General features: G+C 35.4%; 4 protein-coding genes across 6 annotated transcripts; all 4 read right to left on the minus strand.

Moving 5' to 3' along the window:
- Positions 1 to 446: 446 nt before the first annotated feature.
- Positions 447 to 8,677, minus strand: LOC110374716 (gustatory and odorant receptor 22). Its single transcript, XM_021332549.3, has 9 exons — positions 8,548 to 8,677; positions 7,982 to 8,120; positions 7,211 to 7,461; positions 6,667 to 6,927; positions 4,306 to 4,433; positions 3,781 to 3,940; positions 3,298 to 3,369; positions 1,552 to 1,641; positions 447 to 687 (listed from the first exon to the last, which is right to left on the minus strand). Exons 1-9 carry the CDS (start codon positions 8,659 to 8,661, stop codon positions 601 to 603), a joined length of 1,302 nt encoding a protein of 433 aa, XP_021188224.3. The 5' UTR covers positions 8,662 to 8,677; the 3' UTR covers positions 447 to 600.
- A 932-nt stretch (positions 8,678 to 9,609) lies between these two features.
- Positions 9,610 to 12,901, minus strand: LOC110374685 (charged multivesicular body protein 2b). The gene is made up of 6 exons (XM_021332508.3): positions 12,741 to 12,901; positions 12,018 to 12,109; positions 11,672 to 11,788; positions 11,180 to 11,360; positions 10,723 to 10,829; positions 9,610 to 9,798 (listed from the first exon to the last, which is right to left on the minus strand). Exons 1-6 carry the CDS (start codon positions 12,778 to 12,780, stop codon positions 9,700 to 9,702), a joined length of 636 nt encoding a protein of 211 aa, XP_021188183.3. The 5' UTR covers positions 12,781 to 12,901; the 3' UTR covers positions 9,610 to 9,699.
- Positions 12,902 to 13,892: 991 nt separating this feature from the next.
- LOC110374684 (putative phospholipase B-like lamina ancestor) lies at positions 13,893 to 33,543 on the minus strand. Of its 3 annotated transcripts, XM_021332506.3 has the most exons (11): positions 33,356 to 33,543; positions 29,321 to 29,433; positions 20,030 to 20,431; positions 19,596 to 19,745; positions 19,094 to 19,349; positions 18,384 to 18,664; positions 18,000 to 18,234; positions 17,556 to 17,764; positions 15,458 to 15,617; positions 15,038 to 15,356; positions 13,893 to 14,944 (listed from the first exon to the last, which is right to left on the minus strand). In XM_021332506.3, the coding sequence occupies exons 3-11, from the start codon at positions 20,146 to 20,148 to the stop codon at positions 14,610 to 14,612; spliced, it is 2,064 nt and encodes a 687-aa protein (XP_021188181.3). In that variant the 5' UTR covers positions 20,149 to 20,431; positions 29,321 to 29,433; positions 33,356 to 33,543; the 3' UTR covers positions 13,893 to 14,609. The 3 variants fall into 3 exon arrangements, with proteins under 3 accessions (XP_021188181.3, XP_049694422.2, XP_021188182.3); XM_049838465.2 differs by lacking the exons at positions 29,321 to 29,433; positions 33,356 to 33,543 and adding an exon at positions 24,087 to 24,208; XM_021332507.3 differs by lacking the exons at positions 29,321 to 29,433; positions 33,356 to 33,543 and adding an exon at positions 21,854 to 21,999.
- An 8,293-nt stretch (positions 33,544 to 41,836) lies between these two features.
- Positions 41,837 to 45,639, minus strand: LOC110374719 (uncharacterized). Its single transcript, XM_049838466.2, has 6 exons — positions 45,449 to 45,639; positions 45,152 to 45,200; positions 44,822 to 44,950; positions 43,363 to 43,544; positions 42,768 to 42,942; positions 41,837 to 41,895 (listed from the first exon to the last, which is right to left on the minus strand). The coding sequence occupies exons 1-6, from the start codon at positions 45,515 to 45,517 to the stop codon at positions 41,861 to 41,863; spliced, it is 639 nt and encodes a 212-aa protein (XP_049694423.2). The 5' UTR covers positions 45,518 to 45,639; the 3' UTR covers positions 41,837 to 41,860.
- Positions 45,640 to 55,053: the final 9,414 nt, after the last annotated feature.

Genomic DNA, 55,053 nt, shown 5'->3' on the forward strand with positions numbered 1-55,053 from the left:
TCAACAAATTAAAAGTTAAGTACGTTTGGGCTACATTGTACGTAATTTTGGTTCTGTCTGAGTCTATAATAAAAATAATTAAAATTTCGCGCTCGCTTCGCTCGCGTATTCAGAAACTATGTGCCTTCGTTTTTGCATTTGTCAACAAACAAAAAATTAAGTACGTTTGGGATAAATTTTACCTCCGCACGAGTCCGTAAAAAATTTCGCGCTCGCTTCGCTCGCGCATTTGAAACTACATGTGCATCACGCTCGCTTCGCTCGGTTAATTTCTTCAACCTTCTATTTCCATTTAAGTAATAGGGGGTCTACACAGGCTCTGTGCTTAGGGCCTCGGATACTCTTAATCCGCCACTGTTTCTAATAAATAACCAATTTGAGTTAATGAAAAACTTTATTAAATGTAGATAATTATAACACTGTGTGTAAATGAAATCTCAGTAAATAAATATTTATATTGGTCAGTGCTTTACAAACGAATAAAACAATAATTATGTTCAGTTATTCAGTTTCGTGTACGGGAATAATTTAAGCTTATGTTGGTTATGGTTTCAAGGGTTTTTGGTGATCTACTGCAAAGGTGGGTAGTGACGTCATCGATTATGTTGCAACGATTTGTGGGTCCCTCGGCAGCGAGATCTTGAACTGTAGTAGCACGATCAAGTAGATTGCTATCATGCTGATCGCCTGAAATGACATTAAAACATTATTTTATTATATTTTTCTTTTGTTTTATAGCTACAACACAGGTAAAGTAGAGGTCGCGCTGTAAAATTATTCTCTAGGTGTGTCTCTGTTCATCAATCCCGTTTGAGGTGGATTTTACCGCAAACAACAATCAACAACGCTTTTGGTTTTAAAATGTTACAACGTTTTACTACGATGATAGAAACTGTTTCTAAATACTTTTAGAAAAGCTAAAAGACTGTTGTGTATATAAATGATTTTTATAAAATGCTCATTTTTCTAGTAGACTGATTAAAGCGCAAAACAATCGCGAAACATGTGTTTCGAGTACTTATACAAAAACAAATTTAATTTGGATTATGTTAATCGAATCTTTGCCACGTGGTCTGTTAGTAAGACCGATGTAGTGTTTAATTTCCTTCATTAGTTATAACCATAGGCCTATACACGTGTCACTTATTTCCTAGTTAACCATATTCGGAAATGTGGTAAAGCCCATCGCATATGTAGGCACATCTTCACTGTATATATTCATTGCTATTCCGTCAGTTGGTCGGGTCCGAAACCACACGGCATGACACTAATAGGACGGTTGATCGCTCAATAAGTTCACAAGTTACCTTAGCTTTAAATTTCTTGGCCAAAAGTTCTTTGAAACACGATATCAGTCGAACCCAATAGATTTTGAAAAGATCAATCCCTTAGGCCTTAGTGGTTCCTTTGCTGAGAAAATTTTGGGAAAATGAAAACCAAACCATGCACTAAAGCGGATACCGCCATATTTTATTGAGTAGCAACTCGATTTCTGTAATTAAATTAATCGTTTTACGGATTAAGTGCAACTTAATGAATGAAAATACCCACCGATGTTAGCAGCTCTCTGTTGACGTGCGCGTAACCTTTCAAACTCACAACAGCAGGATTCATTTCAATTGCTTGTATGAAGTGGTCAATCTGTGAAAATTATCATACACGTAAACACACATTTTCCGAGCAGACCGCACTGAAGAATTCGTTATTCGCGAATCTTTCAGAATCGGACGATTCGCGGTCGAGTGTGTGACGTTCCACAATAAAAACAACAAATATATTTAGTAAAGAAATCTAAACCGTATTCTGTTCGCTTAAAGTTCGTTTGTTTTATATTAATTCAAAGGTCATATCTGAGATAGTTATTCCTCTACTTTATTATACTGTCGTAGACCCAGGCTTAGATATACATACAGGTACGACAGTCTTTTCTATGTAAAGTGTACCTTCAGATAGGTATATTTTCGAACTCTCAGTTACTTGGAAAGATATCTAAGTGTGGAGATGGACAAGCGTAAATTAAATTATTATTTTCAATTAACCAATTTCATCGTTTTACCTATATTTAGTAAAGAAATCTAAACCGTATTCTGTTCGCTTAAAGTTCGTTTGTTTTATATTAATTCAAAGGTCATATCTGAGATAGTTATTCCTCTACTTTATTATACTGTCGTAGACCCAGGCTTAGATATACATACAGGTACGACAGTCTTTTCTATGTAAAGTGTACCTTCAGATAGGTATATTTTCGAACTCTCAGTTACTTGGAAAGATATCTAAGTGTGGAGATGGACAAGCGTAAATTAAATTATTATTTTCAATTAACCAATTTCATCGTTTTACCCTTTAACAAGCGAAATTTTCTTTAGCAAAGAGCTTCGAAAGTGTTTTAACTCCATGGGGACAAGTCAATTATTATCGTTTCAGTTTTTATAGATTATTATATTTTGCAGGTTTTTTTATCTTTATTAAGTCATTTTAGGTGTTAATTAATTTAAATTAATTAAAATATTCGTTGCATATGCATATATATGCATATATGTATGGTAAAGAAAAAGCAAAAGATAAAATGGAAAGAAAATTTTACATCAAGTTAAGTAACCTATGCAAAACCTCTGTTGGAAAACCGACCTCCATATTGCCTAATAAGTAGTGCTCGTATCATAATTTTAGCAAGTGTTTGACTAAAACTCTAACTCGAAAACTCGAGTAAACATAATTAACTATTCATGAATATTAATCGGTAAGCATGCGGTAGACAGTTTCTTTAAATCGAATCGAGGTTGAAGGCTTATGAGGTTAAGTACGATGCAGACGAGATGGCAGACTAATTGCGTCTATGGAAGTCTTTACTTAGCATAATGCACACAGCGGGTTTGCAAGTTAGTTCATTGTATGATACTTATGTATCACATAGTTTCTGTTTTAGTGTCGAAAACTAAATCTACGCAGCGTAACACACGTGCTACAAATAGCAATTCGATAACGATGTATGCAGTGAATTAAATTCATCGATGGTATTTTTTAATCATCCACTTCACTGACCAAGTTGCGGACACAATAGTTAAACAATCGGTGTGTATCACATATGACTTAAGGGACAGGGCAATATAGATTCAAGTAGGTAAGTACGAAAGACAAGACGACCGTAGTACAATGCTACGCCGTAGCGCGTAGCGTAGCCGGCTGCGTAGCTTTAATATTGTACATATTCTGATGTTTATTTACTTTTGATAAATAAGCATGACAATAGTTAAAGCCAATACAAATGTATGTGTGGGTATGTGTGTGTACACATACCTCTTTTTGTGTCGGTCTATCAACAGACAGGACGTCAATGGACAAAAGTGTGTCTTGAACACCCGCGGCTACCTATAACAAGGCATATCTTTATAAAAAAGTTTATTTAGCTAAAGGCTACTTATATTGTAAAGTTACGACAACATAAGATTCTTGGGTCATTCCTCTGAAAAGGTTAAATTATGAAACAAATTATTGTTCGTTTTTATGATGGCCTTGACAATAATTCTCCGAATGTTATTTATTTTATTTTTTTACCTGGAAATAAACAATATTTTTCAAACTGAATTAATCAATCTATACTAACATAATGAAGAAGAAACACTTACTTTTGTCCTATAAAGGCTTTGAAAAATTCTTCCACTGTTAGAAAGCTAAACTCTCTCCTAACCTAACCTAACATAGGCTATATTTCAAAGAGTTATCTCGGGACGCGGGTACAGCTGGAAATATATACAAGAACACTTCGTTATGTTAACTCACCGTCAAAGTGGAATTATGCGAGCAATCAACGAAGATGAAGAGCAGGGTTGAGCAATATGCTGCATCCACGAACAGCCCCATCTCCTTGAAGCTGAACCCGAAGCCGTGGTCCACTATCTCTGATAAAGCTCCGTACACCGCTATCGTTATGTTTGCGAACCTAGGAAGGAGATAATCACGTAAATAAGGGTTGAACATACCGTATTAACCGGCTATGGAATCAAAAGGCAATTTTCATTTCAAAGTCAAATATTTTATTTACAGTGAAACTTGGTTAAGTGTTACGTCAAGGGACCTGTAATGTTGTTGTATTAGGATATTGAAAGTAGGCTTGTATCCATATGTATAAGTCGCGTGAGTTACTCAACATTTACAACTCAAAAATGGCTGAACCTTGGTTGAAAATTGGTGGGGAGGTAGCTTAGAACCAGGAGACGGATACGGGCATACAATACATTTTTTGCCTATCTTGGTATGGGTAGTAGGTAGTTCCCATAGGAAGTGCCTGAAACAACTAATACTTACATAAAAAGACAATAAGTAGAATAAGTTCTTGCGTAGGCATTTCCGAGTGACTGCAGAAGCTCAGACAAGTTGAGCCACAAGTACCGGTATCGAGATATCAGTTTCGCTGAGCATTCTGCTTCCACGTCCTGGAAAGTATCACTACATCAACGGGTGCATGTCTTTATCTGCCTAGGCCTTCTCAACTACAAATATAGAATATTCTATTCGATAAAAATGTACAGATCAGTGCTTTGCGTAAGGAGACAGGCTGTCTAACCTCCAGAATCAAGTAAGAAGAAACCCTTCACTTTAAACCAGTGGACCTGCTGGCTTCTCAGAGCCCTTAACAACTGTTAAATTGGAGGGTTTATGTGCTTTCCGATCAAAAGGATCTTCGATTGACGTGCTAACTGACGAGATGAATGTCTGCGCTGCATTAACCTTGAATTCAGTGACCCATGCGGCTACAACCGCATCGTTAAGGTTAACACTGACATATCAAATGTCTAAATTCTAAAAGATTTCAATTCAATATTGGGATATCGGGACACCTTTTACACATAGTATGTAAGTCCCAAAATAAAATAAATATCAAATGTCCAACAGGTATGTTTCTAACCTTGAATATCCGTTGAAATGTCAAAATTAGATTGTCTACTGCTTCTCTAGACTCCCAATTCACGGAATATACACTCTTTTGCAAAAAAAACGGGCACCTATGCGAAATCTTAGTTTTAAGGACTTTACGTGTATTTCAAATGGTTTTAATGATTGTAGTATGTTTCTAGCATCAAAAGAGTTAGCCGAGCATGCGTGAGAGTGTATTCTAAATTTGAATTTTGTACAATTGCTAAGAAATTGGTTAAACCTTGTTTTGGACTAATTGCTGGCAGAAAGTTCGTCGGTGTTTTGAAAAGTTTTTGAAGTGATTTTCAGGAAAATGATAATGCAGTTAAAATAAATGATTAATGTACTTTTTTACTAGATCAAAACATTTTTGAAAAACTATGCGTATCTGATAAAATTTTCACCTGCTCTAAATGGGCTATACTGATGATTGATGGCAATGTTAAGAGTTTCGGTATTTTAGTGTTAAGCGTTCTATTGTTTAGATATTGTACCCACGTATTTTAAAATATCGCTTTTTCATAAATAAACACTATTTAGAAGAGTATCAGTACCTTTGGCTGCGACAAAACAAAATTAAAGTAAGCAGTGCCGATCACAACCCGTCTCCTATCGGACTTTGACATTTAAAAAATACCAAATTTTGTGATAAATGTTAAAATTAAGCACATGAAAAATGATGAGTAGGCTTAAAGCTATCTAAAAAGTTAAATTATTGCCTCGTTGAAGCTCTCGATAACTCCATAGGTATCGGGTTACTAAACAACGATTTAGCTGGAAGGGAGTCAAGTATTCAAAATTATTGGTCAAACGTATGTTTCTTAAGAAATGAGCAGCTAGCCAATTATTGTTATGATTTAAGCAGGAAAGTGCTGCAGATGCCAGAAAATCTCGGTGTAGGCATGTTTATTTAATAAAATATCCGTGGGATTGAAACACGCTATTTGAACACTCAGACTCATAGATCTTCAGAGGTCTACGGAGTTTCCCAAGAGACGAGGTTGTTTAAAAATCAGTAATAACGAGACCTTAAGACCTCGTGCTCACAGTCTATGCGCTATTTTCTGTATTTTGTAGAATTTCAAGACTTTTAAAAATGTCAAAGTCCGATAGGAGACGGGTTGTGATCGGCACTGCTTACTTTAATTTTGTTTTGTCGCAGCCAAAGGTACTGATACTCTTCTAAATAGTGTTTATTTATGAAAAAGCGATATTTTAAAATACGTGGGTACAATATCTAAACAATAGAACGCTTAACACTAAAATACCGAAACTCTTAACATTGCCATCAATCATCAGTATAGCCCATTTAGAGCAGGTGAAAATTTTATCAGATACGCATAGTTTTTCAAAAATGTTTTGATCTAGTAAAAAAGTACATTAATCATTTATTTTAACTGCATTATCATTTTCCTGAAAATCACTTCAAAAACTTTTCAAAACACCGACGAACTTTCTGCCAGCAATTAGTCCAAAACAAGGTTTAACCAATTTCTTAGCAATTGTACAAAATTCAAATTTAGAATACACTCTCACGCATGCTCGGCTAACTCTTTTGATGCTAGAAACATACTACAATCATTAAAACCATTTGAAATACACGTAAAGTCCTTAAAACTAAGATTTCGCATAGGTGCCCGTTTTTTTTGCAAAAGAGTTTATTTAGGCATCAAATAATACCAAATATATTTTAGGCACTTCATGTACTAAACAAGGTAAAATTACAGAGTAAACATTATGCTAATACGTTACCCTGCGAAAACATTCAGACAGGCTTTGCGAAGCGATCTTAATTCCTTTGCAGTTTATGTACCAAAGAGCACAGTTCATGTTGATCATTGTAATAATGTGGTAATATGCGGTGGTGTGTCTCAGCAGGAATCCATCCATGAGTATACAGAGACTGAGCAGAAAGCACACAGCCAGCAACAAGCAGCCCACGCTTATCATAACGATTGTCGTCTTCAAGTTAGGGAACTTTAGATTTTCGCCAGTCACTCGGTAGTATCTGACCTGTAAGTACGGGAGTTAACTTAGGCTGAACTTTGCTGATAAAACTAAATCCTAGGTAGTAATTAGATGACAGGGAATCTGAGTCTGATCTTCACACCACTCCTTGTTTGGTAGGTATTTAAGTAATTAGGTACGTGGCTAAGCTCTCCAAGTTGCCTTATATTGTCTTGTTACGTACACTTACCTTTCATAACCATGTTTCATTTATAAAAAGAACTTCAATAGGTAGGATATACGATATGTAATCGTGGTATATCATTATGTAATCGCATACACCACTTACCTGGAATTTTCCCCAGTTAGTTTTATAAATAGCCACTTGATGAGCCACGCCCCAACCTACGAAGGGTATCCAGAAATGCGGAACAAGGAAAATGACGAAAAGAATAGCGTAAATGTACTCGTCGAAGCGTCGAATGGAGCGCAATATCATGATGCGTTCGTAACCCACGATCAGGACTACTGCTGTAGCTGCGATGTAGAAGCAAACCGCATACATGGTGGCGGTTGATCTCCAGCTGAAGGTAATAGTGCCTGAAATGTTTAAAAGAGCCAGTTTTTGTCTCTGCAACTTAAGATAGATACTTGGCTACTTTTGCATAGGCACATGGTGGCCAGATTTCCGTCGAGACTTAGTAGAGTGACTAGACACGATCGAAGAACGGAAATTAAGCCAAAGAGTTACGGTATTTTCTAAGGGTACTGAATAAACAAACACTGACGTCACATAGCCACGTCACCATTCATTCAGCATAAGACTACCTAACAGATTTAAAGTTAGATATACTAGCTTAGAGAGCTGTTTGCTTATCTGCTGAAACCCGAGAATCGAAAGTTGGTAGCACCTTTCTGTTACGGTAAGTAAATATCTTAGCTAAATCTCTTTAAGGAACTCCGTCATCTACCTCATAAGTTGGCTTTCCATTTAGATGGACATACTAGTCTAGGTACGGTAACAAAAATTCTTAGTTTAATAATTAAATGAACTGTTCCACCAAAATTTCACCAGTTCATCCAGGCAACTATGCTACTTGGGAAGAATTTTATAAGAAACCTGGTCGTGATCTTGTGATGGGCATGACAGCGAGCGCTCGGAACAGCACCAGCAGCAGTTTGTGGTCTCTGTAGAACTGGTCGTGGATCTCGCACGTGTCGCCATCTTGGGATGACAGCATGTCGCGTTGTTCTTGCTCCTAAATATCAATAGATATTCATTTAGCGGCAAATCAGGGGGCTTAACGGGATGTATTTCATACATGAACTTAGTATGAAACCAGAATTTTCGTAGGTGGCTACTCAATACTCGCTGTGCTGGGCATAGACTTCCTATTCTCATACAAGGAGTACAGCTGAATAGAGAACATGCCCATGTTAAGTCAGCTCAGATATTAGCACGTAAGACTTGATACAAAGAATTCTCTATTGAGCAACCGGTTTATTTTCCTTATATCATCCAGAAGGAATAAAGGTTTGAGTCAGTAAGTCTGATACTCACCAGACTTACTGGTCCAGCACCAGGGTGCAGCGGGAGCCAGCCCAATGGGAGGAGAAATCTGATGATTTTCCATCTCCAGAAATAAAAAACCCGTGAATAAATATTTGTAATCATTATGTACTTACATATTCTCGTTGTGTTTTCTCGTAAACTATTCTGTTTTGTTGCACGTGCCTCATATCATGTTGAAGCAACGTGTTATTTATGCCTTCATCAAACAAATGATCCGGAATCGTCATTTTTACTTCTGTTTCAAGCAAGAGTTTGTTCTACAATGCACTCTTTACCTACCATTTGGAACAAATGAATGGTTCCCCATAGGTAGCAATATCGATTGGTGCTTAGTCAATAAAATTAAAATTTTAAAGTAAACGATTATGTCGCTCTATCCATACCGATGGTGAGGTAAGACCTCCAGGTTGGTAAATACTTCATGGTTACCACTTAGCCAACACCCTTCAAGGTCTTTATAAATGATGCAGTAAATACTTTTTAATTGTTTCTGACGTCATGGTGGCTACATGAGACGTGACCGCTTCGAAGAAAGTAAGTCCCATTCATTTTGCTAGAAGTGGACAAATAACAATTTTTAATGAAACCCCAAGTTCTGTCGTACCGTATAATATAAAAATATCACAGACATATATTTTCACATTATACTTACGTTAGTTTAACGAATAATTCAATATCAACAGCCGTGTTACATGCAATTGGACGTATTTGTATGTATATTTAAGTATCTAATATTTCAATTATGTACCCAAATCACAACTTGTGTTATATTTATCGGTATTTCGGTTGGAAATAAAGTGTGTTTATAATTGTTGATCAAAACATAAAGAGGAAGACGGGATGTAATCTACATACTACACATTCTAGCTACAGCTTCGTGCAAAATTAACATTTTAATCTAGGTGTGTTGTGCGCAATACATTTAAACCAAGAAATAATAGGACTATTCATTAAAATGTTGCTTTATCTTACATCTTTAATACTCTGTTGTTTATCAAAATACCACAACTTTACATTGTTTACAATAAGATCATTGTTAATCTAATTTAATATACGACCATTAAAATGTTTCTTTAATCTTAAACACACTTATCATTTCGGTAAGTACTGTTGATCTTTCAATACAATATTTGCAACAAATTAAACAACATGATTAATAACACAAAACAAGAAAATAAATTCATAAAAAGAGATTATATTTCAAGTGCTTTACATTCAATATTTTTAACATTATTTAACAATATTCATATTTATTAAATATAAAACTAGGACTTTAGTTTCGCTAGCTGATCCAAAAGTTCTTTGTCAGCATCCTTTGAAGATTCTCCGAGTTTGTTTCGAGCCACGGAAGGAGCGCCGGCCATCTGAAAATATACATCATAACATAATAAATAATAACATCCGTGAAAGCTGACGCATAGGTCGATGACTCATGTTTCTAGAAAGTGCTTATCAGCCTTAATTACTAGAGCAAAACGCTAATTACTCTTAAGAAAAAATGCGTAGATAAGCCACCGAATAATAAATTAATTCGAGATAGAAACGCTTTTGAAGCAAGTTTGTACATTTTGACAACTGAAAGAACACAATTTTATGGCAAGACTGAAAAATAATTTTATGACGTCACTTATTTGAGGTCAATTGACTATTTTTTAATTTCGAAATTAAACACGTGTTTGTTGCTAATTATTTCAAAAGCATTATCCAATTAAATAATAGCCATGTATTGAACTTTGCTATTTTTTTTTAATAATCATGTTTATTAATAAAATTAAATCACGGTGTAGCTTTCAGATATATTGGATCGAATTAATTGGAGTTCATACCGCAGCGTAACAAATATTTGAGTGTTTGCAAATGAAAGTGCGCAGAGTGGACGAACTGAACCTATTTATTCACTTTGTTGATCCAACAACGAGGGTTTTACGATATGTTCGCAAAACCACATGTAGGCAAAGCCAATCAATTACTTGTGTAGTGTTAAAACTACGGGTGAATGAAAATGAGCAGAGATGCCACACGACAGGTAGGTCGAGCGCCTTCTTCTAAGTCAAAAACTTACGGTAGGCGAGACCAGAACGATCAGTTACGAGTAAACAAAAGAGGCGTTTATGTTCCACATCTGTCGAAAATTTTTGGTTTTTGGGTTTCAAAGAGGGTATACGAAGGCGTAGCCAGTAACATTCCTCGTCCCCCAAACACCCGCTACATATTGACGACGATACTTTCTTAAATGTCCCGTTATGACATCTCCGCTCGTAATTTTGTACTCCATAGTAAATACTGACCTTTCCACTGATTTCAATGCCAATTTCATCGAGAACCTTGTTGACAATTCCTTCAGTTTCCTCTTCGTCGCCAGACTCGTCCATAATGTCGTCGAGAGTTTCTGAAACTGTAATAAACGTTTTGTTTAATTAAAGCATGTACAAAAATATTATACAATAGTATATCCGTGCCTAGCTGCTTTCCCGCGGTTTCACCCGCATCCCAAGCAAACTTTTTCATAAAAATATAGTTTATGTTATTCTGGAATAGTGCAGATTCTACTAACAGTGAAAGAATTTTCAAATCGGTCTGTGGTTTCGGAGACTTTAACAAAACAAAATCTTCCTCTTCATTATATTAGTTCGGATAGACAAAAGCCACTTTAATTTTTTTTAAGGCTTTGTTTGGTTTTAATTGTAGCCAGTCACAGATAAGTGTTAGTTTTAAAAATGGAACCACTGCCTAGCTAATACTTACTCATTTCATCGGTCATATCCATCTTGGCATTGGCATGTCTAAACGCCTCCATATCCTTGGCAATTTGTTGTGGGTTCATGACCTTGTTCATGCTGTCCATAGTTTTAGCTGTGGTACCCATCGCCCCGGCAATAGCTATGTTTGCACCCATCGTCTTGTTTTGTATTTGAACACTGGAAATCTGCAATAAGGTAGAAAATTATATGAAATATTTTCAAGCTCAATAGTTTTGATTTCATGGAACTTTGCATGCTTCTATAGAAAGCCAAATACAATTTGTAGGGTAAAAAACGTAAGTCCAACGAAAAAAGTCAGTAAGAAACTAGATGGACACTCTTATCAAAAATAACCAACTTAGTTGAATTGTAAATCAGTTGAGAAGAATATGTTTAGCATAACCAACAGATCCTCATTCAATATCATGGGAGATAATAAAATGTTTGGTGCACTTATGGGTGTAAACAGTAAAGATATAAGTGTTATGTACATTACCTTACTATTAGCATTATAAATCCTAGCTTTCTGTTTTCTCATCTGCACCAGTTGTTTTGCCAATATTTTACAACCTTCATTGTTTCCTTCTTTTGCTAGCTTTTTTATTTCATTTTCCTGAAAATATGAACAAATCATAAGATTACAAATAGTATAGAAGTACATTGGATCGTTCGAAGTTTATGGAACGAGTTCTGTTTCAAAACTTTAAAGAAGAATAAGATGCTATAATACAAAGCAAAAAACATTAAGTGTGCCTTTCTTATTACAAGTAACAAACTTCATTCCTCAGAAGGTTTTTTGCTATAGGATACATTATTTCAAGTTATGTTTTAGAAGAACTTACAAGTTTCTTTTCTTCTCTTTCCAAATTTGCCTTGTCTCTTTCCAGATCTCGAGTGGCTTTACGCAGTTCCCGATCATTTTGCCTTTGTTGTTCTAAATATAAAAATTAATTGTTTTAAAGACCATGAGCAATTATGTATGAAGATCAAAAGTTTGGGTATAAAGATTTTTGCACAACTTCTTGATATGTAGACCTATATATTTGAATTTAATAGATAGATAGATACTTCCATGCATTATTGTAAGAGTTGTGACAGACGGACAACAAAGTAATTTTATAAGGATTACGTTTTTTTCTTTTAAGGTAGAGAAGTATTTACAGTAATCTTCTCTGTACATAATGGTACATAAAAACTAATTGAAGCATTTCTAACACTGGGTTGTCAACTGTCTACCCACAAGATCATTGAACAATTGACCCGTAATGGAGGCCTTTACGACAGTTATTATACCATGACATCACTATAGGTACTATATTTCTTGAGCTAATGCAACTAATATTATAACGAAATGTAGCCAGCAACGATCATATCACACAAGAACTTGCCAAATAACATGGTTTATCTTTTTTATTACAAGGTTAATAGGTTTTCTGAGTATTTGAATAACAAATTACTTTGTTTGTGATTTAGGTACAGATGTTAGATTAGACAATTAACACCTTTTCTAGGAATAATATAAGTTTTTATGTTTTTAAACCTGTTTGTCTATTTCTAAGCCTTACCTTTGACTGTTGGTTGTTTACCAAAGAAAAAGTCCATCATGGTGAATATTAAAACTTATGTTCTATTAAATATAGCAGCCACCCTTTTAATTAAACTTAAGATTGTGAAATTAAGATTACCAAAACAAACTGATGACAAATACTTTGACAATCAGATGACTCATACTCTCATACTCAATGACATTTTGTTGACGGCTGACAGTAGCTACTTAATGTTACTTCACCTAAAAACTAACTAAACTATATAAAAAATAAACTCGAACGTGGGATTTTTTCAAATATAAAATATATATTGCCGACACACTATCTATGATGAATAGGAGCCCCTAAGATGACCCACTGACTCAAACTATCACATAAACTGTTTAAATTTTTTGTAGGCTTCAAGATTTTCAAAGGGTTTTGGATCAATAATGCATTTTAATATAATAATCAAAAGCTCTACCTCTGTCGTTCATCATTGTTAATGTTGCGAAGCAAAGTCACGAGGCAAGTTTTTTCTTTCACTTATTTTCATGGTATTTTAGAATACCTACATTGCGAAATTGTAATTTACTCTCAGAATTTGCTATTAATATTTCACAATCAACTGACAATTTATTTACCACAGGTTAGAAAATATTATGGTGATTCAAAAAGTCGGTATGCCTATGCCATCGGAACTTTATTCAGCAATATAGCACACTGCACACCTTTCGTTCTTACTTCAATACTTCCTCTCGTATCTATACAAATACTAGGATACTTATTAAATAAATTGAAATTCAAAATATAGACTAATAGTTTCACTGGTAGGTAAACATAGGTAACATAGGTCCTCACAGGGATCATTTTGAGTTTTATAATAGTAGAATAGAATTATAGATACGTAGGTAATGATACAATGCTCAGTGCTCTTCCCTCAGTAACGTAATGCTCGAGTCTGTACCTAATATTACAGTTTCAGCAACGTAATGCTCGGTTCTCCTCAGTCGCTCATGGATTCTGTCAAGTCATTACAGAAGAATGCTACCGGTGAGCACCTTCAGAGCAATTACATTACCACGTAGGCTCCTAACTTTCGGCAGGAAAGGAAATGGATAGGGAGTTCGCTAAGGGAAAATTATTTACTTATAAATTATTTGAATAATGAATAAGAAAATAATCGTAGTATATAATAAACTACGCTGAAAACATTTATTTTCGAGAGCAAAATCGAATGTTAAGTCACTTCATTTTATTAACGCTCACAATACATACAGATGATGCCAATTTATATAAAAGATACAATGATTTTTGATGAAACGGATACAAAAATAATGTTTAAATAAATAAAAATAGTACACAATTAAAGTACTAAAGCCGTTTAAATACAAACACGACATAAGACAAATGGTCGAGATGGTATACCTACTTTTAAAAATTAATTAAGTAAGTACACTTTATATGCAAGATTTCATTAAAATCTGTTTTATAATAAGAATGAATACTTAAAAATAATAAGTTATTCCTCTGAAAGATTCCCGGCAGTCCTGCGTGATTACCATAGTTCTGACAAAGTCGTAGATACACAGTAACTACTACAAATCTAAGACAAATATACAAACGAACATGTAGGTACGGTACGGAACAAACATAGATCCAATAAATAATCTTAACGTAAACATTGAAATATTATTACGACCAGAACTTGCTAAAAACATCCGTCATTAATTAAAAATATTACAGTAAACGAAGTACGAAAATATCACTTTGTCAAAGTTTAAACTGGGATAAGTACGAATGCTATTCAATCCCGGTAGTCAGTATAATTAGCTAGTTGGAAGTGATGAACCAGGGCTTAAAATTAAATTAAAACAAATTATTATGAAAGATATGATGACTGGAGATTCACCACGTCCATTTAGGGGAGTATAGACTAAAAGCCCACCGGTCGGGCAGACCCTGGTGAGAAGCATTCTTGAATTCACTTTCTGACCAATCAAAGGGTTTTATCAGGTCTTTATTGAGGAGTTCCAGTTTATCTTCCTCAGCCTTCTCCTGTTCATGTAACACGAGGTCTCTGATTTCAATGCCGTTGATGTCGGGCTTGTCATTAAGCAGTTCAGTATAGATGGGTGCAACGTTTCCTTTGTTCAATAATATTTTCGTCGCGTTCGGTTGAATTTCTGTGTATGGTGGGCCGGATACCGCGACAATATCCAAATTGGTTTCGTTAAGAGCCCCTGGTAACCAAAGAAAAAAAATATAAGCATCAATTTATTGAACATTGTAATTTTGAGTTTTAAGACATGCAAAAAGTAAGGAAGTTGACTTACCGCTTACGACTTTAGTGTCAATAACTCCGAAGGCTTCTCTATGAAGACTAGTGATGTCTCCCCTCACTCCTACAACAGACCAATAGCCTCGCTCACTGAGTATACAGTTGCCATCACCGGAACATACTTCAATGTCTTCTTTATTAGTACTGTTTGCTTCCGTCATGTTGTTCTGTCTCATTAACGATATGATGCTGTCCAGTGTCGTGGCGTTCGTGTGACCTAGCTTGAACAACAGAGCTCGAGGTGATTCCGACTCGGAGAATATGTTCCCGTACTTCTCTTCCATTTTGTTGACGTGCGTGATTTCTGCGATATCCTGAAACAGATATTCTTTCTTTAGTACCATGGCTTTTTAAAACTTGCGGGTAATATTGACCAATTTATATTTTGTTCTTTGTGGATTGTATTTAAACTTACTTTGAAGAACGGCAATCCATATGTGGCCCAATATCCTTGCTCCAAGAAAGCGTCGGACAGATCAGCTGAATGCGTCCGTCCGGGCACTTGCTCAACCAGCGACAGCAGACCCTTCGAATGAACGTTGTTGTTGCGATACACTACTATGTGTCTCACGTCCCTGTAAATAATATAAAGACAATGTGATAAACTGGCTACCCATGCTGTATTTACAAATCTTTACCTACTAATATACGCGCTAATCTCAGGAACGATTAAAAATTATTTCAGTGTAAGATGGCCCATTTCGGAGTAACTCCTACGCACGAGACCTTTGAGAGTATGCGCAGATCATTAAATACTATGGCTAAAATAGAGTCTCTGAATCACGATGAAAGACTTGCTCTGAAAGAGCAATTCATTTATTCTGCATATCCTCAGAAAGACGAGTTGAGTCAGACCGCACTTTGTAATCTTTGTATTGTGCAACTTTGTGAAACAAACTTAGCAAAATATATATGTAGTAAAACTTAAACCCTCTTATTATAAAACGCGGTATCAAATAAGTATCGGCTTTTGTACTACCTTTAATCCAGCTGTAAGTACGACCTTGAAAAAACGTTATTACAAAACGCAGTTTATCGCAAGTCCTATTACTATCTGTAGTACAAAAGATAAACCATCGAGCCCCCTAGTTTAACTGCAGTACTTAGTCGACAAACGTCAAATTCCGTCATTATTAACTTTTGAGGTTATTTGTTTTGTGATGAAAAAAACGAAAGTGGATATAAATATGTGTGATTTGGAATACTTGGATGTGTTAGAATACTATTGAGAGTGTCCGGGGACCCAACAGTGTGCGTCATCGACAAAATCTCTTCAAATTATCTGATGACAATTTTCGATATAAATATCGATTTATGTTTTTCGAAATAATAGTCAATTGAATGCATGATGATAATCCATGATGATCCTATGATGCTCAACTGGGCTCGCCATAAGGTACGTAGCCTTTACAGGGCAAGTAAGTTGCCAAAACATCCTATTAATTATATAAGAGTCGAAGTTTTCATTATGGATGTTTGTTTATGTTCCACGCATAAACTACCACATGGATTTTGATGAAACTTCGAAAATATATCAGATTATCATACAGTTTACTGTTTATTTACAGATTTAAGACTATTTTGGCGTTTTGCACGCCGTATCTTTGCCAGTAATATGCAATGTTTGTAAAAGACTGGAAGCTTGCTAAAATGTAGGTACAAAAATGCCAAGATGAGCAAGGGAATAAGGGAACAAGATTGTGTGATGAAGAACAGTGTTCAACATGTATCAGTGCGTTTGACTGTATAAATAGACATCGGAATAAAATATAATTTTGTACTTTTATGTTGTTTCATTTTCTTTTCGTAATTTAATGCACACGATATTCTGTGTGTAAGTTATTGTGCACTTAATTTTGAAGAGGTTCTAATTAGATGCACAACGTCTTATTTAATCATTTAAATCGGGATGAAAATAATTCAAGTTATTTCTAACCTAAAAAAAAACAAAACATAACTCGGATACGCGCGCTGACGTTCCGTTATACGCGCAAACTCGATAGTTGTTTAAAAGAGAATAATTGGATCATGTATACCGTTAAAAGATACTAGAAATATAAAATTACCTTTAAATAATAAAAAGTAATATTTTCAACTGCAGAGATATTTTTTTTTATTATCATAGTTATTAATTTTTCATCAAAATAGACTTAACAAAATAATGTAAAAAGGAACGGCGCACAGAATTCGGAACGATTGAACGAATGATTTAAATATTTGTTGCTTATAATCTGTGGATATTATTTGAACCACACACACACATAGACAAATCGAAGTACCAAACAGTCTTCTCTTAGTCTACGTTTTGTAATAAGGATGTAAAGACTATCGTAAGTACCGTAACAAACCAAGACGTCTTCAGTCTGGTTTAAACCACTACTTGCGGCAGTTTTTATAATAAGAGGGAAAGGGGCTATTGTTGCACCACACACAAAGATTTGCGCAATATTTTTTCATAATTTTGTCAGCCAATTTCGATAATTTATAATTAAATACCTAATGTAGAAACTCACTTTTCAAGAGTGCTTTCAGTAACCACTTCATTTGGCTCATCGACCTCGGTTCGTGGTGCTAATGTGTGCAGATTATCGAATCTGTTAAAGTCTACGATGAGCCACTGTTTGCACGCTGTTCCCGAGTTGCTAGTCGCCATGATATGACCCCAGGAACTCACGTTGGTTGCCAGATGATTAGCTGCTGACACTCGAGGACCCACAGGCACCTGGAGAATTTTGAAAATCGATTTTTTTGATAGTGTTTTTTTTTTTCTTATATCTACATCATAATTACAGGCTTGAGTGTCTGATGCAAATAACAATGAGTAATCTACCTAACAGCTATAAAGTATGACGAACTTTTGACTACATTAAGTGTATCAGTTTATCGTCTTGCTGGATGTGTAATCTACTATTTTTACTCTTTTATAGCATTGTTATCATTCATAAACTTTTACTCACTTGTTCCGTAATGTTGACTTCCTTCCATAGTTTATGATTGTAGTTCCGTAGCGTGGTGCCTGTGACTGCCATTCTATGTTTGTCGCCCTTCACGACGTAGAATTCGTCCTGGCTGGTGATGGAACCAGGGTAACCGGAGAAATGGACCGATGTACCGGGAACGAGTTTGGAATCTTTGGCAGTCTCGTGGTAGTTCAGTTTGTATTTCTTCAGAATACGGGTCATTGAAGCATAGCTGAAATGGAATGAAAGGGTGTAAAATTCAAAGGTTTTGTAAATTAGCTCTAATTTCAAAGATCTTAATTTTATTTTGCCCCAGTAGTGAATAGTCTCGACGAGTTATTAAAATATCAAATATAAAATGGCAGAAATAGTGAAACTCACCTCCCAGCAGCGTTTTGCGAGACGTACAACTTTTTAGTGGGAATCCCATCTTTAGTTGTATCGTCAGCAACTCTCAAAAAGGCACTGGATAGATGAGGAACTGTTTCAAGAGCTTCGTCTTCTAAAGAGATGTTCATTTTGCGTTGGATTTCAATGGCTTCTGATACGGAATTCAGCCAGTACAAGTCTGAAATGTCGGTTTCATACTCTTTCATGCTGCGGTCAATTCCGTGCTTCCAACCGGTAAGTATGCCGCTAATTTGTATGTAGTGTAGGGATACCTGAAACGGGAAAAACATATTGACAAATTATTTTATTTGGGTGGCGTAGAGTTTAAATTTTTCATTTGGGGAAACTTGGTAAAAAACGATCGCCGCTTATTTTCGAGTATCTACGTTACTATGGTGTCTTTCAGACGTTTGAGCGACGGTTATGGTTAACACTATAATTCTCGTATGCTCAAAAGACGCTTGACAATAAATCAGTCTATTGTCGTTTGTTCTCGTTATCTACGCCTTAATTGAATTGCACTATTATTTCCGCAGATGCGGCCAACAGATAAATATGTAACATTTAATTTTCAAGGAGATACTGAAGTAACTATCCTCAACGGTTTTCACCATCCATGGACCGTTGTCTTCATTGCTAAGAGCTCGACCACGAACTGTGTGATTTTAGACAATTGTTCGGAAATATATAAATTCTCTTACATGATGCCAGAATGGGTCTTCTCCTCCTTTTTCTGCGGCGTGTGCTTTCCAGATATCGACTGACTTGTCAAGGGTATCCCTAAACTTGTTACACTGCTTCATGACTGAGGGGCTTTCATCGCACTTCGCTCTGATAGTATTCTCTAAGTGCGAGTGGATCAGGGACCAGGTGAGAGCGCCTTCTACGATACCCGCCGCGTAAGCTTGGTGGTCGTCAGAGTATGATGGGTCCGTCTCGATTTCCAAAAGAGACCACCTGCAAAGGATTAGGTCTAATATTAGTGTTTGATAATGAGGTTTTAAGGATTGATAGGGACGGAAAAAGAGTAAAGTTACAGCCGAGAAAACGATAGGTAATAATAGATATATACCAAATGGAATTAGCATAGGGGCTTGATTGCGATAAGGTAACTCGCTGATAAAAAGATTTTTGTCTATCGAAATTCTTAAGCTTTGTGTATTGTAATAAATAATAATATGTATAGGTAAGATGCTTGCTTACCCGGTGGTATCAATGTCCATTCTAAAGTACGCTCGTGCTACCCCTCTGGGTATGTCTGCTAGCTCATTGCTCTGCCCCCAATACTCGATGCGATACCCGGTTTTATTCGAGAAAAATACAGTCGCTGCATAATTTCCATCTTCCTGAATTCTGAAATGAAACGAACAATTTATAAAGCATACATATAAGAAGACGCACGTTTAATTGTAAACAAACCCATAGATTATGAGAAAATGCCAGCAATTTCATAATTGTAATGATATTCAGCTGTGATAAGAAAAGTAATTGTAGCGCAATAAGTAAGATGTTTTGTTTGATTCGTAGCGCTATTTGTCTACTGTTATTTTCCTGTAGTTAATGGCTCCACGATTTGTGTTTTCCTGTTTTTAAATAAACGATCAGTGGTCATTATAACTATGTATTATTATACCAACCTTTCAATTTGTCCAACGAACAGGGCCAAGATTGACAGGATGCCGAGAATCCCAAGGATATAGGAGCTGATTTTCGTCTGGAGCCACGAAGCTCCGACGACTTTTAGAATCTTGCTCATTTTCAAACTAATTACAAGTTGAAATATATAGAAATAGATAGATAGACTACAAAATGAAGAATATGTTGAGAAACTTAATAATAATGAAGTGACAGTGCGTGTAGATAATTTTCTCCAGCGGGAGAGTGACCATCAAAATAGTGATGGTACGGCCAGGTGTTCACGGTTCTACTGACGATGCTCCGAATGCTGCGCTCGGAGTCTTCATTGGTTATAGCTCGTCGGCCAAGTATTTTTAAGGTGTACTCTTGCACCACTTTATCAATTTAATTCCCTTTTAAGTCTGAAACAAAGAAACAATATTGTTAGTTTAAGCTTATAAGCATTTTGTTTAGTTTACTTATTTTCCATGGTTTCAAGATGCATTATGCATATTGGGAAAGTGGGGTAATAAATTCATCATCCATTTAAATTCTTATTACGGAAACATTTCTAGTATTCTCAATACCATCTTTCTTCGGAGAACACTTCAAGGTTTGTATAAATATAGCATCGCAATGTCATCTTGAGACTACATCTACATAGATTTTCTCCGCGGGGATTGACACGTACGCCATGTTACTTAGAATGATAGAGTATAATTTATCATCGCAAAAATGTAATCGGCCATCGTAATGTTCGTAGGTAAACTTAACGCGTAATCTGTTATGTAAATGAACGTCATTCTCTCACTCCTTTTAGATTAATGTATAAGAAACAATAGCACATTGCTCGTTATAGGAGGTTCCTTACATGTTAGAATAGATAGCCCTGTGCATTTGAAACAAAGAAAGTAGGTATCTAGAAAGATCATTTCACATTTTGCACAAGACAGTGATGCCCTGCACGAAGAGATAAGTGGCCCAGGTCACAGACCAATGCACTATAACTTATCACTCTACAACCGCTTGCTATTAACATGTTTGATTAATGCTACGATTTGGAATGCTGCGTGATATGTTCTCTAATTAAGCTTCCACACACTGCAAACTTTTAGTCGGCCGATTGTTTTACCGAACTCATAAATATGATTGGACATGAATGGTAGTGTGAATGATAAAAATGATCAGGTAGGTATCCAGCCAGTCTGATCAAACTGAAAAGTTTGATTGGATTCCCAATTATAACAGGTTACTTAGTCCACAGTGTATATAAACGAGGACTTCAAAATACGATCCTCATTTGTTTTGTCTGAAAGGACTTTCAATAGAAAATCTTAATTTTTCGATGCATTTTGCACCTAACTACAGATTTATTTATTGTTGCACTAATGGGTTCAATTGATCATATTTGGGAGCTCTTTTAATTATTATGAAAAGTCGTATATGAATGAGTATTGAATGTAGTTTTAAGTTCTTATTTATTAAGATAGTGTATTTAATTTAAATACAAAACATGTTGCGTACTGAGTAAGTTAGCATTTGATTTTACATAGATAAGAAAAAACAAAATCATATTTTTGTGCTTAAATAAATTCTCTTATAGAACATTCTAGCTTTCATTCAGATATCATAACGTCGAGTTTATTAACACAGGAAATGCGGCATTTTATGTGGGACAACATAATATTATTCTGGTGTTCGTAACACAAACAATAACACACCACATTTGTCGGTACATATAATGTACAAACAGGTGCTGATAATATCGAAGAAATTTCCGTGGAAACGGGACTGATAAATGCCACCGGCGCAAACGCATCGACAGATCCTTCAACCGTACTTACTATAGACAATTTCAATAGTATTTTTAATTTCCCTCCAGTTTTCGGCTGTCATATGAGTTTCACAAAGCACTTTACATGCACGTCCATAGGTCCTCACTATAACGACTGGTAAGTGAACATCAGTAGTCAGGTAGATATACCTCGTTATCATTGTACCAATAAAAGATACTCTAATGTCTATGGATTGCGCTCTCGCGTTATCTATAACAGTGTTTAATTACTTAAACTGGAATAGCTGACAAATAAATTGATTGAACTTTTGTGCTTATGGAGCTAAGTACATTTGCGAAAGATCAGACATGCAATAAATCTATAATCAATGTAGTCTTAATATCTGGTCACAGAATTACGATTTAGAGTGTATTATCAGGGGTATTTTAGAACTAGAGAAAAAGTTGTATATTTGATACGATAATTCCCTCGGGTCGGGTCGTATTTAAAAGCGAGAGATAGTTCTGAATTGAACAAAAAAGCTGGGTATTTCCCAAGAAAAAAATTGGAAGGAAATATTTATCCAGCATAATAATGTTCTTAATTAAAATACAATTTAAATGTGACGATATATTTGCTCAAAAGATACGAAAAAATCTTCACAATAACAAAATGTACTTACGGTTTAATTTAAATTCCCATATCACATTTTATCGCATTTCGATTTAGGAACACAATTATTTAATGAACACCATGACTGCTGTTTAATTACATTTAAATATTAATCAGAATAATTGCATTGAGTAACTAAAATAAAATATGTTTAGGCCTTATTTGAATTCACATAATTTTTTTACACAGTTCGTATAAGGTGTCACTCAATGACTGTTGCCTAGGACACGATAAGTTCTAGGTGTGCAAGTTGGCTACATCAGCAAGAGCACTGATGACAATAGGCCGAACTTGAAATCATACGCCTTACCTACCTACCGGTTTACACGTGGACTAACTTAGACAAACATTAATAATACCCCAGCTTTACCTATCTCAGCATATTTACAACGAATCAATTTTTGCACGGAAAACTTTGTTTGTACGGTATTACATAATCAGATTGGGTAGAGCAGGTAAAAATGTCTTTCCCTTCTCAGTAACATATTTCAACTTTGTACAGGAAAGGGAAGTTTCTAAGATTCGTGGAAAAATACCTGCACTGACAAACTGATTTGTTTTCGAAGTTTATGTATAAAAGACACATAAGGATAAGGACACATTCATGCAGTAGGTAGATTCTACTTCAAAAGTCTACACTGTAACCTGATTGGTGGTTGGCTTCTAGTAATGTTCGGAAAAAGTAAGAAAATGTAATGCGTGCCACAATATTTTAACTGTGCCTTACCAATAATTTTGCATTTCTAGTATTTTTTTGGCAAGACATTCAAGGAGTGTCCATGGTGATCTCAAACATAATGTACTGCATTTACAAATTTCCAGTCACAATGAACAATTGACATAACCACGGACTCGTGTGTACCAAGCCTTCATACAATGCATGTATTTTCAAATCAGATCCGCATAAAACGTTTTTCAAGAACACAATGGTACGTTACGGTAAGCGTACGAAATCCCAGCCCTTTCAAATCGCTTGATAACAATTATTATTTTATTCATAGTTATACAGCGAGAGGATAAATAATTTCCTTATTATTTTACCTCTATTTATAATTAGGTACATGTATTGAAAACAAACTACAGCATCTAATTATTATCTATCACCTGAAAATTAACAAAAAAATGCTAAATAAGAATTGTATCACCACGTAACACTTATTATTATCTAATTGTGCACTTTGCATCGATTCTCTTAAATATGATGATCTAACCTTTGTCATCATAATATGGACAATTAAAGAGGACACCGAAACATGAAACGTTGCATTAGAAATAATAATGCAGTAATGAGTAAAGTGCATTATATTCAGTGTTTATGGTAAAGTGCTTGGGTGGCATGCTCGGTCCAAGAAGATGCACCCAAGTGGCTCCCGTGCGAGTGCCGCACCGGTTGTCAGTGCATCCGTACTTTGTCCTTATCGTGCAAGATGCAACCCGAGCGTCGTCTGCTCGCGGCCACAGGGCTACTTAGCGCCATGGCAACTAGGCCACGGCTCCTATTCCAAGACACTTCCTATTACACATTAGATAACAAAATCACTCATTACATTTAAACAAAGAACGCGCCGTCAGCAACTCTTAGGTGTACAAAACGTTTCTAAACAATCATCTAAGTATTCTATCGACTTACCCGAGATCCGTGAGAGGACAGAACTGATTACACGTAATGCGACGCTCACGGCCAAGGAAAAAGACTACTGAAATAATTCCCTTAGTTGTGAATAAAACTGCTGGCTCTGTATAACCGTAGAGGTGGAACAGAAATAAGAGCAACACCTAATCGTAGACGAGTTATTCTGGTAGCACTCAGTGAATTTATGTTACTTTATTATAAATATTAGAACCGAATTTGCAAAAGTACGTTCGGCGAATACGTAAACATATCTAAAGTAAATCAATTCGGTGGGGAGGTACAGCGCATACGTTCGGTTTCATGAATTTTATGATGATGCTCTAGTATACAGATATTTATTTATGGTCGCACGTGTCTCTGTTTGTTCCAAGGTAAATATGTATTTTGACCGCCAAAAGTTCACCGTGTTAACCCACGGAGTATGCAAAATAATGCTAGAGACCCCAAGCGGAGATACGTCATAGGGATCTATGCTCTGAACTCAAGATGATTTGATAACAGATAATCAGAAACAAGGAATACAAGTTTTACTTTTCAGCAGATGACGATTTTCACGAGTACAGCATATGTAGGTGGGTGCTACGTGATTTCTGCAACAGTGTTGTTTGTTACCTAGAAATAACTGTCTCGTTCATGTCATAAAAGCTAATCAGAATGTGTACTCTAATATTTATAGGGATATCAGTTCATAAATACGAGATAATTTTATCTATATTATGTACTTATAAAGTCTAACGTGACGTCGAAGCGCACGTTGCCTAGAAATGAAAAGCCAATGCGTTTTCACCTGCTCACACTGTCAGCAAAAAATACCTCCAATATTGCAAATTATTCTAATTAATGTAAAATCAACATTATTTTACTAAAGAATACGTATTAATTGATTTGCTGACTGTCTACTGTTGCAATAATGTTACTGAAATATAGATTTGCGTCATAACAAGGTACCTAATGCTCGCAGGCTCAGGCCTATCATGAATTATTGGTTGGATCAACGTGTGCGCACACCTAGGCAATCGTTTCGCAGTACTGTAGCGAATGGTTACATTACTTTGAAGCTATTTCTGGCAGCAAAAATATATTTACTACATTTCTGCTATACATACAAATTTATAGATGTGTATTCGGTGTATTTGTATACAGCAAACATCTCTTACGTAGCTCCGGACCTAAGTCGAGATAAATAAATGTATACCTTGGCATTTGTCGGTATTACATTCTGTAGAATTTTGTATTAAGGTTGTTTTGGTTTATGTTAGTTTCTCCAGGCCGTAAGAGGCACGTCCGAGACGTATGCTTCAGCGGTGAATATGGGAAAGCCACGTACTACGCCGATATGAGGCCAAATAGATGTTTAACAACAGTTCGTGATAATTACCATCAGTTGCAACGACATTTGTATTTACGATCACATTTCTAATCTTAATTGAGCTTAATTATGATAGTGAAAAGTAATTTGTGGACTTAACTAAACATGTACAACACAAAAGACTACGAACAGAACACGTGTGTAGGACCCGTTATTTTCGTTATTGACTTAATAACAAACGCTAGGTACTAACTTTTCTATCAAAGCAACAGTTAAATCCATCGATAAAGCTGCAGACATCCCATCAGTAAGAGAGCTTTAACCTCAATCGACCCCAAAAGGACTCGGCGTTCGCACTCGGCCGGAAATTCCTGTCTGGATAAAAAAAACTCTTGTCTATAAAAGCACGAAGCCGTCGCATACTTGCTTGTTGAAGAACAATAAGATTTTTTTATTTATTAACAAATGACGAAGTTAGCCGAGTGCTTCCGAGTTTTACCGAGCCGTGAGTGGTTTGATACACCGCTTCTCTACTTTCTCTGAAATCTAATGCTTGTTAGCGCTCATACGTGGGTTTAATGAAATCTAGAGCAAATAAACCGCACATATAGGTATTTGTTATGCTCGAAACTATGAAAAGTTAGTAGTATTTGGATCTAACGGTACCTTACAATTAATGAAGAAACTTTATCTAGAATTTTATAAAATAAAATCCGGTCCTATACATGTAGAAGAAAACTACTGCAACTAACTTTATATGCTCTACTCCAGAAGTCTAGACTAAATAAAATAACCGCAATATTTACAACAGGAGAATGCCCTCAAAGTGCGTAAGTGCAGTTGCAACAGTGAATGGATCACTATGAGAGGGCAATGACCCCTGTTTGCCATCGGCACAGACGGCTGCATGGCACGGGATCCCATCAGACAAACTACGGGTAACAAGGATTTTTTTAAACGCGTCTGTAAAGATCGATAAATCAGTTTTGTAGGCGACTTGATTGAATTAGGAGGCACATTAAATGAATACGATTTTAGGTTTTTGAAGCATTATTTAGCTACAGGTCATCTCTATATTTTTTTTGAGGTTTATTAATAGGTATATCGGACGAAATGAATTAATCTGGCTGACATCTACAATACAAATACAGTATATAGAAGATAGGTACATGGTCTGGGGACGGACGTAAGCGTTTAACATACCAACGCAAAAATCTTTACGACAAAGTCAAACCGATATGGATAATAATAACTACTAGAATAGAGACATGGACGGTTTAAATTACAACAAGAGGAAAATTATTTATATTACAAAGAAATCGATAGGCGTCTAGATCACTAGCGGTTGCCAGTCTACATTTAACAATGCCTATGTTCAGGAAATAAATAGGTACAGTCGCTTCCGTGTGAAGTAAAATATGAAGTAGTGCTAGAAGCGATTTCTAGCGTTAACAAATATCCCACGCCCATTGTTGTTATATCGTGATAAACATGTTATTATTATTTATCATTTGCACGCAATTGTCGCGGTACAGCACTGCGCATTACTTTTTCAACTTTAATTCGATCATCAATCACTTTATGATGGCATAGTGTATAAGAGTATTCAAATTCATGAAATAAGAAACGACCTCAGGAGCATACGTTTTCCTAGCTTTTCAATAAACTTAATGATAATTCTTATTTCTATGTACAGTCAGCACCAAAAGTCGATGAACAGAATCAACATGACAAAACACCTGTTCACAATAAAATGCCATAAGTTATAGTCGCAACTAGGAAACAAAATAGACTGTACACTAGAAACTCACAAAAGTCGTTAAACACGAGTATTTCAAAAGTATCTGTGCACTAGTATTCCTAAAGTCGCTGTACACCATCAATCCAAATGTCGCTGAACATCATTGTATCAAAAGTCACTAAACAGCAGTAAATACAAAATTAGGTTAACAAAGTATATTTTTAATGTTGCCGTGTGTTAATGTACTTTTGGCGCTTATGTTGTTCAGCTACTTTTGGGACAGTACTTGCTTGACCTTAATAATGTTATGTTAACACGTTAGTATCTATTTCAATAATTTAAATAATTATTTTGGAAATACACTCTTTTGCAAAAAAAGCGGGCACCTATGCGAAATCTTAGTTTTAAGGACTTTACGTGTATTTCAAAGGGTTTTAATTGTTGTAGTATGTTTCTAGCATCAAAAGGGTTAGCCAAGCATGCGTGAGAATGTATTCTAGATTTGAACTTTGTACAATTGCTAAGAAATTGGTTAAACCTTGTTTTGAACTAATTGCTAGCAGAAAGTTCGTCGGTGTTTTGAAAAGTTTTTGAAGTGATTTTCAGAAAACTGACAATGCAGTTTTAATTAATGATTAATGAACCTTTTTGGTAGATAAAACTTTTTTGAAAAACTATGCGTATTTGATAAAATCTTTCACCTGCTCTGAATGGGCTATACTGATGATGGATGGGAATGTTAAGAGTTTCGGTATTGTAGTGTAAAGCGTTCTTCTGTTTAGATATTATACCCACGTGTTTTAAAATATCGCTTTTTCATAATTAAACACTATTTAGAGGTCAAAACCAATTTAAAATAAGCAGTGCCGATCGCAACTCGTATAGAGAGCTTCAACGCGGCAATAATTAGACTTTTTAGATAGCTTAAACCCTCCTCATCATTTTTCATGTGGTTAATTTTAACATTTATCACAAAATTTGGTACTTTTTAACCGACTTCCCAAAAAGGAGGAGGTTCTCAATTCGGCCGGTATGTTTTTAATGTCAAAGTCCGAGGAGACGAGTACTGCTTACTTTAAATTGGTTTTGTCGCAGCCCAATGTACTGATACTCCTCTAAATAGTGTTTAATTGTGAAAAAGCGATATTTTAAACACGTGGGTACAATATTTAAACAGAAGAACGCTTTACACTAAAATACCAGAACTCTTAACACTGCCATCCATCATCAGTATAGCCCATTTGGAGCAGGTGAAAATGTTATCAAATACGCATAGTCTTTCAAAAATGTTTTATCTAACAAAAAGGTACATTAATCATTAATTAGAACTGCATTATCAGTTTTCTGAAAAACACTGACGAACTTTCTGCCAGCAATTAGTCCAAAACAAGGTTTAACCAATTTCTTAGCAATTGTACAAAGTTCAAATCTAGAATACATTCTCACGCATGCTTGGCTAACCCTTTTGATGCTAGAAACATACTACAACAATTAAAACCCTTTGAAATACACGTAAAGTCCTTAAAACTAAGATTTCGCATAGGTGCCCGCTTTTTTTGCAAAAGAGTGTATTTCCAAAATAATTATTTAAATTATTGAAATAGATACTAACGTGTTAACATAACATTATTAAGGTCAAGCAAGTACTGTCCCAAAAGTAGCTGAACAACATAAGCGCCAAAAGTACATTAACACACGGCAACATTAAAAATATACTTTGTTAACCTAATTTTGTATTTACTGCTGTTTAGTGACTTTTGATACAATGATGTTCAGCGACATTTGGATTGATGGTGTACAGCGACTTTAGGAATACTAGTGCACAGATACTTTTGAAATACTCGTGTTTAACGACTTTTGTGAGTTTCTAGTGTACAGTCTATTTTGTTTCCTAGTTGCGACTATAACTTATGGCATTTTATTGTGAACAGGTGTTTTGTCATGTTGATTCTGTTCATCGACTTTTGGTGCTGACTGTACATAACCTATCTATTTTTTGTAGACACTTTAGTCACGTGTTATCTGTGTATACCTAATTAAATACAGAGAAAAAACAAGATCATTTGTTTTCTTTTACCTTTGATAACATTTTCAGTTGTCATAATTTTCTTATACTATTTGTTGTATACGTACGACTTCTATAAGATGTGAAGTAATTATAGTATAGTAGATGGTACTTACAGCGTGAGTGGTGTGACCACTATCACAAGATGTCGGCGTACTCAACCCATCGGGATAGAACACTGTCGGAGACTGTGGGAGACGGTCGATTACTGATCTAGACCGCAATTGATCTGAAACAACGTAAACACACGTGAGGATAGCAAATACATACAACATATTTATAGGGGTTTTCCGCAGTTCGCGGAAAGTAAAAAAGTAACCTGTGGCCTGTCTCAGGCTGTCTGTGTACCACATTTACACCGGATCTGTAGTTTTGGTGTGAAAGCGTGACAGGAGGACAGGAATTAGCATGGACGAAAAATTGGGCAAATGATTGCAGATCTATGTATTTTCGGAATAAATCGGTTTCAATGATTATCATCGGCATATTGTGTTAGAATGCCAATGTCATCAAAACAAACTTGTTATCTCCTCGTTAATTGAGAAATAATTTGCATCGTTATAAGTCGGTCGCAATTTAATTGTTAAGCTTATTAACACACTGGTCTTTACCATGCGGTAATCGATGGGAAAACCCCTTCGACAAAAATTGTTTACTTAAAATATTCTGCAAATGTTTGCAAAATTCACGTAGGTACCTAAGCCAGAGGCTCTAGTACTAGGAGATACAATGAGATTCCTCTCTATTTTTATGTCATAAAACTTAGGTAAAACTTTAATCTTAGACGCCATTCCGTCGACAGGATATCTAAAAATATTTTCTGTACAAACTGATAAGAACCTAAGTACAAAAATAGACGTTATAATCTCGCCAAGGATTTTCCACGTTCCAAGTTCGCGATGGCAATGTACTACACTCGGTCTTTAATTAAAACGTGTTTGACTATATAGACCGGTGGTCACTTAAGTTGTCTGATAAATACGACGGCGCGGGCGACGGTCATCCGACACTGTAGTCATTAACTGCGGGTGATCACCTGCAAATGTAAACAAGGGTCTCAGACGCGAGATGAGAGGGCATTAAGCCGCGCTGCTCCGAGGTGGCCCAATACACATAAACAGTACTTAGACGTGATTATCACACTGATAGAGTTTTTATTACCAGCCATTGTCGTCATGGTAACAGATAACTTGGATTAATAAATTAGTCACGCGCCGTGCTGTCGATCGACCGATTATAAGAATTAATCTTGTGACGTTTGGTTTCTTGAATTTTCTGTTCCGGTTGACCTTTGTGAAACATTGACCTCATCTCTTAATAGTTTATATCATTATGGACATTTGTGAGACTTTGACTTGGGTAATTTGTAAATTGTATGACTGCCCTTTAAAGGTAGCAATCACACCATTTACATTAACTAGCAACCAGGCTCTAAAAAATCTTTGGTATTTTCCAGTGGGTAGTAACAATGAGTGACTGGCCTCTCAGAATATGAATGAACTCTTAAAACATTGAAAACCTCCGCTGACTGTTGGCAAGATTCACATACTTTTTCATTCAGCACGAAGGTACGTGTGACGTAACAGGTCTAATAATGGGTGTTGTCATAAGACCTGAGACAAACAATTTTCCGACGGCTGATAACAAGCTGACGTCAATTTTTTACGCACGAGACTGTAGGTTATGCTTTATAAATTAAGACTGGAATGACATTCAATAGGCGGAAACAGACCACTAACTAATGCTAATTTATATGCGAATACTATGAGAAGAAGCAAACCATGTTAAAATATATCTGATTTTCGCGTTGATATGAATCTATCCCCTCTTATTATTTTGAAATCAATAATTAGTACTACTACTAAATTAGGAATTTAACGGTGCAGGTTGGTACTGCAATCAGAAAAACTAAAGCAATATAGAGTAAACATTTAGTTTACAATAGGTACAACGTGACAACCTGCATTGATTTCATAATGGTAAAATTCTTATAAGTTTCTAACAATTTACGTGAAACTATGTTACTGTTTAGATCTCTAATTGTGACCATGTACCGTGAGGTTTGCTCAGAGTTGTGAAATCTGTTCAAACATGGCTTCAAACTCCATAACATACGTGCAAGATAATTTAATCAAATACATTATTTCTTGTGGTTGAAGCTCTATTTAATATCCTGTCAGAAATTAGTAAGTTTTGACCCAATAAAACTATCTTGTCCTGTTACCAATTCGAGAGAAAATTAGATATCTATGAGAATTTTTGTTTGTTCTGGAATCTGTTCGTCGTTTACGGCTTCCGAACTCTTTTGTAACGCCAAATTGGGATTCACGGTCTAGTAAAAAAGTATATTAGTCCATGGATTCACGATAGAAATAATATTATTGTTATTGAAAAGTAGGCAACGGGGTTTCGAAGTTATCGAGAACACGGTTAGCGAGACAGGTAAAAACCTTTATGAATTCCCATAGCCGGACTAACAATGAATGATGAAAGGTAATTTAGAACAATATCTGTTCAGTAATAATAACATTCCAATGGACAGGATAACAGGACAAAGCATTGAATATAATAGTTGTCTATGAGTTAAGAATAATAACGATTGCATACTCATTATTGTCGGTATTGAAAGCGATTTCAATTGTTTTAGAGTTAAATTAAAGCTCATTTTCACTGACAACATAAACTGTTTACTTTGAAAATTGAACGTGATTATAAATAGTAAATAGTACAGATAGAAGATGTTTAAATATTAAAAGGTAAAGTAAGCAACATTCGAATGGTAAAACTAGAGAGAAAGATGTCACGTTCAATGCAATAAAACAGCTAACACGTGTGAGTAAATCAGTAAACCAATTCATCAACGAATTGATTTGCAATAACATACAAATCGATTTCCGTGGCAACCAAACCTTATCGATAACATAAGCAACGGAAATCAATTGCATTGACCAACACGATTTTTTTCCTTATTTGGTGACACTGTCAGATTAGACTGTAATAAATTATATGCACGTGTATGGTCCATATTATTGTAACAACTAATGCAAACGATCCTTGCTTGTGTGGTTTTATAGATATTAAAGTGAATCCTTCACGATGTGACGAAATTAAAGTTATTCAAAAGGCAAACGGTAGCCATTCCGAAGCTTGCGTGTTTAATGGCGTGAATAATGAATATTACTATGATTACCACGTCTTGTATCAGTATCACGCAACCGATACGTGCTTATTGGAATATTTCCCTTTTCGTTCTTCATATTGAACCAAGAAATCTTCATAATTACGATTCCTTAGCAATGTTTAGGACACTTCCAGAAATTAGATAGAGCTACATTCCATGAATAGCAATTGACGGAAATCTTTGGAATAATTGCTCAGGACTATGATTCATTGCCATTTACCTATCAGGCGAGCAATCTTATCAGTTTCACATAGCAACTAAGCCGATAATGTGTATAATAATGTAGTTAAAGTACTTGGGATAACCGAACCAGATAATTAACGAAGCACCGTTACCAAACATTTAAGGCATTTCGTTTAATTCAAGGCAAATGCAGATAAACAGTTTCCTGAACGTGTATTCGAGTAATTTGCAAAGGAGTTTTCGAGCATTTGACCTCAAATATTGCAGCATTACAAGTTGAGCATGTTTCGTTTTAGCAGCAGTAAGTTTGCACGTCGGGTGTTCACGGCGTGTTCTAAATATAACAACCACGTGCACGTTTTGGGGACAATGTTCGGAGTTATTCGGTTCATAAACCGATTTGGGGTCAGGTCCCGTGCGTCTAGACTCCATTGTGACACAAATATCTCGCCGTATTATAGTATTCGGCATCTCGTCTTTATGAATGACTTTAGAGGTGGGGCGATTCCAAGCACAATTAACGTTAATTGGAATACTATTAAAATTGTCTACATTTCTCTTGTTCACATACATTTAAGTTAAAGGTCGCAGGCGAAGTTTCATCTCCATGTTAAAGTGAAAGTTGGTAAGAAAGGCTTGCAGAATCATAAAATTCATAACACGCAACGTGACTTCTATCACAATTTTCTCGGAAAAGCGATTATTTCCTGAAAACTACATAAAATTGTGCAATATGCTCTGAATGGCATTGTGGGAAATAATGGAAAAATATTGGAATGGTACTTACGATTTCATCGATTTTCCTCTCGAAATTCAGATACAAAGCCTTTGCGCTAAAAACACCAAAGGACTACATTTGAAAAGGCACTGTTAAGGGCTTTCGTGTGAACTACAATGAGCCCTGTAGCAACACGACTGCTCGTTATTACATCGAAGTGACGAGTGGCTGGCACTGGCTGGCGATGGCGATGCGACAAGCGTAAGCGCCGCCCCGGTCGCCGTGCTGCGCGACAATCACTCTTAATAACATCAACATTAAACATCTCATGTACAAAGGAGGCAACATTAATAATATTATTAATACACATTCTCAACTAGAATGGCTACATTACTGTTTTCATTTTTTACCAATTAAATCCTTTTTATAATTAAACCCAATGCCAGTCGTCAAACTAATGAGAATAACTAAATATTTCTAAGTAAAACTAACGTCATTCCAAACCTAAGTTTCGGTTTCGTCATTATCGTCCCCTACTACAGGGTCGAGTTGAGTTTTCGAGATCGTGACTATGACTTAACATTATCGTTTTATGACTGTCACCGCCATCTTTAAAACATCGTAGGTACCACAACGTTAACAACGTGATTAATTAACTACGCGTCCCCTACTGTTAAACCGTTGTTAGCCTCAAGTTAATTTGCAGCTATAAAACTAGATGGCGCCACAAGTCACTTCAAACGCAGTATTATTATTGTTTTTACATGTAGATATGAATAAAAACTAAACGCTAGCGCTATTAAGTTGAAGGATAACATTAATAGCGGAATTCATTTTTAATATGATAATGATAATTGTGAGTATGAAGTGGGCAAAACATAAATAATCATAATTGCGACGTTTTATGTGTAGATACTGCCTTTTTGATGTTGAATAAGAACGAAGTCATTTTGACATGTTTATTAGATAGCTATTCATCTACAATGCTATAAATAGGTAAATTAGGACACTATTAATTAGCCTACCTACCGTATCAGACTCAAACGATTGTTTGGCATTTTATTTAGTTTCTCATTAATTTGAATAGAAATGATAATTTTGTTGAAAACTTTGTCTAAATAACCTGTTTGGTAATCGACTGACTGGCTAGACGACCATGATGCTAAATTAACAATTAACCTTTAATCAAATACCTACATACATAAACAGTGTATTTTAAAATTCTAGATATTTATGTAAGTAGTTGCAAAACACTATGCTAACTGCTTTTGTTGACAGTTAACTCAAATCAACTCAAGCTGTAATTTATTACACTGTTTACTCTAATATTTATAAAGATTAACTCAAAAAGGTATCAAAAACACTTTTAAAAAAAGGTAATGGGCTAATCAAGTGTCAATTTGCATGTCCCTAATTATTTTTTAATATACCGCTGAGAACAGTCTGGAAAACTGCCCACTCATACAATTTTAGATCATAGTTACCTAATAGGTATGTTTATGTATAAATGCAACTACGATAGTCTTGTTTATATGTATGCAACTATGTATTATGTAGGTATGTATAAATCGGATGCAATTGCATATTTACTTTGCAGTATTAGCTCATCTTGTTGACATCTGATGCAAATCATTTTATGACGAGTCTTAAAAAAATAATTATTTTGCATGACTGTGCATTTTGAAAAGCACACAGAGACTCGTTATGAATTATAACGAATTGTTTAGCGAACAATCAGTCCGCGATCTATTAAACAGCAGCAATTTGTGTACGCTGACGGTGTTATGTATTGTAGGTATATCAAGTTCAGAGACCTTGGGGTGTTACGTGGCATTATGTCGAGTGTTCCCCGACCGCGACCTGCCCCACGACGATGGCTCATCGTCACACTGGTGCGGGTCAATGACCTCACGCTATGCCTGCCTATTTACCTAGTGGCTGCTTCCTATCTGTACGCCTCCCAAACTTTATCACGTCGTGTCCCCACAAACGCCACGCTACTCACATAAAAATATACAAATGTATTCATGCCTCTGATATGACGAACTGTACTAATATTAACCGCGATAAATATACGTTTTGTACGTAGTGACGTTAAACACGTTTTCCTTTGAGTTTATAAATTAAAATATTTATAAATCGCTTTGAAAACACAAAGGTATGAATCCTCTATTTGTATAAACGACGGCAACGGGCACGCATAGTTATGTAGAAGGTAGGTACCTACCATACCTATTGTTGTATTCTTAGACCCTTTCTTTTTCTCCTTGAATTGAAACTTAACATACTTAGGTACCCTACCTAATCGATAAAGCTGTGAATTCAAATAAGTATGTACAGACCTATTAAATATAGTTTTATAGAGGTATTAAGCATCAATAAATAATTCTTCGTGTCAGATCAAAAAAACCCACTCGGAAGCCGGTTCAGTCCCTCAACTATTTTTATCTGACTGCCGAGAAGAGTTATGCTTATGGTTAATATTTTATTCATTGATTATAATTGTAATAAGCTCGTCAAATAATCCGATCCTTACATAAACAGTATTATTATGATTTCAACTTATACCCATTTAAATGAATTGAGTTTGAGTTTGTGTTCTTTTAAAATCACAGCCATAAACAGTCGCTTGCTCTATTCTATCCCACAACAACGGAGTATTTACTTCTATGGCTTCTAGATACATAAACCTACTCTATACTTACATATACCTACTACAATAGCTACCTTGACATTATGATGTGGGCAGCTTACCTTACCTTAGGGAGGGCTACCCTTGAAAGGGCAGCTAGAATATTCCAGTACCATGGAATGTCCCAACTCGTTAATAATTCACTCAGGGCAAAAATACCGTGGTAATTATAACCACTAAAAACAATTTCCTACGTGTTTCCATATTTATTCCAGTATTTAATTGGTATCAGCAATGTTAAGTAATTATCAGTGCTGTTAGTTGCTAATTACAACGTGACGTGGTTTGTACATACTTGTAGGTAAAGACGGGGGCACAATGAATACAGACGCTGAGGTCAGTATTCTAACGATATCACACGATGTTACATAATGTATAAGCTATGCTTTATATCTTGCGTGTGGTCTTAGCATGGACTTGGAACGTGTTGTTATAACACCGATCTGTAGCCCCAATGAAATGAAGTCCATGAAAACTGTCAATTTCCACGAGGGCTGCAATAATAAAAAATATAAAAAACTGAATATAGTGCAATATATTCGAGATGAGTTAAAAAACGCAGTCGTCTCTTGCTACCATTACACCGATCCGAGACAATCTAGAATGGTCTCGCTCTGTGATAACGTAGCTTCGTACTGGAAGATTCTGGAGACTCTGGTCAATATTTACTTCATAATTTTTCGTAAAATATTCTATACTAATATTATAAAAAGGTTTTTTTAATACTTGTTTGTTTGTAATTGATAAACTCAAAATACTACCGGACCGATTAAAAAAAAAATTGGAAGACTGTTGGAAAGCCACCCTCTTCCCGGCTATATTTTATCCCGATACGAGCAGTGGTTACCAGGGGAAGAGGGTGACACCGCGGGAAAATGGCTAAATAGTAACTAATATTAAAACTTCCACACTTAACCACAGTCTCCATATAATCGTGTGTTCCAACCTCTAATTAAAATCAAGTCTTTTTTAATATACTTTTTTCTTAATGTGTAGTCCAAAAGCTTTATTATTACTGTAAATACCTAATATACTCGAGATGATTGCCGGTATACAACGGGCAGTTGTTTTGACCACCGGGTTCAACGTACCGGTTGTTTTCAATTATTTTTATTACCGCATCTAGACAACGACTAAATAAAGACAATCTATCAATACCACGACCTATCCTGAGGAATTTTATTGCGATTACTGCATTATTATATTGTATTTATACTTTGCGGTTTCACCCGCGTTTCTAGATAACTGCTATCCGTGGCCGGATGATGACAAAAACTATCCTATGTCCTTCTCCTCCCGGGTCTCAGCCTCCCCTCTAACTCTCAGCTGAAACGGTTTAGCCATCCTTGAGTTATAACTAGTGGAATTAACACGACTTTCTTTGTAAAGGTAGATACTTTATGTAGCTTTCAGGCAACTAGGGTCTATTCTATAGAACATTATGGATGGCGACCACAACTTACTTAATTGTTATAACTATGTAGTGCTGATTTGTCTTCCATCAGGTTTTATTGTTGACCATAAGATTATAACATACCAATTCGGCAATACAATCTGCCAAGTTATAAATACTTAAGTAACTGTTTTTCGCGGCGCACCCACGTTCCGAGAGGACATACTCAATACTTAATTCTTTATAAGCATTCCATATATTATACAGGTGGTACAATATTATTAGAAACAATATGGACCCTATAGGGCTCAGCTTAAAGAAGTTGGAGAGTTTAATACTAGCATATTTATCTTCTTCTTCTTATATATAAAAATGAATTGATGTTCGTTAGTCTCACTCACTAAAACTCTCAGTCTCACTCACTCTCTAAAAGAATGGCTGGACCGATTTGGGTTATTTTGGTTTTAAAATGTTCGTAGATGTCCAGGGAAGGTTTAAACGATACGAAGTTTGTTGGGTCAGCTAGAAAATTATAATTATATTGAACAAACATATTAATTACTGTACCTCTACATGTGAGTGTCGTATGTGTCGCTTAACTTTGTCAAAAGCCTTGTATATTTAGCTGGCATTCATCCTTAGCAGTCGTTACGGTTAGTCAGAAGCTAGCAAATCTGACACCAGTCTTAACCTGGTAAGTGGGTTAAGGTCAAGTCAGCAGCATCGGGTCAGACTGGAAGCCGACCCCAACTACTTAGTAGGGAAAAAGCTCGAGAGATGTTGATTTGTTATTTATATACTCGTGGGTTAGTATTCTGACTTCAAAAAAGTCATGTGTATGGCCTGGTTATCATTAATATCCCTAAGTACAGCATACAACATAGTTTTGCTCACAGTTGCCCATAACATGCCTCGTTGAACATATGCTTACGCCATTATTCTGAACTGACAATAATCATAAAAAAATTGTATATGAGACCAATTAAGGTTTTGTTATGGTAATGTTTTTTTTTTAAGTTTTCTCATGAACATCGCTAAGTGGATGTGAATTTGCGCATAGTCTATGCTTCCATTATGGTATGTATGTAATAAAAATTCGTAAACATTGTAACCTGTAAAGCGTTCTTTGCCGTCTTCTTTTATTTGTATGTCTTCTATATACCTAATATTTCTAAAGTATAAATTACACAAGCTCTATTTATAAAAAAAATGAATCATAATAAGTTTTTTACTCAGAAAAAATGCCACCATGCTTGCTAAATGCGAATTGGCAATTACGGAACCGCAGAAACCACAGAAGATAAAGACGTAATAAATAAATAATAGTTCGAACTTGAGAACTAAATCCCCAGGAGATAAAACGCCTAAAAATAACGTCTGAGTTTATTACGTTCTTTTAGAACAAATCGCAGTTACCTTGTCCTATTAAATTAATTGTTGCTTTTTGCGTATGGCCTCAAGCACGCAGGCATGCTTAGCAACACAAACTAAATTATAAAAATAAACATTTGTTGTGTTATAGATACCGACACTATAAACATAAACATTGAATTTATGTAGGTTATACACGAACACAAACGTTTTAAATATTAAACGCGGAAGTCTCACGCCAAAAAAGAAACTCAAAACGTGACGGATAATTTTTGAAAAATCTCAATACCTAGTGACCCCTTGTCACCCAGTCATCAGTTATCGAAACTGAAATAAGACTTGAAAATACGTGTATAAGTACTTAATAATTATAAAAAGGTACAACTGTCGATGTAAACTTATATTGCAAGCTTTTATTATGAAGCGCTAGAAGCACGTTTACTGACGTGGCATGAACTTTGTCCTTTAAATCACACACACGATTCACACCATTATGTTATCTAGATTGTGAATGAAGTCTTAAATTATATGCCAAAAATAAACATGGCACAGTTGCTTAGTACGATAAAACATATCTACCAGCCCAGCTGTTATCATATCGTTCACAGATCACTCGCTATACGGAAACTACAGTGTCATTATATTCACCAGTATTTTATTATCTTCTTTTGTTTTCATTTACAAGATAGCCAACGTCAAATAGGTAAAACCGTTGTTGAATTTACGTAGTATGTCATTTTATCTGTGTCTGTAAGTAGTTATATAATGTGATAACAATTCGAGACTGATGATACGTCATCATATACAATATTTTTCAAGTTAAAAATCAAGTTATGTATAATTCTTTTCTGCTTGTAAGTTAGCTTTTTGGGTGGTTGGTTAATGAGGTCGTATTATCAATAATTATGTCACCGTGCATACATATACGTCTATGTACAATAAGTCATTGATTCGGCTTACGCATGCCACAGTTCTAATTTCGGAGAAGTTATTTTGAGCATGTTTTGAGAATCGGAAATTGGTCCAATTTGTTCATATTGTACACTTAATAGTAGAGGTTTTTGTAATGTCACCGATTAGGGGTTGATTGAGGATATTTTTGTGGCGTAGTCTTTGTGAATTTAATAGTATATAGCTACCAGAGAAATCTAACTAAGTACTTAAATGAGATATATTGTATCTATGAAACTAAAAGTACCTCAGTAAAAAACAATGAGGTCCAATGCATAAAAGATATCGCCGTTAAAATCACGTATTTTATTTTAACGCAACCCTTGTACTTTGGCATTCATCATGTAAACTGAATCACGAAATATTCCATTTCCCTTCACGTCACTTTAGCCTGAATAAAACCCTGCCTCATTCACAATTCCACATGCCCAAATATAACTTTGTCGACTAAGTTACTCCAATTCGTAAATCATTCATTCGCTCAAGACACGAAGTGGGATTTAACCGGAAAGCATTATATGATTTAATAATAATCCCATCAACGGTGCCTTTAAAAGTACAACGCTAAACCTAGATATACTTAGTTAAGTTTACAAAAGAAATAAAACCTACTAGCATTTCCTAAATAAATTACTTCACGTTAAAAACGTAAATTACCTAGTTGGTAAATATAAATACGCTAATTAACGGCAAACAGGCTCTATTTGAATTATTTTCGTACATGACTTGTAATTTGCATTTATTTTATTTACAAAGATTTAAGTGGCACAGAATTGTGCGGAGGTCTTAATCGTTCAATCGTTCCTACTGATAACTGAAGCCGTGCCACGTGTAAGCTAGACTATATTTTGAGCTAAACTCTGTTTAATATAGCGGTGATCTAAATAGGTCAGTCAGTCAGCGTTTTTTATCTATGGCTCGCCTTTTAAAACTCCTTGGAAACAGCATATTCGTACGTTTACCTAAATATCTCATAGGTATCTAAGTCTAGTACTGGATTTTATTTTGGTTTATTACCTACTTACATTTCGTTATGACAATATTGATGATAAATATAAGTTAACGATAAGATAAAACAAATTAACTTGTATTGTAAACAGAAGGGCCTAAGAAACAATTAGTATTATCGCTACTCAGCCTGTTGCTATTTCCTCAGTATGTTATCTTTACCTATACTTGCAGAAACAAAAGAATTAATATCAATCTATTAGGAAAACAAAACTTAGGTATGATAATGATAAAGTAGGATAGTATATTTATTTACATAGATATTTACAATACATATTTACAATAAAAATCAAAAACTATCCTAGTAAAACAAACAACTAAAAAGCGTCAAAAAATTCGTCCCCATCGCTGTCAACTGGGAGCGTGCCCAAGAGGCTGGAAATCAATACCTACTATATACTAGATAATGGGTGTACGTAAGTACAGCTGAATACTGAATTTGGATATCGGCTCACCACCTGTTACTTTAAGTACTAACCTATATTATAAGGTCCAAGGAATATGTTTTTTTTACAAACTTTTACAAACTTTTAGTCGACTGATATGTAGTTTGTTTACGCTCATAAATCAGTTTGAAGATGAAGCGTAGCTATGCACATTATAAATACCTGATTTAGCAGAAATCAGGCCCACTGAAAACTTTGATTAGACGCAAGATTTTCATTAAATCTGCCAACCTCTGCTTTGTACTCTAAATATGTGTACTGGTCCACGTATGATAGACAAACATTTGTTTTATATCATCGATTTAATCCCCTTTAAGAATAAACTTTCAGACTTGAACTAAGACATGATTTGGGCTGCTTTGACCTTCTCTAATAATTTGTGATGTCGACCATGTGGTATCCAAATAAACGAAAACCTTAAATATATGAAGTCCTTGCTTTATGATGATATATCTATACTAATATGATAAAGAAGAAAACTTTGTTTGTTTGGTTGTAATGGATAAACTCAAAAACTACTGGACCGATTTTAAATATTCTTTCACCATTAGAAATCTATATTATCTGCGAGTAACATAGGCTATATTTTATCCCGGTGCGGGCAGTAGCGCCCACGGGACGCGGGTGAAACAGCGGGAAAACGGCTAGTTCTAGTATAAGGCGAATCGTAAAGGAAATAAAACAAACAATTTTGGTTAAAACGTTATATTGATTTAAAACAAAGATGTTCCGGAGCTGCTTTGTGAGTCTGAAACAGAAAAAAATATTTGGGTACAAGAATGATGTATGAACAAAAATTAAAATCTTGTAATTAAGATTTTAATTTTTCTTCATAATTATTCGTTTTTATTTCAAGTACTTATTATTCGCCCTTAACGGTAAAATGTATGTAAGTATGTACGTAAAAATGTGTAATCATGAATAAATTAGCGATATGAGACAATTATTTGGCTCTTTAGTGGCTATAGTTCTCCCACGCATATCTATTTAGACACAAAGTTTTCAATGTAAAAAATACACATTTCTTTAAAATATGTGATTACAAAGGCCTACTCTGCTAGTTTATGTTAAATAGGTGGAAACCAATTTATGTATTTTTAACAAAATTTACTCTTAATGTTGTTAATAGGAAACTGACATAACTCTCATAAATGGCATAATTATAGCCATTGACTTGCCAATTTTAGGCAATCAAGTGTTCGAGAGCAATTCTACAACGGTACGCATGTTTAGATCCCGTTAGGATCGACCTGCTAACTCCAACTATTAAGACAAAAGTATCTACGTATAGCCCTCAACTTCCATAGGTCGATCTTCGTTAATTATGACTGTGTGAACTTTAAGACGCATTTCGAGTTACTGTAATGCGCAATAAGCCCGCAATACCTAATAATTCTCACCATTAGGTACTCGTTTGTATAGACGTAGTCCCCATAAAATATGTGTTTAGGTATAAACTGTTATAATTCATCACAATAGCATTACGTGTCCTTCGGTTTAATTGCTACATTTATGCCAAAGAAGATTAAGTAAAGTCAATCAATGAGCATTTCCTACGCAAAAGCGCATGGCGCTATTAAACTAAAGGTCCAATTTGCCATACTTGTTGGAAGTACTAACCGTATAGCGAGTCTGGGCAGTATTTGATGGTGTGAGCATGGTCGCCGGTGGCGCCACATCGCGGACAACAGTAGGAGCGAAGAATAGGGCACTTCACACGACCACGGGCGTCTCGAAGAGCATGCGTTGTGTACCAGCTCGACGGCTTGCCATTGTTTTTGCAAAATGCACACTCCTGTAACCAAAGCCAGAAAAACTCATTAATTTTAGATCTGTTCATAGCTTCTTTAGCTGGCTGCCTGACACAGGCAGAGTAAACCTGCCGAGAAAACTATTTCTTGGTCTTGGATAGAATGTAGCCTATTAGCATCCAGGTCAGCCTTTTATCACAGATTAAGTACTTAATAGTTACTCTTTTACGTACAGAACGAAGCAAACAAACCCAGTAGGACATTTATAACATTAGGTTTGGATTACGGCAAAATGATTAGCCGCAAACATTGGTTACATTGACACTAAATGCCACCAGGGTTAAAACTGCACGTCTTTTAAATATTCAACAGACTTTAGCCATTAAATTAAATATTTTCAAATTTGAAAAAGTAGGTCAAATCAAGAAGATCATATTACAAAGTAAACCAAGTTGAGAGCTTACCAAATATTTTTGCGAAATCGCCCTCTGTCTACGCAAAACGGCAGCATACTTCATGAGGACATCCAGCTGGTGAGGGGTTAGCGAGAGCAGGGCTGCTTGCTGCTGCCTCACCATGTCTTCAAAGCTCGGGAACTGCGACGGAGCTGCCTCTGGTGACGGAGGCCGAGGGAACGGTGATTCCTCTAAAATTAATCAAAATCAATATACGGCCTCCTTATTGCCAGAATATGTTAATGTAACTAAAAGTTTCTGAGATAAACTAAGCGACTGGTTAGTTTTGCATACTTAGCGACCCATTGCCAAATTTTTGGCGTGAACAGGTCGTGACTTAGATCTTTTTTCTGATTGACGAATCACTTTGTATTCCGACAATCAGAGTAGTCGTAACGATTTTCTGATTAAATATAGAGAATATATAATATTAATAATTTGGTATTCAAGATACTTAGATAAGATTGTAGTTTTGAATAGGTATCTTTCAGAGTATTTGAATAACACCTGACGATATCAACAGTGGTAATCTCTAACATAATCTTATATCATACTAAGTTATGACTCATTATCTAAGTTAAAAGTTAATGAATTTGTGAGACCCACTTACATGGTTAAATACCAGTCAGAAATATTTTTATTTGAGCTTTAATAGGTGACATTTTGGTCACATGATGTCGTGTGAATATGATTTAATTTTTGCCAGTTCCCAGGGTTATTTCTACAATATCGACTCAGTTAATAAATGCGTCTGCCAACCTGATTATAATATTAAGCAGACTGAATACGGAAACATTCAAACATCTATGTTTACTTTATTTATATACACATATCATTCCAAAATACCAAACCACTATGTTGGTAATTTGGCATTCATCTTTTATGATCAACTTGAGTAAATTATTTTCTTTTGACACATCAAATCTACGCGGATATGTAGTCAAGACGTTCAAATCACCATTAAAAAACCAGCTGTCTTATAATAAATGCAATAAACACAATCGTGTCACTTTTGTGTTCCTAATTGTCTATGTTTATAATTCATGAATATTAATTTATGTGGTAATATTGTACACCGAATATTTGCCAATAAGAATATCCAATCGAGTTTCTAGACTTCAAAACTCGTGTTATAGAAATGCCAACATAATATGAGACGAAACGAAACCTAATTTAGCGTTATTTATATTGCCTAGTAACGAGATAAAGGTCACAGTTGCCAGGCAAACCATTCGCGTGGATTGTATTATATAACAAAGAGTCTACTTAATATAATTGATTAAAGGTTAGCGCTGAGACAGTTAATTACAATGACATTACATTTTTAATAACCGAGCTAAGACCTTGAAAAACTTATCTAAGAATATTGATGATTGTTTTCTTGGACATTTAAAGGCCGGTGGCAAAATTCCAGCGAACCAAAGAGTATCTTTCACTTAAAAACTAACCTCATTTGTTGGATACCTACCGGACGGGTCTTCAGCAATGATGTTAAGACTTCTTTGCGAATTCGCAGTGTTAATAGCTTCTTCTTTCTTATGCATCGTCACCTGCGCTTCTAACACCGCAGGATCTTGTTTGACAGCCTCCAAAGGATCTAAAAGCAAAACAAACTCATAAACATGTGATACACCGGATACACGGGCCCAAAGATCTTTAGCATATTTACCGTTTTTTTCATCAAATCGAAATCGACGGATTCTATAATGGTTTTTTAGATAAACTTTTTCATTGGATATCGTATTTAATTAAGATTGGATCAGGCCACTAATAAAATCATTTCTATCTAAAAACGTACCTTGCTTAACATTCTCAGCCGACGAGCCGCTATTTTCTTTGAAAATGCTCTGTGAAAAAACAGAAATGGACCACGTTTGGTATATTTTTTCAATTTTAAATAAATGAAGCGTGCGTGTTTAGTCGAGCAATTTGCTATGCTCCGTATTGTTTAGATACGAATAAATGGTTGTTATAAGAATTATGTGTATTACAATAAACGCAAAGCAGACCGAACGGCACCATTTTCATAAAACTATAGGCGTGTGAACAGATGTTTAAAATACGTAGCAAATATTTTAAGGTTAGAACTAAGTACCTTAAGAAAATTAATAGGCGATTCCCCGAAGTCGACTGAACCACGAGAGTTTAATGATTTCACTTCCATTATTCGGTAAGAGATGAAAAATTAAAACACTTTAGAGTACTTTACACAAGTAACTGTACAATGTGCTTAGGGCCTCAGAGGTGAAGTAAGAAGTTTCGAAAATGTTGAAAACTATTGTCAGGTAGGAAGTTTTTAATTTATAAAGCTATTGTGAGGGTATCTTGATATCAATACTGAGTAAAAAGCTAATGTTGCTACGTTATAAAATCCTGCCAATTAGTCGATGTATAGGTAGACTAATAAGGTTGCAAACCGGTTTGTAATCCCATTTACTCAGGAGTTAGTAAACTGCTGTTTTGCCGTTATACATAATGAAATAACCACCATAATTTATTAAATAAATGTTTTTGGTTTTTATGATCATCGTACGTCAGGCAGTTACCGCGGCCCTGGTACATGAAGGGCTAACGAAGGAACATGGTGGGTTTTAGTCAGTAAGACACTCGCTCACGGTGCACCCATGGGAGGGGTCATTTGATGATTTCCTATAAAAAGTACAGGTTAATAACAGTGGTTTTTACTCACACATAGAAGGATATACAGCCATACTCACAGCAAATCGACCTTATCTGTCTAATCTATTGCAATGGGTCTGTACGGAAAAATCTCAAGCCATTATAGGACAGTCGGAATACTGTTTCATAAGGCCACATCACATTGTGAGCGTACATGGTGGTATGCAGGTAACTTGAGTGACAAAGTGTGTTACAAATCTAATCCTAATTCTATCTCTTTAAAATCCTTAAATGAGATAGAAACTGGTCTAATTTTTTTGTTAGATGCTGCTCAATCACATTGCCGAATGTACATAACTACATATTATTAGCATATACACCCAATTAGCATAGAAATTAAATCCACATCTGGATCTACTTTTGAGAAATGGAGTTTCAAATAGTTGAGCCGGTATTTTAGCAACAAACATGTGTATAATAAATAACTGGTATTTGCAACGGCAACTGAACGGCCTTGTAGGAAAGTTGACGTGTCGACGTTACGCTTAATTGGAATCAAAATGTTTCTTGAGTCGAACTTTTAACTTTAAAAATATTAATCATCAAAAGAAGATTTGTATAATGTAGTTTCCCTGTCTTGTGAATGAAGGTTTGGTTATACTTTGTTATTTAGTAGACAACCATTAATATTGGCATGGCACGTAGATGTAAGCATGCGTAACTTTTGTCTAGAATTCACGTTTAAGCCATCTCAGTTTGTGCGACAACCACGAGTAAACTTTTCTCCCTCAGTGTTCTATCAATACCACACGGCGATAAAGTTGTCTTTGACAACATCCTTTTCAATCAAGAAGTCCTTTAAATCCCAAGAATTGGCAAATATCGTTATTGCATTCAAACCTAACGCCGGTGTGGTACAATGCACACTAGGTACATCGTCGGAGATTACATCTCAGGTACCTATAGTAACGCAAAACTAAGAAGTAAGCAGATATTCTATACCTTAGCAATACCGCACTCACATTACTTCATTCCAATACGTAGGTAGGTACAACATTATGAAATCGCATGGGAAAATGGCGACGTCCGTTGCACTTAGGCAAAACACCTCATCCTCGTCGATGATTTATAGATAGATAATAAATAATAAAAACTATCATTGTGAAGTACCTATTTCTGCAAACGTTATTTAGTGACGCGCACAGCTTGCGTGGCTCGACATCGTGATATAACTCCAATGTTCTTTTTATTACAACTACGTCTCCGTGTGACCGATAAGCTAGCGTACGTACCTCGGTACGTACATCTGGCGTTACGTTACATTATGAAAGTAGTAAATACGTACTTTGTAATGTTTTCACACGTGGACTCAATTTACGATCTACCAAGTCTGTGATTGGATAGAAACTGTGGTGACTCTAGAATCGTCTCTTTATGTCTCGTAGCCTGCTGCACATCTGGTTTTTTAATTAATCCCCTTTTCCTTTGAACATGACATTTCGCTTTGACAGCAATATGTTAGGAGATTCCCAGGGCAGTTTGAGGCAGCACTACCAATGCTCAAGGACTAACAATGTCATCAAGCCATGAATTGTGTTAGTATCGACCCATTTGACACGAAGAGTCAGTGAGGTATTTTGGTCTTCATGGATTATTAGATTGTCGTTTCCCGGTATCTGTTGGTCGATAGTGCCTCTTTGATCTGGTTTATCATACACTGAACTTGCAAAATTAGGTTACACCACTTCGCACACAGCCGCGTGAAAACGAAGATATCATATTGCCTGTTACCAACAAAGTAACGAAGATTCTGTATAATATAACAATATTTAAACTTGCTCCAAAATTCATCAGCTTATTAAATATTACATTGGCTTTCGTAAAGGAGATACGTACGTTACTTTGGCGTGACTTTGTTTATGAATAATTAATGATTATAAAGTGCTTCAGGCAATGCTGAACGACAGCAACGAGATTTTGCTATCACTATTCAGGATCTCCGCTCCGAGGTATAGCAGGGCCCCAGACATTTGGGACGTAGACAGAATTCTTAATTTCAGAACTAAAATTTCAGTAAAGCTATCCATCAAACCTGTTTCACGGGAGCAAGACGTCTGATGATGATAAAAATGTATAAAGGAATACCAATATCAGAATGAGGGCCAATATTCAACATCTTTGTTATTTTTTTTTTCAAGTAATATAGTTAAGTTCTTTGATAGAAAATACTTACCGAGAATTCCAACTAAATAGTAACATACAAAGGAAAATATTATTTCAAAAGATTACGAACGAGGCTTCTTAAAAGTCTAGTATATAATTGTCTGTAGATAGGTATGTACTCTTTGCTCTCAGTTTTCAGTAATGTAATTAGATAGTCGGGACAACGTATTGGCTACATATTATCATGCATCACCTATGGGGGATGACCAATCAAGCTCCCTTCTGTTAAACATGTTATAAAAAGTAGGTAATAGGAGTTCGATTATCAATTGGTAGTTCAGCTGTAAAGGTGAAACCTATGTACCATTGAAATACTAGAATCGTCTATGCTTTACAACTACAAAGGATCGGCCATAGATGTTCAAATGACAACCAATTAACGTGGTTTCCGAAACACGGAAGAACTCGTCATAACAAGACGGACAAAATATTAATGAACAAAAGTATACTTATATACTTAGAATACATAATATTTATAATCCATGGCACTTGTAGTTTTTAATTTTCCTGGCATTATCATCGGCTGAATGTGTGAAACACATCGCAAGGCCTTTGTGCATGATAAATAGATAAGTAGTGCTGCACCTGCTATCCGATTAATTTAGATATCGGTACATTATTGTGATAGATATTAAGGTAGGTCGTATTCATATTATCCTTAGCCTTTACATATTACCTAATAAATACTTACCCTTCATACATTATTATACTATTATTTGCGACGTAATTAAACCCGTGAGTCACCAAAACTATTTGCGATTATCTCTTAGATATTGTTATATCTCGTTTGTTTTTATCAAGGTATGACTGAATGGCTCACTCATGGCTTGGTCAAAACAAGTGACAGTCAGAAAACCATATCGTCTAGAAAATCTATTGCAAATATTGCGTAATAGTTAACATAACTGATATTAAGTATCAACATTGGTGCGATGAAAATATAGCAGATAGCCCGAGAGATGCAGTTATGCAATAATATTTACAGTAAGTTAAACCTTAGTTAGAAATTATACCTTTGTTCAAAGATTATTTTAACCCTTTCAATATCTAATAGCTGATTATAACTTACAATAGAACTTGGATTACAATAAACGTGTACGGTTCTGCGTAAAGCCGATAAACGTTATTTCCTTGTTTCTGTTATCAGCGGCTTCTGGTACCCCCGGCTCTGAACAATTTCAGTTTTTAGAGTACCGTACACAAATGTTAAAACGGGATCCTATTACTAAGACTTCGCTGTCTATCACTCAAGCCTGTATCTTATGCACGTGCTTTACACGGATGATAATGTATATTGCCGATATAACAACAAATTCGAAAACCATAGTCAAATTAATATTTTTTTGCTATTTTACAGATTTTGAGACGGAACCACCCTTGGCCGGTTTGATATCCTTAAATTCACGCTATTGAAGTATCTTGTATCCTTTAGAACCCTGGAAGCATTATTTATTACACGATAAAGTCCGTTCGCTCAATTTTAGTGAGACTTTCCTTAAATTCCTTCTTTGTGTAATTAACAGCTGGAATGAACTATCATTTTTTTTTTACTGAAATAGTAATTTTGGCTTCGCAGAAAACCAGAGGGAGGAAAATTGAAATATATAGGTAGGTACCTAGTGAATAAACCTACTGTTACATAAAATTCCATTTATTGTAAACTGTAACTGAAAGTTACCTTGTATAATTACCTATACATAGGTAATATTTTTAAAATATGACCTATTTTTCAATCCACATCCACGTGGTCTTGTCATTACATAGAAATCTAAAAAGTACTGTGAATACAAATTAATATGCTATCGTGTGTCCATAGTGCGATTATTGAGATAGTTGTGTGAGTGGTGGGTGTGGTCCAAAACCTTCGTTATTTACCATTAAAATTGATAATAATTTTGATATATCCGACATAAATTCTTATCATAGTGATAATCGCTTCATTTCAGTATTTCATGAATGCACTCTGCCAAGTTCCGAACTTACGAGATTTGGCAAGAGATTCGATGTTTCCAAGGCCGAAGAAATAAAACGAGCATAGTGTTATTATTAGTATACATTGCATGTTCAGTTTGCCGATTTATTAGAAATTGTATGTTTCAATGGAAATGTACCGAACCGTCCAAAAAATTACAGAAATAATGTCATGTAGTTAGGGATTACGTACGATAAGCGAATCCTAGTTATCCTGGTTAAATTGTAAAAAAATCATCCTTTACGTAATGGCCGACATGATTTCAAAATTCAAAAATACTTTCGAAATTATAATTATGTACCTGTTCTCATAGCCACTATCTAGATCTTACATATTTTAGCTTTTAGTTCTTGAATAATGCTATCTAATATATTATAATAAATTAGAGTAAGATTTAAGAAATAAATATCTCTAACATATTTTACCATCCGTCTCTGATAGACTAATTATACATATATACTTAGATACAGTCCGTAAGAGCAGAATCCTTCATAAAATATAAATTACTCCTGCTATCTACGAACGAGTCAAACTAATTTAAAATAAATAAAGTTCCTTTGTATGCCAAGGACAGCTACCTGAAATAATGGGATCCACGGGCTGGGAAACTGAAGGTCACGAATTAAATCAATATACTTCGCTTAGGTACCTATTTACTTAGGAAAAGTATCTATTGAACCAATAAGGCTGTATTAAGTCCTTTCAAGAAGACGTAGGTACCTACATGTTTCCTACTTTAGGTAAATTATAAAGGCGAAAGTTTGTATGACTCTATGTGTTGTGTGCACGTTTCTTATTCTTACACGAAAAAACGACTGATTGGATTCTGATGCAACTTTGCAGTAAGTTACACATGAGAATAACATATTTTAGACTTTTTAGCAGAGTGCGATAAGAAGTTCCCCTAAGAAGGGGATGAAACCTCTGGCGAAAGCTATATAGTACATTTATATAAGCACTAACTTTCCCTTCAGATCCTATCAAAAGAGACCAAAATAACCAAGAATTAGTTTGGCTTTGATTAGAATTAGTTCTAAGTTGTTTAATCACATTGTTTAGTAAGTAGGTACCTATAACAGCTGCCTTATCAGAACAAAATATTGATTTTCGATTATGAGACGACGCAACTTGGACAACTCTGGCAGAACAACTGGATGTTTCCACATTCCTTTTAAGTTGGGGATTCATTAATGAAATGGAGTCTAAAAACTGAAGTGCACGGCCAAAAGAAACAAAATACAATCTAGCCAGAACTGTCAAGTAGGTACAGTCACCAACTTGGTACTTTGCCAACACCATGGCACTAAACCAAAACAAATGACGATCTAGAAATCCGAGAAGATGGTTCAGCCAATCAAGTATTGTCGAATTAAACCTCTGGTAAAGCACAACTATAGTAATTGTCTTCTAGCTAGTCCTGCTACCCCCACCCCCGAACTCGGTGGACTTTCTAGGACTTATGACCGGCATACACGTGCCTTATAAAAAAAAAACGTAAAACGTCAACTACGTCATTGGGATCGCGTCGTTCAATAAGCGTCAGGACACGCACCAAGCATGAGTAGGTACATTTATTTGGTCATTTCTCTACTGGTTGCTCGTTATCGTAGGCAAGTAATGCGTAACGTGGTCAGTCGTCACTGATAACGATAGTACAATGCAATTTCTCAAGGCTCTTATCGCGTGCACACGTTTTTTATTTTCTATGCTTTTCTTACGTTACCTACCTATTTTTAGGTATTTTTATCTTATCATTCAGTAAAGTTTGCCGTTACTTTCGATTTTCTCATTTCCTCGTTTAAGAGTTTTTCGTATTTTTGCGCATGCTTTTACAATGTTCATAGTCGGTATGTATTAAGTACCTCTAACACCTAACTCAAACCACTACGTAAATTATGATAGGTTCGTCCGCATCTGAGTATTACATAACTTCCCTCGAGTTTGCAACGATGATCCTCTTCAGTTTTCTTCGTGAGTAGTATTATCTGACCACTTAATTACGTGTAGGTATTAAGTACTTAGGTACGTCCCTCATTTATGAATTTTCGATCATCTGTTTGTAGGACTGAAGGAAAGAAACTATTCAGAAAATATAATCATTACCTAACAAGAAGATATCCTGAAGCAACATGAAAAAAAATCAGACAAGTATTCTTAATTCAAAAACCTTCGCATTAAAAGGTTATACCTTCTTTATATTCAACGCGGATAATACCTTTTGGTAAAAAAAATTGAGAACTGAAAATGGGTAAATGTTCTTGTTGTTACAACAACAAATTAAAAGCTTCCCCCGCCGACACGTGTTGCTCCAGTTCTATTATTCCATACTTCGCCCGACTTTATTTTTATCCGTAACTTCGATCGCACCGTTACGTTGTTTTACTTGATAGCTGGAGAATGCCTGATGCCTGTCAGGCACTCATTACTCATTACTTACTGCCTCACTTATCATTTTTTGTCGAATGACAGCTAGGTCACACCCATGGCCACGTAAAAGTAATCTGTAATCGACAAATTACTATTCAGATTTCAGGTTATAATTAATTATCACTTAACTAACCAAAGACAGCCACTTGGAGACTTGGGTGGCGTAATGTGTAGCATAAAAAATAAGGTCAGGAGGAATTCCAAAAATAGATGAGCTTGAAGGAATACTCCCGGGCGGGCCAAGGTCGACCTCAGCTGTGGAACCTCTGTTGATGTTGACATAATTAATTATTAAGTAATATTCGCTGCAAAAAGCTTTACATATACATGTATATTTGAAGATAAATAAGTTCTTAGTTCTAATTATACAGATAAATAGCACGTGTAAGACCTATGACCCCTCGCGTCGGCAACATTTATATAAATAAATATGTTGCTCTTCAACTATCTATGGTGTTGCTAAATTATGTAACAACAATCAAACTATTTTGGATAATTTAATTATAAGTTTGTTTCTTGTTTTCGTTTTGTTGCCCGGGTAACTGGGTCGTTGAATAGCTCAGATAGGCAGTCGATCCATGTAAAATACTGGTATCTCTCAGCTGCATAAGGTTATATCTGTGGTTATACTGATAGCCGAATCCAACCAAAAAAAGCTAAACAGATGAGCATTTCTCGAGTATCTTACACGAGTATAAAACTTAGGAAATACTTTAACACCTAACTAAGCCTAAAGCTGTCTAGAACAGATAAATTATGAGCGACTCAGATACAAATAGTTTTTTTAAATTTATATAAAAACAGCGTAAACAACAAACAGACGACAGCTATGCGTCTCAGTTACTATTTCTTCACATAATTCCGGATTTTCTTCAACAGAAGTGTAGATATGTTAATGAAACAACGCCGCGACTGCTACCGGTCACATGAATTTTACATAACCACAATGCATCGGTATTCAAAGAAAACGCTATTTCGGAATCACTCGATCTTTTATAACTCAGCAACTTATCCCTATCGACTGAGTTATCGACATCTAGCACGGAGTAGGGACAATCCTGTGGCCGAGTTTTCAGGTTTATGAAAAAAAAATCTTTCTAGGCTCGATATTTGGTTTACATGTTTTACAGTTCATAATTTGCTCTTATTATTTAATTTGTGAGGCAGAGTAACCGTAATTGGTAGCTTACTTTACTCTTTGTTGGTAGCAGAAAATCCTACTCCTACATACTCTTGACTGAAATAAATGTGATATAATATGTACCTACAACATTAAATAAATAGAACACAAAAACAAGTCGTTTAAAAATATCAATTACATCGAATACAAAACAAATAAAGAAATTGTGTTTCATTTTAAGGAAATTAATTAACATATTTCTTGGGAGGCGTTGGATAGTACTCGTTTCCTAATTTAATTCTTTATAATAATAGACATTGTATCTACAAGTATAATTTCATAAAAATTAAAAAGATCCTAAAAAAACGTACTAAAATGGAGGGATAAAACGACTGACCAGGTGACCCACATTGGTAAAATTTTATCCAGGTGTGTAGAGTCTTGATGGCATTTTTTGAGTACTTAACGGAAAATAACAAACGAAATTTGTCGAGCGATTTAACAATATAACCCCCAATTCCTTGAAAAAATTTAAAGTAGAAAAACAGGTGCGTACATCTCTGACGATAATCGAATCTAACGGGAGTAGCAATAGGTTGGTTCTTGTTTCATGGCTAGAAGCCGTTGTTAAATGTCAAGGCATTTTAATATTCAAACAAACCTCTAACTTTCAAGTTTATCTTGCGAATAAACCAAAAGGAATAGAAGAACCTAGTGCAGGTAAAGAAATATCTATTCAAACTGAATTCATTTATTTGTGAATACAGTTTTACATAGAGAAGGATCTATACCAGCCATACTCAACCAGCGGCCCGCGGGCCGCCTGCGGCCCGCTGCGCTTTTCTTTGCGGCCCGAGCCACGTTAAGGGCCCAAAATTACGTAAAATTAACGCATTTATTAATTCACGCATTTACTCATGTTTTCTCCCTTAATGCGTACACACAGATCACACTTGAGTGCGCTCAATATGAAGAATTTTGGAAATTAGTACCGGATAGCTATGAAACGTTAAAAAATTGCGCACATTTACTCTTGACATTGTTTGCATCAACTTACCTATGTGAATCCTCATATTCAAAAATGAAATATGCAAAAAATGTCTACAGATCTCGGCTTACCGATTCGCACCTAGACGACGTCTTGAGAGTAGCATGCAGTAACTATGTGCCTGATTTATCAAAAATTGACAAAAATTTGTTACAATGTCAAAAATCACATTAATTTTTATGACAGAAATAAATGCAAATTTTTTTATTATATAGTTTTATATAACTGTCGCATAATCTTCGCTTCATCACTAGTAACAAATGCGAAAGAAACCCAGTCTGTCTGTTACGC

This window comes from Helicoverpa armigera, chromosome 8, assembly GCF_030705265.1.
Source record: "Helicoverpa armigera isolate CAAS_96S chromosome 8, ASM3070526v1, whole genome shotgun sequence".
In the NCBI taxonomy this organism is placed as follows: Eukaryota; Metazoa; Arthropoda; class Insecta; order Lepidoptera; family Noctuidae; genus Helicoverpa; species Helicoverpa armigera.

Bases quoted from the DNA above. Each gene is read 5' to 3' on its own strand.
- LOC110374716 (XM_021332549.3), bottom strand. From the start codon at position 8,661: ATGACGATTCCGGATCATTTGTTTGATGAAGGCATAAATAACACGTTG. The intron at 8,121-8,547 runs GTAAGTACATAA...ATTGATATTTAG, and splicing joins AGAAAACACAACGAGAATAT to GAGCAAGAACAACGCGACAT. The intron at 4,434-6,666 runs GTAACGTATTAG...GATACTTTCCAG, and splicing joins TGTCTGAATGTTTTCGCAGG to GACGTGGAAGCAGAATGCTC.
- LOC110374685 (XM_021332508.3), bottom strand. From the start codon at position 12,780: ATGATGGACTTTTTCTTTGGTAAACAACCAACAGTCAAAG. The intron at 10,830-11,179 runs GTAAGTATTAGC...CGTTTATTACAG, and splicing joins GGATATGACCGATGAAATGA to TTTCAGAAACTCTCGACGAC. The intron at 9,799-10,722 runs GTCAGTATTTAC...GTATATTTTCAG, and splicing joins GCATTGAAATCAGTGGAAAG to ATGGCCGGCGCTCCTTCCGT.
- LOC110374684 (XM_021332506.3), bottom strand. From the start codon at position 20,148: ATGAGCAAGATTCTAAAAGTCGTCGGAGCTTCGTGGCTCCAGACGAAA. The intron at 19,746-20,029 runs GTTGGTATAATA...GTTTCATTTCAG, and splicing joins TTCGTTGGACAAATTGAAAG to AATTCAGGAAGATGGAAATT. The intron at 18,665-19,093 runs GTAAGAGAATTT...TTCCCGTTTCAG, and splicing joins AAGACCCATTCTGGCATCAT to GTATCCCTACACTACATACA.
- LOC110374719 (XM_049838466.2), bottom strand. From the start codon at position 45,517: ATGGAAGTGAAATCATTAAACTCTCGTGGTTCAGTCGACTTCGGGGAA. The intron at 44,951-45,151 runs GTACGTTTTTAG...TTTTGCTTTTAG, and splicing joins GGCTGAGAATGTTAAGCAAG to ATCCTTTGGAGGCTGTCAAA. The intron at 41,896-42,767 runs GTTAGTACTTCC...TTTCTGTTTCAG, and splicing joins CTGCCCAGACTCGCTATACG to ACTCACAAAGCAGCTCCGGA.